The sequence below is a fragment of the Jaculus jaculus genome, chromosome 8 (assembly GCF_020740685.1).
Source record: "Jaculus jaculus isolate mJacJac1 chromosome 8, mJacJac1.mat.Y.cur, whole genome shotgun sequence".
Classification (NCBI taxonomy): domain Eukaryota; kingdom Metazoa; phylum Chordata; class Mammalia; order Rodentia; family Dipodidae; genus Jaculus; species Jaculus jaculus.
In genome coordinates this window covers 52,359,337-52,420,284 of record NC_059109.1, presented here as the reverse complement: position 1 = coordinate 52,420,284, position 60,948 = coordinate 52,359,337, and the positions used below count along the sequence as shown (strand labels likewise).

Genomic DNA, 60,948 nt, shown 5'->3' with positions numbered 1-60,948 from the left:
TACCTTGAAAAACAATAACAAAAACAAAAACAAAAAAATTCCCATCAAAAAACATTTTCATACACAAATTAGTTTAACGTTCTTGAAAATTAATGAGCAAGCAAGCAATTTATTTTTCCCATTATGTTACTATTATTTCAGCCACCTTTTAAGAAATATTACTTATAAATTATGGACAATAAAACAGACTTGGCAGAGGAGACAATAAATGCTAAGTTAGAAAATTCACAAACATACATTTATTTGAGAAATACAATCACTAGTCCTTATATGTCAATGATCATTCCACATTGTAAATATTCACATGTATTCTTCATGCTGAAATTCTTTCCAGGTAAGCCATAACCATTTCTTCTATTAGTGTATAATCCATTTTAATTGTAAACAAAGTACTTGAGCAAAATTCCTAAAAAATTTAGAGGAGGATCATGATTTTCTTAAAGAAAGTGAAACACTGAACCCTAAAGAACAAGGCCACTGTATTATTGATGGATAAAGTGGCCATATTAAAGCAGCTCATAATTACCAATGACAATAATTCTCATCTGCAACTTTTAAACATGCCTTTTCAAATAAGCAGCTTATTTCTCTAAGTTTTAAAAGCAAAGGGACAAAAAAGCACTGAAAGTTTACATTTAAAGATATGGTAATTTTATTTATTCTTTACAAAGGAAAAAGGTTAACTATAATTACTTTCAAAATAAGGACTGCCAAGTACCTTTTATTCCAAAGCAGTACCAAGAAGCATAGCTACCCATGGGTACCTGCAGACTGAATCCTATGTTCTTATCCCTGCAAGCAGTCCAGTGTCATCATCTTATGAAGGGAAAGTTAGTGGTTCTCAAACCTGGGTGCCCATCAGAATCCTGGGAATGAGTTTTTCAAAATGATTCTGACTTAGCTGTTACAGGAAGGTTACAGGTATCAGTGTTTTCAAAGTTCTACAGGGCATTGCATATGCAATAAAGGGTGAGAATCAAAGTTAGCTCATTTTGAAATTTATAAGAAAATAAAATGAAATGCTGAGGGAATCATTTATATTTGTAATTTATAAATCAAACACCTATTATATACCTCGTTCCTAGTTTTATTCACAAATCATCCATCCATAAGATACAAACTCCCTTCACTTCTTTATGACACTAGACAACTATTGTACATCTTTGCCACTGAATGAATTTTTCTAAGATCAGAATTTAAAATTCCACGTTACTCTGTAAGAACCGTGTTAATGAAAACAAGCTATTGCTAGTCATGCTCAACTGACTCAGGAAAAAGTACTGTAAATTTTCTCCTTTAAATTATCCAAATTTTAAGAAGTATAAATAGGTGCCAACACACACAAAGAACAGATTGTAAGGAAAAAAAAGTCCAACTTACTCAACTTACAAAGCTTCAACACCCAACAATACAAAACAAAAAAATTTGGCTGAAAGTTCTGAAATATCAAACCAGGAAGCTATACTTTATGATGAAATATTGATACATTCTTAAAAGCAAGAGCAGCTGTAGCTGTACTAAAATAAGATTTCTTCAGGGTTTATAAACCCTATGCAAGAATACAAGCATAACAATATTACTGTTTTATACATATCAATACCTTTCTTTAATATATAAAATTTTACAACAAATACCTCTAATAATCTTACAATTAAATTATAATAGGTCCATAACTCTTCTACACTACTTTGGTCTCAACATTTTAAACATATCAGTAAATTTTGAAAATATACAATTTAACATCATGATCTATTAACACCGAGCACATTTTGTAGTGGACTGAAGACACATTCAACCATGCAATCCAGTGTTCAATACCTAAGTGATAAATAATGTTGACTTTTATTCTGAAAAAAAAAAATCACTGACAACTGGAATAATCTCAAGAATCTCAGTGCTCACAAGCATGCAGATAAGTGGATGCATTTCTATTCCTCCCCAAGGGGTCACAAAATGCCCATATTTAAAACAAAGGATCAATAAGGACAATACCTTATAGTTTTCAATCTATCATGTTCTTTTTAACATGTTAAATGTGACTAAAAATGAATTGCAACTTTTAAATTATGACTTTTGAAAATCTTAGTCACAATCACACACTAATAGCTGCCTTTTAGTAAAAAGTGACATCCAGTGGACAAGTGACAAGCTTTCACTATTTGAATCATAAAGACTGTATCTCTAGATCCAAACAACTTTGAATTCCTATTGGAAATTCTTATGAAATTGACTCGTAATTCCTTTGCATCTTAAATTTATCCTCTCTTTATTCAACTTAAAATCAATTTTTTAAATTGAGGTAATAAAAATGAATAGCTCTTTAGGCTAGTGAAGTTAAGTCTTACTTTTCCTTCTGCTTTCATTGTTTCCCATCACAAACTGGCTCATCTCTAGGAATGGAAGAAACAAATATGAGAAATATATTTAAATAAAAATGAATACCAATAAAAATTGCAAAAGATGGAATCTGAGCTTAAGCTTTATAATTTATGATATATTGTTAAATATAAATAAGGAATATAATTGGAAATGCTAATAAACCACACCCTCTTGCCTCACTGCTTAAATATTATAAAAGAATACATATTTTAGCAATGACTTCTTCAGTGTTTAAAAACTTACTTTTATAAATCAGTATAAATGATACCCATTATACACTGTTTAAACAAAAATAAAAACCCCCACTGCTATGGTTTACCACTGATTATAAATACATGTATGTTCCAAGTACAAAATGCAGCAGAGATGTGAACATTGACAATAATGAATTTCTCTAGGTGAGACTGCTATGTTTAATTTCCTGGAAAACTGTAAAGAAATCTCACAGATAACGAGAATACAGTAAGTCAAAGGGGAGAGGGAAGGGAAAAATTGGAAAACTGTTACTTTTAAATAAGTCACCAAATAAAAAGAACCATTTTTTCTAAAAAAAGATTAAGAATGTAAAAGTACATTTTAATATTAAAAAAGCGTTATTAAAAATCTATAACAACTTTATGACAAAATCTGCATTGAAAAAGGCCTGTAGAAACAGCAGACGGAATCGTCCTCATCACCTTCCACTTTCTCTGTCAGGAAAGAGCTCTGTATCTCTACAACCATAGTGATGGTAAAACAGGCTTTTTTTTATAAAATGGCAAGGAGAGTTTTGCACAGTAAGTTTTTTTTTTTTTTTTTTGTTTTTTACAATCACTGGCAATGAGGCCATCAGTAGGTCACAAGTAAAACTTTTCTAGCTAGAAGCAAATGGATGATAAGGTTTGGAGTGGATTAGGTCTGTTGCCTGCGTTTTGCTGATCTCATCTTTTCAAAGCGGGACTCCATTTCTTCCAAGACTTTAGGTGTATAGCGCACGACTAACTTCACCTTCCCTTGAGCTGCTTTTAGCAGCTCCACAGCCTTTTCATGATGTTCTCCTTCAACGCTCTGCAAAAAAATGCACACACAGTAAATACTCAATTCTCCAAGCAACACAAAGCATAAGCATGTTTAAAATGCAATTAAATACAAAATTTGAAATGTCTTTTCAAAACTAAGAAATAATCTTGCTGCATCGCTTTAATCAGTGTGTAATACTATGTTACATCCTATTTTGTGAATAACCTAGGAAACTGGCTTTCACGATTCAGGAAACTGCTGAGCATGGTAGAGCAAGCCTTTAATCCCAGTAGTTGGCAGACAAAGGTAGGAGGAACACTTAAAGTTCAAGGCCAGCACTAGAGAGATTTTCAGGACAGCCTGGGCTAGAGTGAGACTCTCCCGCAGAATCCACCCTCAATGCAGAAAATTAGCATATCAACATACATGCCTTATTACTGCATTGTCAGAAGTAAATCAATCCCCATTCTATGCAAGTAAAATCAGAGTAAGTTTCTAAGTTAATTCAGTGGCTTACCTACTAGCTTATGTCATAAGCCCACACAAAGCACTGATACTTTATACTGGAGCACCTCACAACTACACTAGATCATTGGAGGGGCTGGAGAGATGGCTCAGCAGTTAAGGCACTTGTTGCAAAGCATAAAGGCCCTGGTTTGACTCTCTAGATCCCATATAGATCCATATGCACAAAGTGGCACATGCATCTAGAGTTCCTTTGCAGTGACTTCAGGCCCTTGTACTCTTATTCTCTTTCTCTGCTTGCCAATAAATAAATAAAAATTATTTTTTTAAAACAAAAAGATCACTGGACTGGGAATGAATTCAGTTGCCTCGTTCTTGCTTGTATGAAGGCTCTGGGTTTGGTCTAGTACCATCACCACCCCAATGAAACCAAGCCAAATCAATCAAAGAAACAACACTTCAATAATCAAGGCATTTCTAAAAACTACCCTTGGCCGGGCGTGGTGGCGCACGCCTTTAATTCCAGCACTCGGGAGGCAGAGGTAGGAGGACCACCATGAGTTCGAGGCCACCCTGAAACTCCATAGTGAATTCCAGGTCAGCCTGGGCTAGAATGAGACCCTACCTCGAAAAACCAAAATAAATAAATAAATAAAATAAAATAAAATAAAAACTACCCTGCATTTTGTGCAGGTTTTTTTTTCATTTTCTGCTTTTCTAACTACAATGCACCCCCAAGTGGTCACAACACATTACTACAAACAGCAAATATAAATAAAATTTATCTTTACCACTCCATTAACAGAAAGGAGTTGATCTCCTCGTTTGAGGCCACCATGTCTATCAGCAATTCCACCTGGAATTATCCGTGATATATAGATTGGAGAGTTTTGTTCTTTGCCACCCATAATATTGAATCCAAGGCCCTCTTCTGTTTTGGGTAGTTCAACAACTCGAGGATGTGAGTGTCCTTCACTGGCAGCAAATGCAGCAACAGTAGCCTAAAAGAAAATTCCATACTTAAAATCATGCCTGTTTTGGCTTCCACTTTTGAGGAGCTGAGGCTTGAAGGAGGCACTCAAGCTCACTGAGCACGTGCACAACCAATGTCCCACATCCTTAGCTCTGAAGCCACATCTAAAGTACATATTTTTCATGTCTTGAGTGTCTACAAATTCATTTAGTAAGTTAAGTAGGATTTTAGGAGATAACTGAATAGAATCAGGAAGATTTTTCAGGTCACTCCAAACTCATACAATTTTCAAAAATTTCATGATACTCAATGTGCACAGGGCTTGGCAAGCAGGATTGCTGATAATCTTCCCCTATTTTGACACAGTCCTGAGCTTCAGAGGCAGACTTGTGAAGGAGTATCCTGCTCTTCAATGTCAAGCTTTAGTTCCCCACCCCAACCTGCTCCCCCAGACTTAAAAAGTTGGCTATGCCACCCATCTGGTACTGGTTTTGGATGTATGAGAAATTCTAGAAAAAAGGTCATGAAGTACATAGGGTTCCAGGAATCGCTAATATAAGGCAATGTGAAGGAGGGTTTAAATCCCTGTATCCCCAGCACTATATAGAGCTATCAAGATGAACTATGGTTTGCAATGGAGACCCCAGAGTTTGGATACCAGGATTGGCCACCAAGGAAAGTTGCTAGCTCTGGCTTATGACCCAAGAGCAAACAGACAGCAAAGGGACCAAGAGTGGAATTGGATTTCTAGAGACTTCATCACTGTTTAGGGCTACCAAACTTGGAGCTTCAAGATTTGATGTTTGCCATTTGTTTTAGCTCTTGCATTGGTTCAATCTTTCTTTGCAATGCCATCTTTTGCAGTGTGAAGGCTTACTGTACCATTGTGTTTTGGGTTTTACAACTCACAGTTAAGAGACCCTGGACTATGAGGATGTTTGAACAGTGTTGGGATTGATATAAAAATTATGGGAATTTTAAAGTTGGACTGAAAGCATTTTACATTGTAGGATGATCATCACTTTATGGGCACATGTTGTGGTTTGAATCAGATGTGCCTGTAGACTTATGTGTTCTGAATGTTAGGTCTCAGCTGATGGAAATGTAGAAGGTGGAGTCTTACTGAAAGAGGTGTCTCTCCATTGCTGGAATCCAGCATGGTCCCGATTCCTGTTGTCTACCTGATGTTGGCAAGCAGGTGATGTCCAGTTTCTGCTCTACTATGACTTCCCTGCCATCATGAAGCTTCTCATTCAGACTGTAAGTCAAAAGTAACAAACTTTCCTCCCATCAACTGCTTTTGGTCAGGTGTTTCTGTCAGCAACAAGAAGGTAACTGCCACCACATGCCATCTGCAGCCCTGAGGTGGCAGGCTAGTAGTGACATGACATCCTATTTGCAGAGTCCAGGTAAAAATAATAATAATAATAATAAAAAGTGGAGTTAGCATGCCACTGCTAGCCACTACTTGTGTGGTTTGAGGCATGTAATCTAACCTTGATGTAAATTCCCAATTGATGTGAAAGTCATTCTCAATTATAAAATTAATGATACTTATGTATAATCTCCATAATATATTCAACATAATTATATTACTTCCAGAAAAACAAATATTCTTTTTTTGTTGTGTTTTTTTGAGGTAGGGTCTTATTCTAGCCCAAGCTGACTTGGAATTTACTATTTATTCTCAGGCTGGCCTCTAATTCACAGTGATCTTTCCTCTGCCTCCCAAGTGCCGGGATTAAGTGCAACTACCACACCTGGCAATAAGCAATTATTCTATGCAAGAGTTCTCAATGTATTATCTAAACAACATAAGACATTATCTTATGTAAAGCAAATCAAACATGTGCCATCTTTTGGAACTCGAGATACTTAGTGTTGTTGGAAAGATCATGTTAGTTTTCAAAATGAGCTTACTATGAATCTAATAACTGCATATGTTTAACCTTTAATTTATGAGAAACTTTTTTTTAAATTAATTAATTAATTTATTTGAGAGTGACAGACACACAGAGAGAGACAGAGGGAGAGAGAGAATGGGCGCGCCAGGGCTTCCAGCCTCTGCAAACGAACTCCAGACACATGCGCCCCTTGTGCATCTGGCTAACGTGGGACCTGGGGAACCGAGCCTCGAACCGGGGTCTTAGGCTTCACAGGCAAGCGCTTAACCGCTAAGCCATCTCTCCAGCCCAATTTATGAGAAACTTTTATTTTCTTTAAGTTTTTTGTTTATTTTTATTTATTTATTTGAGGGGGGGGAGGGAGGGAGGGAGGGAGGGAGGGGGAAGGAGGGGAGAGTGGGCACACCAGGGCTTCTAGCCACTGCAAACTAACTCCAGATGCATGCACCCCCTTGTGCATCTGGCTAACGTGGGTCCTGGGGAATCGAGCCTTGAACCAGGGTCCTTAGGCTTCACAGGCAAGCGCTTAACCACTAAGCCATCTCTCCAGCCCTTTTTTATTTTCTTACATCACACTCTTAATAAACGAAAACCTTCACCTTTGCAGTTGCATTAGCTCTCACTTCAGGACTGCTACTGATGTCAACAGTTTCATAGACATGTTCATACACCTGTAAAACAAAGTTGTCACCAAATTTTATATCTTAGAATATAGCATGTTTGAGTTTTCTATAAATAAATGTCTTAGAATTTTGGGCAGTTACACATTTTTGTAAAATGTAATACTTTTCTATTAGAAATTCCTTCTATTAGAAAGGTCCTTCCTTCCTTATCTCCCTCCCTCTCTTTAGGTACTGAGATAGAATCCAGGGCCTTCTGCATGCTAGGCAAATGCTCTACCGCTGAACTACAACTCCATCCCCAAAACAAGAGGGTCAGTTCTAATGTTTTGTTAAGTTTCCTTTCCTCCCTTCTGAGACAGGCTGGCCTGGAACATATACCATGTTGCACAGGCTAGCCTCAAACTCATGGAAATCCTTTTGCTTCAGCTTCTGAAGTGCTGGGATTATAGGAATATGCCATTACTTCTGGCTCTAAAGTTTATTTTATAAGGTATTTCTGTTGGGAAATTTTAATTATGCTTACTTACCTCTCTCACAGCATTGCAGAACTCACTCTGAAGGACTCTTTGTAAAGCCTGAAGTTTCTGTGGTGGCACTTCTCCACTTCTCTGTAGTTTCTCCAACAATTCAATTGCTCTGCAGATGTCTACAGTTAAATAGTCACAATAAGATAATGTGCTGTAAGAATTCTCCACATCTCTTTAAAACTGTAGCAGTTAGGATTAATTCCTCAATGACTGGACAGGCATGGTGCTATGTGTGTATTATTTTAGCACTCAGGAGACTGATGCAGGAAGATTGCTATACGTTCAAGGCAAGCCTAGACGCCAAAGGGAGCTGTCTCAAAGAATAAAAAGCATGATGTATGTGTTTTGTGTGAGACTATACATGTGCACACACAGAAAATGGAAAAATAAAATAAATTTTGTAGATTAGAAAAAATGTTGGTTAAAGGAAACATAAAACCAGAAAAACAGAATCTTTGAGATATCAGCAAATTGAATATAAAATGTCATACGGAAAGACCAGGCTCAAGTATGACAGATAAATGTACACTGTGCTTTAGAAAAGCTACCAGTAGTGGGCTAGGGATATGGCTTAGCAGTTAAAGGCACTTGCTTGCAAAACTTGCCCGACCAGGTTCAATTTCCCAGAACCCACATAAAACCATATGTATAAGGTACACATGCATCTGGAGTTTGTTTACAGTGAGAGAAGGCCTTGGCATGGCCATCCATTCAATCACTCATTCCTTTTCTCTCTCCCCCTCCTTCTCTCTCTCCTAGCAAATAAAATACTAAAAAGAAAAGAAAAGTGAATCCCAAGTCAGCTTAGACTAGAGACCTTACCTTGAAAAAGCCAGAGAGAGAAAGAGAGGAGAAAAACTGGTACCTTACTTATCTTTAATTAGTAACCAAAGTGATGAACAATACAAAAGACAGTATGAAAATGAAATCACTGTTCACTTCTTGAAGGAAAACATGATGCATATATACGCACAAGAACTGCTCAATAATGGATGCAATTAGTTAGTACTGTTACCTGTGCTTTAATTCAGGTATGCTCAAATACATGAATACAAAACAGAAGAACATGAACAGCTTTGTCAAGCTCTTCTTAGTATTTGCTGTGTGATCCTGGGCAAGTTACTTAAGCATAGAAAGTATTATTAATGGCAAGTACAAGAATGCATTTTATGAATCAAGTAATTTTATAAGACTCATGTCCATGTCAAAACACTGCTAATGATATCTGCCTTGGATTTTCATTCCCTCCCTCCCTCCCTCCCTCCCTCCCTCTCTTTCTTTCTTTCTTTCTTTCTTTTGAGGTAGAGTCTTGCTGTAGCCCAGGCTGACCTGGGACTCCCTCAGTAGTCTCATAGTCTCAGGCTGGCCTTGAACTCACAGTGTTTTTCCCACCTCGTTGCCTCCCAAGTACTGGGATGAAAGGCGTGAGTGTGCCACTACACCTGCCAGGCATATGCTAAATTTTTTCTTTTTTAAAAAAAATTTCTTTTGGCTTTTCTATTTTGTTTTTATTTATTTATTTGAGAGCAACCGAGAGAGAATGAGAGAGAGAGGAAGAGAAAGAGAGAAATATATGGGCACACCAAGGCCTCCAGCCACTGCAAATGAACTCCAGATGCATGCGCTACCTTGTGCATCTGGCTGACATGGGTACTGGGGAACTGAGCCTCAAACTGGGGTCCTTAGGCTCCACAGGCAAGAGCTTAACCACTAAGCCATCTCTCCAGCTCCCTTGACTTTTTTCTTAAACATTTTTGCACCAACAGGCTGGAATGCTACTATTCTACTCCTTGCATGCTTTGGACTTAGTGGAAGATGTTCTTTCTTTTCTTTTCCTTTTTTGGCTTTTTGAGGTAGGGTCTCACTCTAGTCTCAGGGTGGCCTTGAACTCACTGCAATCCTCCTAGCTCTGCCTCCCAAGTGTTGGGATTAAAGGCATGAGCCAGCATGCCTGGCTCAAAAAAAAAAAAAAAAATTTATTTGCAAGGACAGAGAGTGACAGAAGACAGAAAGACAGAATGGACATGCCAGGGCCTCCAGCTGCTGCAAAGGAACTCCAGATGCATGTGCCACTTTGTGCATCTGGCTTTACATGAGTAGTGAGGAACTGAACTGGATCTTTAGGCTTTGCCAGAAAATGCTGTAATTGCTGAGCCATCTCTCCAGCCCAAAAGATGTTCTTCATTTCATATAACCACACATTTTTCTTTATAGAATTAGTTAAGGCTTTATTTGTGCTTGCCTATGAAAATCTATGTGTAAACTTAGTGTAGAAGTAAGTCATTTTTTTTCAATTTCAGATAATAAAAGCTATAATAAACTGATGCTAATCAAATATCTGATTTACCACCACTGGAATGGCTGATAAATGGAGACTGTTGGTTCACCAACTATTTTGATTTACAAAATGTACACCATATGAAAATTAAAATTATTACATATCTAGCATGAATAAGACCCTGGATTCAATATCCAAAATGGGGCAGGCACCCAATATGTCAAAAATTAAACAGTAAATATTCTACTATATCTAAACTGTATGTAATATATATGGTCAAGTTTTTGTTCCAGTGAATTATGTTCTGACTTATAAGGCATGCAGGAACTTGGCCATAAGCATCATTTTGAACTGTGGAATTTTTGGGCAATTGTTAATAGTTAATATTATTAATAGCTTGTTATAACCCTAAACTACCAGACTTGACATTATCTGATGTGCTTATCCTGGTAACTGGCAATCATTGGCCATTAATTCCTAGCGAAGTGCAGAGCTCAAAAGAACCTTGTAACAGCAAACAATGATTCCCAGAAGGTGAAGCCATATTTTGTACTTCATTAGAAAATATAGAAGACCGTCAACCTCCTAGAATTCCACAACTAACTCTCTCTCTCTGTCTTAGACACACACACACACACACACACACACACACACACACACACAGTGCGTCACCACTGTGCTTAGGAAGAAAATGTCACAGTGATAAGCCTACCTTAACGAGACTTTCTCAAGTAGCTACTCTGTCATAAAATGAGGCTTAAATTAAAGCCCTAGTGGGTTGGAGAGAAACAATTACATCTATAAAAAAAGACCTCCAAATGGTGAACACCATAAGTGGCAAACTAACGAACATTTGTGTGGAGGCATGAGGAAAGAGGTTCGTTTAGGTACGCCAATTATAAAGCTGCATTTCTTTCTTAGAGGATATTAATATTGAGTCTGTAAAAGCAAATGTTAATACATGCAAAATAATTCCAAACTCCAAGCTTTTGTACCAATACTACTCTGAATGTTTTCTTGGTACTTCTTGACAATTACAAATGACTTCTAGTGCTGGCATGTCAAAAGCATGCTTCACTTGCTTGAAATGCTTGAGATCTGGGGAGGACAAAGCCCAATGAATCTGTAATAGGACGCTGGTGGGGCATAGCCAGGTATTTTACAGGCCTCTACCTTTAAGTACACAGCAGGTTTTATTTTCCCCGACAGTGTTAGAAGCCATCAACTAACCACAGTTGCAACCGTGGATTTGTAAATAAGGAATCGTACTGAATTTACTAGTGATCTACAATCTACTAGTTATGTAACTTCCTTCGCAGAATCAAGCCAGGTGGGTTGTTTCTGAAACACTGTGACCGTTCCTAGGAAAGACACAAAAGCCAGGCAAGAGCGGAACTCAAGCACAAGGGAGGTCACGGTGCAAGTAAGAGTTTTGTCTAAATCGGAGGGGAGTGCCCCCAGTAAGCTCACGGAGGATTTTGCGTGCGCACGCACAATGAACGGGACGTGAGCCATTCGCTTCCCGGGTTGACAGTCCGGCCGGTCGGCCTCGGGCGCGTTCAGCGTGTCCCACGAGCGTGCAGGGCGGGCTGCGAGGAGCGGCCCGTGGGAAACGAGGGGCACCGGCGCCCAGCAAGCCTTCTCCCGGAGCGGCACACAGCTCGTGGGCGCGAGGGACAGCGCGCTTGAGATGGAGCCGGAGCCGTCTCCCCCCGGCCACGAGGAACAGAATGGCCCCATGCCACCCGCTCCGCCCGGGAAACCGCCACACTCACCCCTCTCCAGCCGTACAGGTTCCCCCAGCGCCGCCATCTTCTCCCTTAGCCAAGCAGACACACAGGAAGTGACGACAGAAGGGCTGCCGTGGGCGGGGCGGGGCCTGGGGAGAGCCGGAAGGGTGAGGTCGGGCCACTCTCGCGAGAGTGAGAAGGGCGGCTTGGAATGCCTGGGGAGCTGTGACTGGGCGATCAACTCCGACCGGCGGGCTGGTGGCCCTTTACCGTTGGGAAGTTCCCAGGTTCCTCAGCCTCCGAAGGATGCAGAGAGGGCTTCCCTGGCTTTTGTTCCCGGCGTCGGGCTCCACGCCCTGCAGCCCTTTGTTGCGTTCAAAGTCAAGTACCGCGGGTTCTAGTCCCTGGGTAACCACTGCCGCGCGCTGACCCTGTACTGCATGCTTTCCCTCTCTGGATCTCAGTTTCCCCACGCGTGCGTGGTGAGGGCCTATCTATGAGGTCTTTCACGTTCTTAAAATCAAATGGCATACTGAAATTTCTTTCTTTTTTTTTTTTTTTAAGCGTTGCTTTAATTTAAACAACGAAGGCTCAAATCTTCCCCAGAAGTCTGAGAGGAGAGGAAGGTATGAGGAGCACAGAAACAAACCATGACCCAAGAAGGTGCTTGGGTGCCCCACAAAGTAACAATTTGAAGAAGCTGGCTCAGATCATGTGTAAATGAAGTATAAAGCATATGCTTTACATTATAGAGCCATTAAAAAAAGTTGAGCCAGGAACATTTTAGTTCCTAGTTTAAGTGAAATAGTTTACCTGAAATTTCTTAGATTGAGCTAACATCCAAGCCATTAGTCCATCTTAAGTTTTCCACACTTTACTACAAGACAGTTCTGATAATTTCTGGTTGCACTTGGCCCATTCCATTCAACTAACATTTTGTAATAATCTGTTGTGAATGTCAGCACTGGTCTGAATGTGATTTCTCTTTCTAAAACCTTGCACAGTCAGGCCCTAACTCAATTAACCTTCCTCCTCATTCCCTGGTGCAGTCAGGTTCGCATTGCTGGCGGAAAACACCTGACCAAGAGCAGCTTGTGGGTAAAAAGTTTATTTTAGCTTACAGACTCCAGGGGAGGTTCCATGATGGCAGGGGGAAATGATAGCATGAGCAGAGGTTGGACAACAGAAACAGGAGAGTATGCCCAACACTGACATGGGGAAACTAGCTATAACCCCCATAAGCCTGCTGCCAACAATCTACTGCCTCCAGGAGGTGTTAATTACCAAATATCCATCAGCTGGGAACCTAGTATTCAGAACACCTAAATTTATGGGGGACGCTTGAATCAAACCACCACACTCCTCAAATGCACCATCACTCTAATCAAAATGGTATATTCAAAACAATGTTTGAATCTGCTCCCATGTCTTTATTTGTGTTATCCTCTCATGCAATGCCCCTTCCATCTTTTGTTCTCCAACCTTTATACACACTCAGCTTAACTCATTTTCCAAGTCCCTGTTGAACACACATAGCTTAGCCTTTCCTTTCTCTATATTCTTTCCCTTGTGTGTCCTCTGATGGTTTTAGTAGCCTTCATTAACACACTTCTCTCTTACTCACTGGTGTCTTTTGCTCTTCTACACATATACAAGAAATGATTATAAATGTGTAATGCCTAAAAGTGCTTTGCTAGAAACACTGTGGAGCAAGATAAATGCAGATATCATCTTTCCCTTCCCAACCCTACTCCTTTCTTTTGGTGACTCCTGGAATCATGTACATGTCTATGCACATAAGTGTTTATGTGTTTTCAGCTACCTGGCATTGTCCCAGAGCTCTTTTGCTATATTTATTTTGTTTCTCTAGGATTTTTCTCTGTATTTTCCTTCTGGATCATTCCTGTTGCTGTGCCTTCATATTCAGGTGTCTCCCATAAACTTAGGTGTTCTGAATGCTAGGTTCCCAGCTTATGGAGATTCTGGAATTAATGCCTCCTAGAGGAAGTGTATTGTTGGGGGTGGGCTTATGGGTGTTATAGCCAGCTCCCCCTTGCTAGTGTTTGGCAGACTGTCTTGTTCCTGTTGGGCCAGGGGTTGATGTCCACTCACTGCTCATGTCATCATTTTCCCTGCCATCGTGGAGCTTCCCCTCAAGCCTGTAAGCCAAAGTAAACCTCTTTTTCCTACATGCTGCTCTTGGTTGGGTGATTTCTACCAGCAAGGGGAACCGGACTGCAATAGTAAAGTGGTACCAGAAGTAGGGTTGCTGCTAGACACCTGACTGTGTGGCTGTAGCCTTTTAGAGGTGATTTTCAAGAGGAATGTGGAAGGATTTGAAACCTTGCTGTAAGAGACACCTTGCAGTGCTGTAAGTACAGCGTGATGGACTATTCTGGTCAGAGTTGAAAGACCTGAATGCAGTAAGAACTATGGACTGTGAGGTTTGGCGTATGAGGTGAGAAAGGACTTTGCTTGTATTGGGCTAGTGTTTTGTGTGAGAAGCTTGCTGTTATGCCTGTGTCCTGAAAAATTGCAGGGTTGCTTTGTGTAGAAATGAACTGGTATGAGCAGAAGGATACAGCACAGAAAAAAAAAAAATGTCTTTGAGTAAACTGCTGCCTGTTCAGCTGCAATTGAGAGATTATAACCTTTGAGATTGGGCCAGCTGACCTGCACTGGGGCAACAGGAAGAATGTAGACTCTTTTTTTTTTTTTTTTTTGAGGTAGGGTCGGTCTCTAGCTCAGGCTGACCTGGAATTCACTATGTAGTCTCAGGGTGGCCTTGTACTCATGGCAGTCCTCCTACCTCTGCCTCCCATGTGCTGGAATTAAAGGTGTGTACCACCACACCCCGCAGAATGTAGACTCTTTTGAAGGGGCCTGCATGTTCAAGGAGTGTCCTATTCTTCAAAGTCTGCTTTATTGCCTCCCCCTCCAGATTAAGAAATTGGCACCTACCTGGTATTGTGGAGTATAAGAAATGCAGGAAAGAGAGGGTTATTGAGTTTGCAACATGGTCTTGTGTTTTGGAAATTGTCATGGGCAGTGTGAAGCAGGTTTGCTAAATGCTTGCATGGAGACCCCATGAGGCCATGAGGATAAACTGTGGATTGCAGTGGAAACCCAGTGGAAACGCCAGGATCATGAGATGGCTACTAAGGAAAGTGACAACCTCAGATGAAGTTTTCCAGGGCTGTGAGTAGCCTAGCTGAAGGGGCAGAATTCGAATACCAGAGACTTGTTCCTGGTTAGAGTTATTAGACTTGGAGATTTGTTATTGACTAGAGTTGTTGGACTTAGAGCTACAGAGTTTGATGTTCGCCTGTTTAAATCTTTTACTGGTTGAATATTTCCTTGCTATGCTCAATGCCATCTTTCACAGTGTGTTTATTTTATGTTATTATGGTTTTTTGGGGGGATATTTTTGGTATTATGGCTCGGTTAAAAGACCTTGGACATCATTGGAATTTATAAAAACTATGAGGACTTTTAAAGTTGGATGAATGTTTTGCATTTTACATCATGAATGGTTATCAGTTTATGGGGGTCAGGGGCGGAATGTGGTGGTTTGATTCTGGTGTCCCACATAAACTTAGGAGTTCTGAATGCTAGGTTCCCAGCTGATGGAGACTTGGGAATTAACGCCTCATGGAGGCAGTGAATTGTTGGGTGTTATTGCCAGCTCCCACTTGGCTAGTGTGTGGCACACTCTCTTGTTCCTGTTGTCTACCTAATGTTGGTCAGGGGGTGATGTCCACCCTCTGCTCATGCCATTGTTTTCCCCTGCCATTGTGGAGCTTCCCCTCGAGCCTATAAGCCAAAATAAACCTCTTTTTCCAATAAGCTGCTCTTGGCTGGGTGATTTCTACCAGCAATGTGAACCTGACTGCAACATCCATCTAGAAATACCCTCTCTGACAAATCCAGAAATAATGCTGTACCAGCTCTCCGACTGTCTCGTAGCCCAGTCGAGTTGACACCTACAGTTAACTGTCACAATAGAAAACTCAGGGGAGCAGCTGTGAAACTTGTCTAAAAAATAACAGTGTCCCCATTGAAAAAGAAGGAGGCAGAAGTAAGAAGTGCAGTCAGTAAGTGGACAGTTGGGCATGAGTTGTTGATAAGCTCACAGAAAAAAAAATGAGGTGCAATGAAGAATTATTTTAAAAACTTAAAATTGTATAAGAAAGGAAATACAATGATAGAATTAAAGATGGATTGGCACCAGACAACATATCTATAGGAAGTAAAGGGTGACCGGTATCCTCTACTTTGGTTTTAGACAGGGTTTTCCTATGTAGCCCAGGCTGGCCTTAAACTTGTAGGCCGCCTGTCAATATTCTACGTGCTTGGATTCCAAGTGTATGTGTCCACAAACCTCACATGACATTTTATTTTGCCTCTGTGTGTGTGCATGTGTGGTTTACTCACGTGTATGCACTGATGCTGTGCTGGTGCATTTGCTGGGGCATCTGTGGGCTTGCTTGCGGCGGTCAGAGAACATCATGTGTCCACCGCCATCACTTGCCTTTCTTGCTTTTCTTTGCTATGCAGTCTCTCTTTACTGATTCTGAAGCTTTTCATTCTTCATGAGTCTCAACAATTCCCTAACTGCACTCCTCAGAGGACTCAGGCTACAGATGTGTATGACTAAACCCAACTGTTTATGTGCACTCTGAAGTTTTGAAATCTCATTCTTGAACCGAAAACATACTTAACCATTGAGCCATTTCTCTAGCCTTCCTATATCCCCCCCTTTTTTTTTGTTTTTTTAGAGGCAAGGCTCCAACCCCTGGAGGAGGACAGATTACGGAGGGTTAAAATTTTTTTGTTTATTTTTATTTATTTATTTGAGAGCAACAGACAGAGAGAGAAAGAGGCAGAGAGAGAGAGAGAGAGAGAGAGAGAGAGAGAGAGAGAGAGAGAGAATGGGCGTGCCAGGGCCTCCAGCCACTGCAAATGAACTCCAGATGTGTGCACCCTCTTGTGCATCTGGCTAACGTGGGTCCTGGGGAACCGAGCCTCAAACCGGGGTTCTTAGGCTTCACAGGCAAGCGCTTAACTGCTAAGCCATCTTTCCAGCCCCATCCCCCACTTTTTTGAAGCAGGGTCTCACTTTAGGTCAAGCTGACATGAAATTCAACTCCATAGCCCAGACTGGCCTTGAATTCATGGTGATCCTCCTATTTCAGCCTTCTAAGAGCTAGAATTAAAGATATGAGCCACCACTCCCAGCTTACATAAAGTATTTTAATAAAATAATAATGAAAATAAAATAGCACTAAAATATTAAGTAAGGTAGAAGTATTTTGTTTTTACATCTTTAATTTGTATTAGTCTCATGTTTTAAAATTTGAAATATTTGCCATTGGTTACACATTTTACTAAAAAGATATATGAGAACTGGATTGTAAACACTATTGCCTAAAATGCACAGACAGATATGAGGGGCTTAAAGATTAGCAGATTCCAGTCATTAAATTAGTAAACCTGCATTATTTGGTATTTGAAGTTCATTGATCTGTAGTCACTCTATGGATTTGCCAAACTTGATCAGATACCTTTCCCTAGTTCAATTAGCTGTGCCTGCTGGAGTGGAGGTGATGGTTAACCCAGGGCTTTAATAGAACTATGTCTTCCCATAGCTATGGCTATGCATCTAGCACGGCTGGTAGAATATACTACTATAAAATTTTGGGAAAAATTCCAAATTCCTTAGGAGTAGCATCTTGACATTATGGAAAAAGCAATGGCCTAAATGTCAGGAGCTCTAGTTTCCAATTATAGCTGAGCTACCATGTGACTGTGTGATTTTGAAAATGTCTCATTTTCACTCTTGATCTGTTTTCTCATTTATTAAGAGCCTTGAAGAAAATTTTTCTGCACATTAAAATTAACACACATATATAACATTTAAATACAGATTCCTTAGAACTTCATGGACTTAATAGATCAGAATCTCTGAGGGAAAGCCTTTGGGAATCTATATTTTCTTTTTAAATTATTTCTTTATTTTTTGTAGGTGCTGGGTATGGAACCAAGGTCCTTGCTCATGCTAATCATTCAACATAGTTTAGAACTCTCTAGTAATTTTGACATAGCCAGACTGACATAGGGACTTGTGTTTTGGGTTCAAAAGATTATTTCTACAGCCTTTTCCAACTAAAATTTTGTTTCTTTAAAATGTGCAGTGAGGGGCTGGAGAGATGGCTTAGCAGTTAAGCACTTGCCGGTGAAACCTAAGGACCCTGGAAAAGGCTTGATTCCCCAGGACCCATTCTCTTTCTATCTATTTGCCTCTTTCTCTCTCTCCGTCTGTTTGTTGCTTTCAAATAAATAAAATAAACAAAAATATTTTTAAAAAATGCAGTCAGGCATGGTGGCACATGCCTTTAATCCCAGCACTGAGGCTGAGGTAGGAGGATCGCTGTGAGTTCAAGGACAGCCTGAGACTACATAGTGAATTCCAGGTCATTCTGGGCTAGAGTGAGACCCTACATTGAAAAACCAAAATAAATAAATAAAAACAAAAACATTAAAAAAGTGCAGAGTCAAATTATCAAGAGAATAACTTCCATTATAAAAAAGAATACAATGTGGTTACAAAGGAAAACATGTCTACCTGACTTTAAAGTTAAATGTAACTTATTTCATAAATAAGGAAAAATAAAGTTTTAGGAGCAGCTACTGAGAGAGACAACTATGATTCAAGTTGACTAACAACACATTTTTCCTAAACATAGAAAATACCTAAGACATTAAGTTATAGTCTATATTTTAAAGTGATAAATCCCATCAGAGTAGTGCTTGGATAGGAATTGAGTGGGCTTCTTCCCTTACAATAGAGACCTGTAACTCATGGGAAGAATCTGAACACATGAGTGAGAGAGAGAGGAAGCAGCTTTTGCTTTTGTGCTTTGCCAGGTTTTAAGTCACGAGGCCTTCAAATCAGAATTTGCTCTTCTTGTGGCAAGCCCCTCTGCTCCTCTTGCTTCTTCTTTCTGTTACTTCCTGTGGAGAACCTCTCTTTTACTGTCACTTCCTCCTGTGGCAAACTCTTCTTCTTCAGTTGCTTCTTCCTGTGGACAACCCGCTTCTCCTGTTATTTCTTCCTGTGGAGAATCCCTTTTCTCCTGTTTCTTCTTTCTGCATCTTCCTGTGGAACCCCTCTTTTTCTGTTACTTCTTCATTCATCTTCCTGTGGAGAGCCCCTCTTCTGTTATTTCTTCCTGTGGAGAACCCTCTTCTTCTGTTACTTCTTCATTCATATTCCTGTGGAGAGCCCCTCTTCTGTTACCTCTTCCTGTGGAGAACCCCTCTTCTCCTGTTACTTCTTCCTGTGGAACCCCTCTTCTTCTGTTACTTCTTCCTGTGGAACCCCTCTTCTCCTGTTACCTCTTCCTGTGGAGAACCCCTCTTCTGTTACCTCTTCCTGTGGAGAACCCCTCTTCTCCTGTTACCTCTTCCTGTGGAGAACCCCTCTTCTCCTGTTACCTCTTCCTGTGGAGAACCCCTCTTCTCCTGTTACCTCTTCCTGTGGAGAACCCCTCGTCTCCTGTTACCTCTTCCTGTGGAGAACCCCTCTTCTCCTGACCTCTTCCTGTGGAGAACCCCTCTTCTCCTGACCTCTTCCTGTGGAGAACCCCTCTTCTCCTGTTACCTCTTCCTGTGGAGAGCCCCTCTTCTCCTGTTACTTCTTCCTGCATCTTTCTGTGGAGAACCCCTCTACTATTGCTTCTTCCTGCACTTCTGGCCTTGGGGATGAAAGGAAACTCTAAAATTAGAATTGGAATCTAGGTCTAAGCAAATTCCAGGGAAAGATAATTCATGCAAATATCATTTTCCTATGACAAATGAGAGTTCTAAGCTGCCAGGGTATGAAGTCTTTAACCCAAGGCATTGCAAATACACCAAACTAAGCATCAGTGAAGCCAGAAAGGAAGTGGGTTAGGTAAGCTGCAGATAGGAGGCTGTCTGGAGAAGCAAGGGCAATGGACAGTCGTGAAAAAGCAGAATGCTCCAAGTGGAGTATTTTACTATTGACTTATTGTCTGTTGACCTGTGAAGCAATAGACACAATCATAAAAAGCAGAAATCGAGGTTTAATCTTATTGTCGAATATAACTCTAAAGGGATCTATGTAGACTTGTGTCTGCAGTTAAAGGCTCAATCTATTTTTTCAAGAGTTTCTATGATACATACTCATTAGAAAAATAAAAGGGGCTGGAGACATGGCTTAGCAGTTAAGGCGCTTGCCTGCAAAGCCAAAGGACTCAAGTTCGATTCCCCAGGACCCACGTAAGCCAGATGCAAAAGGTGGCACATGCATTTGGGGTTCATTTGCAGTGGCTGAAGGCCCTGGAGTGACCGTTCTCTTTATCTGCCCCCCTCTCTCTCAAGTAAATAAAATAAATTACAAAAATAGAAAAAAATAAAACTGGAAAAAATAGCTTCTTCTGTTTAATGGGAATGATATGGTCAAATGTAAAATAGCTTGCTTTTTAACATGAATTAATATATAAGAGCATTTGGCTTAATCAGTTGAACCTAAACATAAGGAGAAATCTCTTCATGGATGAACACCTTTGAAAGGAAGCTTTATCACAGACCTTAAATCAGATCAAGCTCCATCTTGGAGTTGCAGAGATCTGAAGTAAACTGTACTTCTTGTTGATGAGTTTTAGATTATATTAAAGTGTGACTTGACTCTTTAATGTCAGTTGTTTCATCATCACTGCAAAGTACATATAAGGCACAGCTTGATGTATTTTTCTGGCATCTTCCTGATGCACCCTTGCCCTAAATAAATCTGTTTGCCAGGATCTTGTTGCTTAAATTAGCCATCTCAAACTCATGGTCCTGCCAACATTTGTGATTATGCCAGTGTTCTCAGCATCTCCTGGCACATGAGCTGTTGCCTTTTCTTTGGCTTTCTATGAGTACCTGGGGCAATCATACTTCCTTTGCAAGACTGGCTTATGTGTCCCTGAGAAAGAATTCAGGACTGAGTGGACTCTTCTTCACAATGTATTTTCAGCCACACAATATATTGTTTAGAATTTATTTTGCATATACTTGCAGATTGGCAAAGCCACCTGCCAGAAATGAGAACCTTTTAAGTTGTTGTCAAACGTCATAAAATATGATCCATGATTAATGTTGTGGGCACAGACTAGTTTTTGCACAAAATCCAAAATTTGGGATATGTCACAGTGACTAAATGGCACTGGCATGCTGAATGAATTTGGAATGTGTTTTTTCAAGTGTGGGAGCTGGCACACAGATGGGCCTCCATCCAGAGGTGCTGCTTGGAGTTCTCATTATAGCAATGATGTCACTTGTCACGTGGAGTTGGTGGTAATGCTGCCAAATCATGAGAAAACCAGGGCAAACAAGCAAGTATACAGGCTAAGAGAAGGGACTTTGATAGCACAGAAAGTTTTTGCTATTAGTTGACTTTTGCTTCTAGATGTAAACATTGTTTTCAGTCATAAAAATGGTTATTAAAAACATAACTAAAAAAGAAAGCTTTACATCAACCCTTCAGAAGGGTCCTTATCATCTAAGCCCCTGGTATTATGGTTGATTTTTAGACTAGGTTACAAAAGAAATCTTTTGTCTAAAAGAAAGACTCTTTCTATATTATTTAACCAACAGAAACCAGAGCATTTTAGTTTATAAGTGAAGCTTTGCCTACTCAAAACATCAGTAACCATGCTGGAAAATAGAAAATGCCTTATGTGGTGGAAGTTCAGCTGTTACTCAGTAAGTCTATGTATCAGTCTCTGTAGAGTTAAAAAATATACTCATGGGGCTGGAGAGATGGCTTAGCGGTTAAGCGCTTGCCTGTGAAGCCTAAGGACCCCAGTTCGAGGCTCGGTTCCCCAGGTCCCACGTTAGCCAGATGCACAAGGGGGCGCACGCATCTGGAGTTCGTTTGCAGAGGCTGGAAGCCCTGGCGCGCCCATTCTCTCTCTCTCCCTCTATCTGTCTTTCTCTCTGTGTCTGTCTCTCTCAAATAAATAAATAAATAAAAATTAAAAAAATATATACTCATGGGCTAGAGAGATGGCTTCCTGGTTAAGCACTTGCCTGTGAAGCCTAAGGACCTTGGTTGGAGGCTCCATTTCCCAGGACCCACATTACACACAAGAGGGCACATGTGTCTGGAGTTCATTTGCAGTGGTTGGAGGCCCTGGCATATTCTCCCCCCCCTTCCCTTTTCTCTCTCAAATAAATAAATAAATATTTAAAAACATATATTCATAGTGCAGTGCTTAGAGGGAACTGTATAGTTATGGATACTTATAGTTGGAAAGAAGAAAGATTTCAATCTAGTTCTATAAACCTGTATTTTGAAGTATTTGAAAAAGAAGATCATGGTAAATTCAAGTTAAACAGGAGAAAAAAAAAATAACAAAGGTGACAGCAGATGTAAGAACAAGTATAAGCAATATAGAGAAGACAAAATAGAATGGAAGAAAATCAATTGTCATAACTGAAACCAAAATTAATGAAAAAAATTTTAAAACATTTTTTATTTATTTCAGAGAGAGAGAGAGAGAGAGAGAAGGAGATAGAAAGAGAATGGGCATGCCAGGGACTCCAGCCACTGCAAATGAATTCCAGATGCATGTACTACATTTGGCTTTATGTGGATACTGGGGAATCAAACCTGGATCCTATGGCTTTGCAGGTAAGCACCTCAACTGCTATGCCATTTCTCTAGTCTGGATTTCTTTTTAAAATTTTAACTATTTTTTTTGTTGTTGTTGTTGTTAAACATTTTTTATTTGTAAGCAGGGAGGCAGAGAGAGAGAGAATGAGAACGAGTGGGCATACCTCAGGGTCTCTTGTCACTGCAAACAAACTCCAGACACATGTGCCATTGTGAAACTGGCTATACCTGAGCACTGGGAAATTGAAACCAGGTTAGCAGGCTTAGCAAGCAAGTGTCTTTAACCATTTAGCCATCTTCTCAGACTCCAAAACTGATTTCTTGAAAAGATTAGCAGGACGACATTTCTTTAGCTAGGCTGACTAGGAAAAAATTACCAAAATTAGAAAAAGGTGACATTATTTTACTTTGAACCTGTAGGAATCAAACAGAAGGGAATGCTATTAAAAAGTAAGTGTCCCTCTTTCTATACAAACACATACACATATAACATACTATATATAACCAACCATGTATATGCCATGCACGTTATCTAATTCATTGATATCTATATCTAATCATTTATATTCATGCCAGAGGCTTGCAATGTAGATTTTGATTAAAAACCTTCCAAGTATGGTATGAACACATTTTTTTTTTTTAAAACTGAAATTTGGGAAACATATATTGTTTGTTGAAAATTGCTGTCTTGGTACATAGTAGGCACTAAAATATTGTTGAATTCTAATTATATCAATTATGATTAAGAAAAGCTGAATATAAATATTGAACTCCAAAAGTATGTATATTTAGAGTGAGAGAAACCAGAGATTAATAATTTGATGCAACTGTAACAGCTCCACAGTGTCATTAGAAACCCCAATTACTGTCATTTTGCACCATTATCTTAGGATATGGCTTCCTTGATCAAGTCTACTCATGATCTATCATGACTTCAGGAGTTCTAGTCATTACTTATGAGGTATATAAAAGGAAGAAAAGAATAAAGACATGTAGAAGAGTAAAAAAATTACTCTTTTCAGTTTAAAAAACATCTTTTCATACTTTTTGAAAGATGGATCTTACTGTGTAACTTAGGATAATTGCAATCTCAATATCCTCTTGCCTTAGCTTCCTGAGTGCCAGGATGAGCACTGAACCTTGCTGTGAGTCAGCATCTGTTAAGCCCCTTTTCAGCAGTTTCAAATAATGTCTTGACCTTTACTTCATGACCCAGAGCTTAGTTGTATGACTCTATGAACTCAAAGAAGCTAGAGAGTAAACTGGTTTGCTTGTGTGTGAGTACATGTTATTACTTGTTGCTGTGACAACATACCTGATGGAAAAAACTTGAAGGATTTCTTTTAGCTCATGGTTTCAAAGGATACAACCCAGCCTGACAAGGAAAGAAGGAAAGTGTGGTAGAGCTCATGGCAGTTCCATGTGTGGCTGACATTGAGCATTTCTCCACAGACCAAGAAGTAGAGCTCAGGCCAGAAACCAGAGTGGACTATAACCCATAAGGCATGGTTGTCCCCTAGCACCTCATTTTCTCTATGTAGGTCCCACTTCTTAAAGGTGTTTTAAAATAGTATTACCCTCTGGGGACCAAGTGCTCAAGTGCATGAGCCTATGGGGAGTATTTTGCATCCAAATCACTACTATTTATTTTGATGCTAGAGGTTGAACCCAGGGTTTTGGGTATGCTCTACACTGAGCTTGACTTCCTGCCCCAAGGTCTTTTATTTTGAATGATATAGGGCTGAGCTATAAAATCTCAACTGTTACAAAGAAATTAGGAAACAATGGGTATGTAAGTATTGAAATAAGCCTCTAGTAAGCTTTGCCACATATCACAACCTTTAAAACTTACCCTGGGGCTTAGAGAGATGGCTCAGCAGTTCAGGTGCTTGCCTACAAAACCTAAGGACCCAAGTTTGATTCCCCAGTACCCACGTACCACGAGATGTACAAGGTGGCACATACATCTGGAGTTCATTTTCAGTGGTTGGAGGCTCTGGTACACCCATTCTCTCTCTTTCTATCTGTCTCTTCCTCTCCCTGTCTCTCTCTAAAGTAAAATGCATACATATTTAATAAAACCTGAAATCTAGTTCTTGGAGCATTCTAGGTCAATGTATTCATCCCCACCCATTACCCTTCTTGAAGTTTGTAACTAGTTATCTCAAAACTACTTACTGATGAAGTGGAAAGAGGAGAAATATTAGCTGTGTTTCTGCCTTCAAGAAACTTTCAAGAGGGCTGGAGAGATGGCTTAGCGGTTAAGCACTTGCCTGTGAAGCCTAAGGACCATGGTTCAAGGCCTGATTCCCCAGGACCCACGTTAGCCAGATGCACAAGGGGGCACACTCGTTTGCAGTGGCTGGAGGCCCTGGCACACCCATTCTCTCTCTCTGCCTCTTTATCTTTCACTCTCAAATAAATAAATAAAAATGAACAAAAATTTAAAAAAAGAAACTTTCAAGAAATTTCAACAAATTAGGCAATCTAAGAATGCTATCTGCGGTTGGGTACTGAACTGTTACCTCATATAAAATTCTACTTGGTAGCTTGCACTCAAAACTCATTTAGTTTGCAAACTAACAAGCTAAATTCAAATAAAACACATCACTATGTTAACCAAAACCAAGTTTGAAAATTAATATTTACTCTGAAGTGCCAGCTGGGTATAGTGTTGTTCATCTGTAATCCTTGCATTTGGGAGGCTGTGGCAGAGGTAGAGTTTGGACCTGAGCTAAGAGCAAGAGCCTATCTTAAGAAGAAAAAAAAAAAAAATCCACAGTATGAAATTTAAAACAAAAAAACAAAGTTCTTCAAATGTATTGTTTCTTGCAACTTTCAGGTATAGACAAAAAAAACTTACATAACAGCACTAGAATGATTTTTAGCCTCTTAGTCTTTCTACTTACAAGACCATCAAATAGCTAGTCAGAAGGCAAAATAACAAGGACAGTGGTCTGATCAGTTTAATCTAACATGTCTTAATTGCCCACTATGCAAAGGCACTATTGTGGAACTAGAGAGAATAACAAGACAGGTCTCTGTAACAGCTCACAATGTGGAAGAGGACAGGCCCACAGTCAACAGATAGAAACAAAAGAGAGATAGTAATGAATGTTATTTAATTTATTTATTTGACAGAGAAAGAAGGCGGGGAGAGAGAGAGAGAGTGAGAGTTTGAGAATGGGCATGCCAGGGCCTCCAGCCACTGCAAACAAACAAACTCCAGACGCATGTGCCCCCTTGTGCATCTAGCTAACATGAGTCCTGGGGAATCAAACCTGGGTTTTTTGGGTTTGCAGGCAAACACTTTAACTGCTAAGTCATCCCTCCAGCCCGAATGTTATTTTTTAAAATATTTTATTTTTATTTATTTAGTTATTTGACAGAGAAAGAAGGAGAGAGAGAGAGAGAGAGAGAGAGAGAGGGGGAGAGAGGGAGGGAGGGAGGGAGAGAGAGAGAGAGAGGGAGAATGAGCACACCAGGGCCTTCAGCCATGCAGATGAACTCCAGATGTGTGCGCCTCCTTGTGCATCTGGCTAACATGGGTCCTGGAGCATTGAACCTGGGTCCTTTGGCTTTGCAGGCAAATGCCTTAACTGCTAAGCCATCCGTCCAGCCCAACTGAATGTTATTTTAATTATTGCTGTTTTGGTTGATCTAGTTGTAGGACACTTAAGGGTTTAGAGTACTGTGGAATAAACACTGGGAAGAAATGATTTCTCATTGAAGGGACCAGAGCACATCGCAGAGTAGTGGTTATCAACCAGAGGTTTTTATGAAGCCTAGAGGAGATGATTTGGCAATATCTGAAAAATCTCTCTCTTATTCCCTTTATATCCCCATATCCCTGCCCACAGAGCTGCTCCTCTCTGTCTGCCTTTCCACATGTCCTTTCTGTTTGGCATACTTTTCTGTGCAGAAAACTGCCTCACACTTCATGGCTTCTGTTGCAGTCACATTTGCATTGCTGGTACAAAACAACCAACTAAGAGCAGTTTGTTGGAAAAAAGAGGTTTATTATGACTTACAGGCCCAAGGGGGAAGCTCTATGATGTCAGGGAAAACAATAGAAGGTACACAGGGTGGACATCACCTCCTGGCCAACATAAGGTAGAAAATAGCAATAGGAGAGTGTGCCAAACACTAGCAAGGGGGATCTGGTTGTAACACCCATAAGCCTGCCCCCAACAATGCACTGCCTCCTGGAGGTGTTAATTCCCAAATCTCCATCAGCTAAGAACGTAACATTCAGAACACCTAAGTTTATGGGGGACATCTGAATCAAACCACCACAGCCTCCATCAGGTGCTGTGGGTATGGTTTAGTGACAGAAAGCTTGTCTATTATGCATGAAGCCTTGGCTTTTATCCTCATCACCAATTAAACAAACACACACAAATCATTCACTTCAAATCTTCCATTCTCTGTTCTATATGGGATATAAATAATTAACATTGCACTGTGTTTACTAAAGTGTTTACTTTCCTCAACCAGATGCCTTTGGGGGTGAGGAAGATGAGATTAGGGAGTAAGAGTACATTTTATTCATCTCTTGTTTTCTAGAAGATCGCAAAGTATGATTTAAGTCAAGGGATCATTAGTTGAATGGAGCAGTAAGTGGCAAAAAGAGAGTAGCTCTAAATTGACATAGCTTTTGTCTGGTGGTTGTTAAAACTACATTTTTTCCTCCTTGTTAATTTTATGCTTTAAATTTCATCTTCTAGCTTAAATATTTCCTTCCGATAGATGATAAGCTATCAGGAAGAGAAAAAAGGGGGATATGGCTTTAAGCCTGAAATGAATGGGCTAAAATCATGTTTTAATATGCCTTTTAAAGTACTTCCATGTTATTAATTTAACATTGACCTGCTTATTAAGATTCCATTATTAAGGAAACAATTGTAAAAATCATTAAGAATCATTTCTACAGATTATTTCCACTGACTCATCTTGCTATTTCTCAATGAACTTGACCTGAACTTCCCTCATTGAGAGCATCAGGTGAAATTTATTTTTGTAATCATTAGTAAGTCCATATCCTTGGGATGATTTTTGTGTGTTTATTGTTGTAGTGAATGTGAAGAAAGTTCTATACAGAAACAGCTGCACATTTGGTACAATGCCCAGTTATGTTTTAAAGACCCTTTCCCTAAACATCTTACTGCACTGATATTATTCAGTGCTTCTCTCTTAGCAATTCTTTTTTTTTTTTAAGTTTTATTTATTTATCTGAGAGTGACAGCCAGAGAGAGAAGAGGCAGAGACAGAGAGAGAGGAGAGTGGGCGTGCCAGGGCTTCTAGCCACTGCAAAGGAACTCCAGACGCGTGTGCCCCCTTGTGCATCTGGCTAACGTGGGTCCTGGGGAATCGAGCCTTGAACCGGGGTCCTTAGTCTTCACAGGCAAGCGCTTAACCACTAAGCCATCTCTCCAGCCCTCTCTTAGCAATTCTTTATGTTGAGCCATAAAATATATAGCCATAGTTGCTTCTTTAGGATGAGGGTCAGAAATTTTTGACATCAGAAACCTACATTTGGAATGTAGATATTTTTCTTCATGTTTATACTTTATTTTATGTTCCTCAGAGCTTAATAAGACTCTACAAAATTATAAGCTGGCCCAGGTTAGGGGTGTTTAGCATTTCTAAGGTAAGGTTGAATAAAAGAAAAAAAAGAAACTACACTTAATACATGAAGAAATGGTAGAACTAATACCAGATATTAAAAGGACCCTATTTTGGCAAAGTTCTCATATGACTATATCACATTTTCTTGGTTCTAAGCACTAACAACCTCCCCCATCAATGATCAAGATCAAATGATCAAGAACAGACCAACCACTTCCCTTCTTATTCAAGGCTTCCAGAGCATTCCTAAAGCTAAGACCTATGTCCTGTCTGTTATTCCTTTTGGTCACTATTTTCCAAGTCCTCTGCAAAATGTGCTGATGTCCACCCCCAGCAAAAGCCCCTATGGTTTCAACTTCTTTTTTGAATACACCTTACACATTTCTGCTCTCACTGAAGCCTGGACTTCCTGGAGTCTTCTGATAGCTTGGCCATGTGGTACTTGTTTTCTGTTCCACGCTGCTTTACATTAAGTCAGAGAGACTATCTTCTTTTCAGCTTCTTTTGGTATGAGGTATGAATCTTGTGATGTTAGTAGAGGTCAATAGAAGCTCCAGATGGTATGTGAACTTCGGTAAAATTTCTGGACTTTGAAGTGAGGAAGATGTGTCTTTGGTCTTTATTACTCCTGACAACCAAGTTCTCATCTTCCTTAAAGCACTTTGGCATGAAAATCATAATATTATGACTGTCTACCCTTCCTGTTGCAGTTATAAGCTGATTTTGGGCCACTCCCTCACATTCTCTGGAGATTTGGGCCTCCAGCTCTCTCATTCCAATCCTATATATGCCATAATTCTTCCTGATTTTCATGTTCATGTGAAATCATTCAGTACTCTGGACTGAGGCCTTTCATCTCTTCTTCTGTAATGACTTTATTTTCTACTTCCTTCATCCACCCATTCCCACAGAAAGAGCCTCATATATCTTACTTTGATAAGGACATGGCTACCTTTCCACAATCTTACCCCAAAGCATTTCCTTTTGAAGTAATGACTTCAGAGTGTTCTAGCTCACTGTACCTAGCACCATAATTTAAATTATTCTTTGACTCAGTAATGCACTGGCTTCACCATACTTTACCTTTCCTTCAGATTTCATGTCCTCATTACTTTCTGATCCATCCTGGATCTCACTCAACTCCTTGGCACTTTCTCACACTTGCATCTTTCATTAGAAAAACTTGCATCTAGTTATTTACCACCTCTTTCTACCCCATACCCATTTTGTGCTTGAGGCCACCCTGAGCTACATAGCAAGACCCTGTCTCAAAAAAGAAAAAAACTACCCCATTATGTGAAGATTGAAACAAAAAAGGAAATAAACTTCTTTAAACTGTTGTTTTTAATTTTTTAATTTATTTATTTGAGAGCAACAGAGAGAAAGAGGCAGAGAGAGAGAGAGAGAGAGATTGAGAGAGAGAGAGAGAGAAAGGGAGGGGAAGAGAGCAGGAGCACGAATGGGTGCATCAGGGCCTCTAGCCACTGCAAATGAACTCCAGATGCATGCGCCCCCTTGTGCATCTGGCTAACATGGGTCCTGGGGAATTGAGCCTTGAACCAGGGTCCTTAGGCTTCACAGGCAAGCACTTAACTGCTAAGCCAACTCTCCAGCCCTAAACTGTTGTTTTTAATTCTGCTTACAACTCTAAGGTACAGACATTAGAATACAGCTATACAGCACTAAAATAGTATTTAGCTTCTCAATCTTTCTACTCAATGGTCATCAAATAGCTAGTCAGAAAATACACTAAGAATTGCCTGATCAATTAAGTTTTAGCAAGTTTGTCTCAGTTGCCACCAAGTTAGAAGAAAATAGCCAATCTTACTGTCTGGTCTCAAGGTAAGTCATTAACCCCTAAACTCTAGTGGTTATTATTTTTTCCTTATCTATTCATTCTTCACAAACACTATTTCAAACTTCTCCTCCCACTTTCAGCACTTTCTTCTTCATTCTTACCTGTTGTTTCCATCTTACTGAAATTGGAAAGATCAGGGGAGTCCATCCACTGCAGCTCCCGAGTGTTCTCTCATCTACTGAAATCCATACCTGTCTTGCATGTTCCCTTCAGCTACTATGAGGAATTGTCCATGTTTCTATCTAAAGTGCATTCCTCCTCTTGTATACCCAGTCCCAGGACTGCAATCTACTTCAGGACTGGAGATTTCACTCTGTTGATATGAAAGAGAAGCTTTCTCTTCTTGTAATGCTATTTCATTAACATACGCATGCTGTAATATCTAGTGGAAATTAGAAGATACTTGGTTGCTACATGGAAAGATTATCAAGATATTTATCTTTTTGAGTCTGGCTTATTTTACTTAATTGGATCTTGAGTTGTGTCCATTAGACATAATTTCAGTTGTTTTATTAATTACAAACTTTGTTGTATGCACAAATGTTGTTCCCATTCACCACTACCCCCCCCCCCTCAGTGGAGTCATTGGAATTCACCATAGGGTTATGGGCTATGAAAGCAGGAGTTAATCATTGTGGTGGGGCAATGGCATTGGATACTCTGTCCCACAATGTGGCTTTTCCCACCCTGTTGTAGTCTGGTTCTCATTGCTCATAGAAATCACCCAACCAAGAGAAGCTTCTGGGAAAAAGAGGTTTATTTTGGCTTATAGGCTTGAGGGGTAGCTCCACAATAGCAGGAGAAAATGATGGCATGAGCAGAGGGTGGACATCACCCCTGGGCAACGTAAGGCAGACAATAGCAACAGGAGATTGTGCCAAACACTGGCATGGGCAAACTGGCTATAATACCCATAAGCCCACCCCCAACAATATACTCCCTCCAGAAGGTATTAATTCCTAAATCTCCATCATCTGAGAACCTAGCGTCCAGAACACTTAACTTTATGGTGGACACCTGAATCAAACCACCACATTCCACTGTTGGCCCCTATAAACTGATAACCATACATGATGTAAAATGCAATGTATTCAACCAACTTTAAAAGTATCTATAGTTTTTATCAATTCCAATGATGTTCATACATCCCCATAGTCCAAGATCTTTTAACTGAGCCATTATACCAAAAAATCCCCCCCCCAAAACCCATAATGGCACAGAATAAACATTCACACTGCAAAAGATGGCATTGGGCATATCAAAGAAATACTTAAGCAATACATGATTTAAACAGTGCAGACACCAAACTCTGTAGCTTCAAGTTCAGCAACTCTAGTTAATGACAAATCTCCCAGTCTGATAACTCTAACCAGCAACAAGTCTCTGGACTTCCAATTCCGCACCTCCAGCTAGGTTACTCACAGTCCTGGAAAACTTCATCAGACTGGCATCTTTCCTTAGCAGCCATCTCATGGCCCGGCATCTCCATTAGGTCTCCACTGCAACCCTCGGTTCATCCTTATGGCCCCATGGGATCTCCATGCAGGCATCCAGCAAACCCGCTTCACACTGCCCATGGCCATTTCCAAAATACAAGACCGTGTTGCAAACTCAATGACCCTCTTTCCAGCAATTCTTATACTCCACAATACTAGGTAGGGTGCCAATTTGTTAATCCGGAGGGGAAATAAAGCAGATTTTGAAGAACAGGACACTCCTTGAGCAATCAAGCCCTTCAAAATAGTCTACATTCTTTTGTTGCCCAGTACAGGTCAGCTGGCCCAATCTCAAAGGTAATCTCTCATTTGCAGCTGAATGGGCAGTAGTTCATCCAAAGATTTTTCTTTCTATGCCATATCCCTCTGCTCATACCAGTTCATTTCTGCACAAATTAACCCTGCACAATTTCTCAGGACCCAGGCATAATAACCAGCTTCCTACACAAACTGCTAGCCCAGTCCAAGCAAAGTTCTTTCTTACCATCATTAATCAATCCTCACAGTCCATAGTTCTTACTGCATTCAGGTCTTTCAACTCTGACCAGAATAATCCATCAAGGTGTACTTACAGCACTGCAAGGCCTCTCTTAGGCCAGGGTTTCAAATCCTTCCACAAAAGGCCAAAGCCACACGGTCAGGTGTCTAGCAGCAATCCCACTCCTCGGTACCACTTTACTGTTGCAGTCTGGTTCACATTGCTGGTAGAAATCACCCAACCAAGTGCAGCTTATGGGAAAAAGAGGTTTATTTTGGCTTACAGACTTGAAGGGAAGCTCCATGATGGTAGGGTTGAAAACGGTGGCATGAGCAGAGGGTGGACATCACTCCTTGGTCAACATAAGACTGACAATAGCAACAGGAGAGTGTGTCAAACACTGGCATGGGGAAACTGGCTATAATACCCATAAGCCTGCCCCCAACAATACACTCCCTCCAGGAGGCATTCATTCCCAAATATCCATCGTCTGGGAACCTAGCATTCAGAACACCTAAGTTTAAGGGGGACACCTGAATCAAGCACATCCCCCTGCTTCCCCAATGTTCTTTGAGCTTTGGCAGGTGTATATAAGTCCACATTAGTGTTGAACACTCAGCAACTTCTGGAATTCTTCTTTGTTATATTTTGATTGTCCTCAGTGTCTATTGACATCTCCCTGGTGCATATTGTCAGGTTTGCCGTAACAACAGCACTTATGTTCAACTCACCATTTCCTTTGGGGTTTCACCTGTACCATCGCTGATGTGATATGAGTTACTTGTACTTACATCATTATCAGTATTTTAAATTATTTATGTTTTTCAGTGACAGGCATTCTGAATGGGGTGAGATAGAATCTCAATGTAGTTAGAATTTTCATTCTCGGGCTGGAGAGATGGCTTAGTGGTTAAGCGCTTGCCTGTGAAGCCTAAGGACCCCGGTTCGAGGCTCAGTTCCCCAGGTCCCACGTTAGCCAGATGCACAAGGGGGCGCACACGTCTGGAGTTCGTTTGCAGTGGCTGGAAGCCCTGGCACACCATTCTTTCTCTCTCCCTCTATCTGTCTTTCTCTCTGTGTCTGTCACTCTCAAATAAATAAATAAAAAATGAACAAAATATTAGAAAAAAAGAATTTTCCTTCTCATAGTGACTAGGATATTTACCATGTTTTCATAGGTGGCTGTTTTAGAGAAATTATAAGGGATGCTGAGAAAAATAAGTACTCTGCACTGTTTGGATGGAATATTCTATAGATATCTGATAAGTCTACTTGATATATAATGTCATTTAACTGTTGTTTCTTTGTTGATTTTTTTGTATGACTAATAAGTCTACTGGTGACAGTGGGTTATCTAAATCAAGTTCTATAATTGTGTTTAGGTCAGTCTGTGTCTTTACAACCAGTAGTGTTTAATTAATGCATTATCAACTATCTGGATTGCTTCCTTAGTTACTCAGAAATGGGTTTATTTTTTTCTTATGGCTAATTTAAATTTGAATTCTGTTTTGTTAGATATTAGTATTTCTATACCTGCTTTCTTTCTAGTTATATTTGTTTGAAATTTCTTTTTCCATTAATTTATTCTAAGGCTATGTTTTCTTTGCCAGAGAGGTAGGTTTCTTGTAGACAACCAATAGATGGGTTATTTTTTTTAAATCTAACCTGTTAGTCTGTATATACTAAGACCAGTACCATTTAAAGTTCTTTTTTTTGGTCTTTCAAAGTAGGGTCTCACTTTAGGTCAGGCTGAGTTGGAATTCACTCAGTACTCTCAAGGTGGCCTTGAACTCATGGTGATCCTCCTACCTCTACCTCCAAATTGCTGGGATTGAAGGTATGCATCATACCTGTCTCATTAAAAGTTCTTATTGAAAGGATTATAATAATTCCTATAATTTTGTGTTCTTCTTATAATGTTTGTAATTTTCCTATTCCTAATTTGATTATTTACTGTTGTTATTTATTCTTACCTATGATCTCATGGATTGTTTATCTTTCTCTTCAGTGTGTAAAAGTCTTTCAAGTATATTCTATACTGCTAGATTGATCCATTCTATTGGTGATACTTTCTGTTGAGGTTTTTTGTTTGACTTACTGAGTTTTTTTTTTTTTTGTATTTCTAAAATTTTAGATTTGTTTAAGTAATTCTATCTCTTTATTTAATTCCTTTTTCATATCCTATATTGACTTCCTTATTATTTTCAGCTATGTTGTTTTTGAATTCATTGAGTTTATTTGTATCTTCTTTGATTTATTAAACCTTTTTAAAATTTTAAACCAATATTTCACCTTTAATATTTTATTTATTTTATTCATTTATTTGCAAGCAGAGAGAGAGAGATAGAGGGAGAATAGGCATGCCAGGGCATCTAGCCACCACAAATGAACACCAGATACATGTGCCACTTTACATTCAGCTTTACATGGCTTTGTGAAGCTGGCTTTATATGGATACTAGGGAATCGAACCCAGGCCCTTAATTTTTGCAGGTAAGTGCCTTAACTGCTGAGCCATTTCTCTAGCCCATTATTAAAAATTCTTATTATCATTCTTTTAAATTCGGTAGCTAGGATTTAGTCTAATTCATTCTGATTGAAATCCACAATTGTAGAATTAGTAATGTGTGGAAGAGTCATGATTGGTTTTTAATATTTCTTGTATTTTTGCATTGGAACTCACACATTGACATTATGCCATAAATTAGATTTGTTTCTTAAATCACTTGTATTTTTCAGTGAAAATATTTGTAGAATTTTTAGTGGTACTGTGGTAGAAAAGAAGCTAGAAGTTGGACTGATTCACTGAGTTTCTGTAAGAGTTAATTTCTGAGGAGCTAAAATTTATCTTTGTCAGCAGATGAAAAAAGTCCCAAAGAAGGAACTGTCCAGAAAGGGCCCAAAAGGATGATAAGAAGAAAAGACAATTTAGGCTGAAACAAAGTAAAGTGGAGTTCAGTGTTAGGGTGGCCTAACTATAGAAATGATTGATATGAAAATTGTCACATCTTGTTTGTTCACTTACCCCTCCTCTTGGCTATGAAAACTATAAATGAAAACAAGATCTCTGCTTAGGGCCAAACCTTCTTTGAAGTGCTACCTTAAACTTTTTGGCCTCCGGGTCATGAACTCCTCTACTTTCACTCATACTGACATTGGAGTGATCTTTCCAGAGAATTTCTACAACAGTACTAGGTTGTAGTATCGTGAAATGTTATTTCCTCACACCAAAGAAGGGGAATAGCTCAGTAGCACAACCTGTGGCCCATGTACTCAGGGCACCATGATTGATCCCTATATCTACTTCAAAAGTAGAGTACCACCTGATGAAGCAATGACAGTCAATGCATATGCCCACTATGAAAATACATTAATAGTTAATTAGGCTGGAGGGTGCATGCAGCACGGAGTAGGGAGACTGGAGGAGATAAATTACTCCTCAACTTCAGCCAAGCCACAGCTGAATCCACAGAGGAATTGGGGAGACAAGCAAGAGTGCTGACTCCATGCTATTCCTGATAATAAGTGCCAGGGTGTAGGAGACAGACCCTGAGGTTACTCAACACCTACCAAAGCAGAGACCAAGAAGCTCCTAAGAGCTCATCACTGAGGTAGACTTAAAACTTGCCCACCATGGCTCAGGGAATTTTGCAGAAGAAAATTTTTGTAGTGAAAAAATTGTAAGAGTTACAGGTTGAGACATCATACCCAGAGGCACTCCCCCCCCCCAAAAAATAACTGACTACTGCTCCCACAGTGCATGAACCACAACCCCATGTAGAATACCTATAGCCCCACTGAGGAGCATCCCCAATGGAATGAGGGCAGGAACAAGGGAAAAGAGGGTACCAACACATGATGTATCCATATGAAATATGTTGTTAATAATAATAATATACATAAAATGGAAAAAAGTTAATTAAAGCCAAATTTCTTTTTAATTCCAATAATTGTGGGTGAGTAAAGGAAGAAAGATATTATGTTGTATGCTAAAGACATTATGTTGTATACTAGTTGCTAAGGGTAGAAATGGAAGGAAATAACAAAAGCAAGAGTAGTAGTAGAGAAATAAAGAAAAAAATATAATAGAAGGAAAAATAAATAATAGGGGTTGTGTTCATTATTTTCTTATGGCTTGAACAAATACCTGACCAGAAGCACCTTAATGAAGGAAAGAGTTTATTTTTGCATACAGTTTTGTGGGGAAATTTCCTGGTGGATAAAGCATGATGGCGGGAGTAGGAATCCATCTTTAAATGTAGCAGTTAGGAAGCAGAGAACACACAGGAACTGAGGCAAAGCTTTAGAAATCTAAAAGGCCATCCACAGTGGCACTCATTTCTTCTACCAAGGATCTACTTACTAAAGGTTCCAAAACCTTCCCAAACAGTGGAACCAATGGGGTATCAAGCACGTGTGCATATGGGGGACATTTTACATTTTACATTCAAACCACAACAGATATAGATAAGATAAAGGGAGGTGATAAGACAACTCTAAAAGTAGAAAGAAAAGAGAAAGTAGTAAAGCTATGTGAAGCTTTGGGGAATCAATCATGTTTGTAAAAGCAAACTAAAGAACAATGAAACTACTACAACCCCTCTCCTACAGTGCCGTTACTGACCTACAAAATATACAGTTAATTCTGGCAACCTACATGGCCTTAATCACCCAGTAAGAAAAATATAACTACAAACTATAACTATAAAATGTAACTACAATATAAACTGAGATTCAGACTAATAGGCTCCCCTGTCTGATGCTGGCTTACAGTACTAAATGCTAACATCAACTCATGCCTTCTGTCTCTGCCTGTCCCTGATTACTTCTGAATGTCACCTGTCCTGGCTCCAGCTCCTCCCACTTGCCTCAGCCAGAATCAGAGCTATTCCTTAGACCCTCTCCTTCCTTAGCCCTTACCCTATCTCATCCAGGGATAAGTACAGTGCCACCACAATGGGCCCTCTCAAAGTTAAACTCCCTTGTGTTCCTACTCCTCCCCCGATCCCAAGATGCTCCTCTTGAATACACTGATGCCCCTCTGCCTCCTCTCTCTTGCCCCAAGCCCTGTCCCTTGCCCCTGAATGCTCATCCTCCCTTTACACCTGACATTTTGATGTCATAGCTGTTGACAGGAGTAATAACCTCCTTAATTCTCCCTTCTGTATTCTCACAGGGTGCACAAAGCCCATCTCCCTCACTTCTCTATAACAGATGTCACCAGTGACTGCCCTGAAGCCAGCTCAATACAGGGATGGTATGAAAGAAGTCTGTTTCATTGAGGACCAAGTCATAACAACATGCTACACTGGCACCTTCAGTCTCACCACTCTGCCATCTCTAACCACCATGAAACTCCCTCCTCATCACCTGCCCTAAAGGGAGACCCTATTGACTGCAGTATCCAGCCTCTCCCAAAAGAACACATCACCCCTATGGTTAGCATGAAAAATATAACTTCATCTCATATCATTAACAAGAAGCTGGAATGTTAGGCTGGGACAGGCTCCTACAATGGAGTCATCAAGGACAGCAGGATGGCAACAGACAGCAGGATGGCGACAGAGACTTATCCCTATTCCTCAAGAAACCACCCAGCCATTATCTCTTCATTGACTAACAATGCCCCAGGTCATGCTTTTCTGTCCCTTCATCTCATAAGTTGTCTGCTCGCCGTTCTGGTCTCATAGCCTAGCTATTTGAAATAGCTAGTGTAAAGAACAAAGGAGTTCTTTTCCCTTCCTCACCTTCCCCCAACTGAAGAAGCCCTATAAAGTACACTATCTGGAATACTAAGTTGGCTATGCTTCACTCTTGAGAGCCAGCCCTGGCAGCTCATGTTTTTCCTGAATAAAAACTTTCATTTTTGTCTCAGAGTGATTTGCTTTGTCTTGGTCACTCCCGAACCTTACACTTCCTTCATCAAGGGAGAGAACAAACAAGGTAGGACAATGCTGGCCAACAAAATTGAAATTAATTGAAAATTAATGGAAAGCATACAAGTGAAGGAACTAGGCAGGGGTCTGCAATCCCTCTCCTGTGCACAGGTCCTGAGCCTGTCTCTGGTCAGTCTCTGGCATAAGCATGATTGCCTGCCTTGTCTCTGTGCAGTTATCTAGTGTATGGCTTAGGCTCGATTACCAACTCATGGATTTTCCAACTCAAGAATTTTCCCCTCTGGCTAGAGATATTCTGCTGGCCCAGTCTTAGTGTATAGTACTGTGACACTTGCCCTGAGTTTCCAGAAAGAGAACTGGGGGACGTCCTTTGTTTCCAGAGTCACTAAGCTCACAGATCAGCAGGGTTGTCTTCAAAATTGCTTTTTGCCATTGGTCAAGTTCAGAGAAGAGGAGTTTCCTGCCTTTACCCATGAAACTGCTGTGTGCAGTTTTTGTTTTCTCCTCTCCTATCTATCACTGAGAATACAGTGTGCATTTTCTGAGGTGATTTCTTTTTCTCAAGCTGTGGTTCCAACCTTCTGCAGTTGTACTCACTCACACTGGGAGGTGAGCATTCCTCATTTGGGGATGAGACCCATAAAATGAATTTTGAACTCCCTCATGTTTTGTTTTCCAAAGTTTCCTTTCTTTCTTCTGCTTTTTCCCTGTTATCTACCTTGTAAGATAGCTCCTCTCCAACTATCCTAGGTTTATGGTTTATTTCCTGGAGATTGTAGAAGGATGTCATTCACTATCTTCAGGAATCTCTGTAATTTATGGTTCTTATTCAGAGAATATTTTCTATCCCATAATTAAGACTCAATAGATGCTTGTTGAATTGGGGCAATACCTGTCTTCAAGTAACCGGTTTACCAAGAGGGATCCTTGGATAGCCAGGGGCAGCAAAGATGATTTTCTCCTTGTTTGGGTGGAGAGTAGGAAGAAGTTGGGAAGGTGGAGCATGTTGAAAGAAGGGAGGCGGGTAGAAACATCAGTTTTGAGCAATGCAAGGATAGGTTTGGCCTACTTTTTATTTTGGCTTCAGGCAGTTCTGGTTCTATTGATGGTGATGTGATCCTTGTGTGTGGGAATGGCTGAAATGGTTTGATCATAAGGGACCATAATCCATCATCCAAAGCCTTCATTAAGAAGATATTTCTGTTCAGCCTTATACAAAGCCATGCCTACAGGAATTTGCCATCTAGCATCACATTTCTCTCTGTCTCTACTGATGCTGCAAGTCCCAACATACATAGGATGGCAGGCTGGATTCAAACTTCCTGGCACTCTTCCTCTCCAGGCTAGGACAGAGGTCCTTGGGGCTAATTGCAGGCTGGCAGTGTGTCAGATGTTTGGTTGCTGCATGAACTGGACTTGAGTCTGATTCTGTCCCAAAGAAATCTAAGGGCAGGGGGATCACATTTGACCATAAGAAAATAACCCAGGCATCTGGCAGGTTTTCAGACCCTGTGTCTTTTTCTTTTCCTTCAAGTCTGTGCAACCATTTGAAGTCCATCATTCAGCACCAGCAGTTTCGGTGCCTTTAGATTAGAGATCTACACCCATAAACGATGATCCACTGGGATGCCACACTTGGCATATGAAGAGAGCCAACAGGGCTGGTTACAAATTCATCATTAATTACTGCATGTGATCACATCAGACACAAGGTTGTTATTGTTTTATATCTGGATTGTATATATATTTAATGCATGCCATTTTTACTTTCTAATTAGGATATAAAGATTTACGATGGTACCAACTGTATTACTTTTAATCATACATTTTTGGGGGTAGGGATAGAGAGGAAAACATTTTCCTTTGTTCTATCAACAACTGCTATCATTTCTACATTAAGAGGTAAAAGCTTGGCTCCTCCCTTGTCCCCTTTAGGCAATGAGGCCATGGTTCAGCATCATAAAGGTTGTTGATTTTGACTGACTGAGTTACCCTACTATTTTCCCCACCTTTAATGCTGCCAAGAATAATACATCAGTCCTTCTAGCCAACACTCCCCAAAGGTGGGGCAAGAAAGACATCCATTTAAGTTGACTTATTTTAAGCTTGGTAATCTTTTACATTCACCAAAATAAGCCAAGTTGGTGGAATATTCTCCTTTGTTATGTACTTAAAGTTTTAATGGTGCCAGAATGAATCATACTGCCTGCATTCCATTAGCCAGCTTGAAAAAAATCCTAGGCTCAGGCTTAGGAACCCAAGTAGAGTGGCATATTGCTATACATTATCTTATCTTCTGCTCTGTTAACAAATTGTTTTATATACATCCCCATGAAAGAGTGTGGCATTCTAATACCATTCATGCCTATCATCTCCCTCCCTTGAGAAGAAAAAAACCAACAGTTTTTCCTTTTCCTTCCTATCCCCACTTTACAGCTGTACTATCTGTCCTGTCTAAGACCTTCATAACTCCTAACTTCAGATGGGGTTTAGGCACAGTGGCAGACTGTTTTCTTAGCATATGTAATGCCCTGGGTTCAATTCCCAATGCTGAAAATAAGTAAGTAAAGATTTTTTAAATAAATAAAAGAAACAAAGAAAGATTCATATAGTTACCAGTTATGTATCAGTCACTTTCTTCTTGCTTGGGACAAAATACCTGACTGGAAGCAGGTAATGGAAAGAAAGGGTTTATTTCAGCTTACAATTTTAAGTGGAAGTTTAACATGGTGGGGAAAACATGGCAGGAGCAGACAAATGAGTCACACCTTTCCATCAGCAAGAAGGAAAATAAAAAAGCACAAGAGAACTAAGCTGGGCTAGACTATAACAATAACACCCCAGTGACACTCCTCCTCCAACAAAGTTCCACCTCATAATGATTCCACAAACTTCCCAAACCTGCCATCAAGTGGCTGTTAATTTATTCAAACACTTGAGTCTCTGGGGAGCATTCCATCTCCTCAGTGCTGGATTACAGGCATGTGCTGCAACTCCTGGCATTTTACATGGTTTATGGGGACCTGAACTCAGATCCTTATGCTTGGATGGCAAGCCATCTGTACAGACCCATATAAAAGATTTGGAATATATAAATGAAAAAGAAAAGGTGAGGAGCTGTGATAACTCAGAAAATTCTGGAGCTTTAGAGAATTTATGCCCATATCTCTACTCTGCTTTATCCATCTCATTTAAACATCAGTGAAAACCAAGAAGATGCTAAAAGCTTCAGAGCTCTTCCCCTCAAAATCACTTTGACGTGAAAGCAGCCATACCTAAAGCAACATTTAGGATTCCTATTGCTGTCTAAATAGAATAAATACATGTAGTTGTCTTTCTTTTGTTGAAAATCAAGGGAATATCAATTATGAGTGGTGCCCACTTGGATAGACATACTTGATCATAAAAAATAATAACAGAATTGGGGACTGGAGAGATTGCTCAGCAGGTAAGGCACTTTACAAACCTTAAAACCAGAGTTTTATTCTGCAGTACCCATCTAAAACCTGATGCACAATCATGGAAGATTTAACCAGTCAGTTTGGCCTTGTAGAATGTTGAAGTAGGTACAGCTGCTTTCTGAGGATATTGCAGTCAGGTTCTCATTGCGGGTAGAAATCACTCCACCAAGCTTGTGGGAAAAAGAGGTTTATTTTGGCTTACAGGCTCGAGGGGGAAGCTCCATGATGGCAGGGCAAACGATAGCATGAGCAGAGGGTGGACATCACCCCCTGGCCAACATCAGGTGGACAACAGGAACAGGAGAGTGTGCCAAACACTGGCAAGGGGAAACTGGCTACAACACCATAAGCCTGCCCCCAACAATACACTGCCTCCAGGAGGCATTAATTCCTAAATCTCCATCAGTTGGTAACCTAGCATTCAGAACACCTAAGGTTATGGGGGCCATCTGAATCAAACCACCACAGGGGACTTTAGCTCACAGCTCTAACAAAATGAGGGAATTAATCAGTATAATGACATTTTCTGAGTAATTCATTTCATTATTATGTATGTCATTGGTATTCATTTTTCATTTGGATATGGTTTGACTTTAGCTGCCAGCAGAAATTAAAGGCAATATTCTATATCTCTTTTAAAAATATTTTAGTTATTTGAGAGAGAAAGATAGTGGCGGGGGGGGGGGGAGAATTGGCATGCCAGAGACTCTAGCCACTACAAATGAACTCCAGACACATGTGCCACATTGTGCATCTGGCTTTATGTGGGTACTGGAGAATCCAACCTGGGTTCTTTGGCTTTGCCAGCAAATGCCCTAACTAACCCATCTTTGCAGCCCCACTTTATTTTTATTTTTTTGGTTTTTCAAAACAGAGTCTCACTCTAGCCAGGCTAACCTAGAGTTCACTGTGTAGTCTCAGGCTGGCCTTGAACTCATGGTGATCCTCCTAACTCTGCCTCCCAAGTGCTGGGATTAAAGGCATGCACACTACCATGCCCAGCTCCATGTCTTTTATAAAAAATATTTTTATTTATTTTCAATGGGAGGGAGGTAGAGAGAGAGAGAGAGAGTGAGAGCACAAACACACACACACACACACACACACAGAATGGGAATGCCAGGGCTTTAGCCACTGCAAACGAACTCCGGCTCTATGTGCCACTTTGTGCATAGGGCATGGATATTGGAGAATAAAACTCTGGCTTTAGGGTTTGCAGGCAAGTGCTTTAACTGCTGAGCAATCTGTCCAGGCCCCAGTTCTGTTTTTTTTTTTTTTTTAAATGATCAAGTATTTCTATCCAAGTAGGCACCACTCAAAATTAAAGTGCCCTTGATTTTCAACAAAAGAAAGAACTACATGTATTTATTCTATTTAGGCAGCAACAGGCATCATAAACATTGGTTTACATATAGCTGCTTTCATGTCAGAATGATTTTGAGGGGAAGTACTCTGAAGCTTTTAGCATCTTCTTGGTTTTCACTGCTGTTTAAATGAGAAGATGGGTAAAGCATAGTAGAGAGATGAGCATAAGCTCTCTAAAGCCCTAGAATTTTCTGAGTTATCACACCTTTTCTTTTTGATTTATATATTCCAAATCTTTTATAGTTTTTATAGTGAATGATGCTTGGGCAGAGTCTTATAAAAACCCATAATGGCAGAGAAGAAACATTACACTGCAAAAGATAACATTGGGCATAGCAAAGAAATATTCAAACAAGATTTAAAATAACCAGGGCAAACATCAAACTCTGTAACTTTAAGTCCCACAACTCTAGCCAGTGACAAATCTCCAAGTTTGATAATTCTAACCAGCAACAAGTCTCTGGCATTCCAATTCTGCCCCCCGCCCCCCACAGCTAGGCTACTAACAGCCCTAGAAAGCTTCATCCGGACCAGCAGATCTCCTTGGCAGCTACCTTGTGGTCCTGGCATCTCCACTGGGTCTCCACTGCAAGCCATGGTTCATCCTCATGGTTCCATGGGGTCTCCATGCAGGCACCCAGCAAACCTGTTTCACATAGCCCATGGCCATTTCCAAAACATAAGACCGTGTTTCAAACTCAATGACCCTCTTTCCAGCATTTCTTATACTCCACAATACCAGGTAGGGTGCCAATTTGTTAATCGGGGGTGGGGGTAGGGGGATAATGCAGACTTTGAAGAGCAGGACACTCCTTGAGCATTCAATCCCCTTCAAAAGAGTCTACATTCTTTTATTGCCCCAGTACAGGTCAGCTGGCCTAATCTCACAGGTTGTAATCTCTCAATCACCCAAAAGTTTTTCTTTCTGTGCTATATTCCTCTGCTCATATCAGTTAATTTCTACACAAAAGAACCCTGCACAACTTCTCAGGACATGGGCATAAGAGCAAGCTTCTCACACAAACTGCTATCCTAGTCCAAGCAAAGCTCTTTCTCACCCTCATAAGCCAAACCTTACAGTCCATAGTTCTTACTGCATTCAGGTCTTTCAACTCTGACCAGAACAGTCCACCAAGCTGTACTTACAACACTGCAAGCCATCTTTTAAGCCATGGTTTCAACTCCTTCCACATTCCTCTTGAAAATCAGCTCCAAAAGACCAAAATTATACAATCAGGTTTCTAGCAGCAATCCCACTCCTTGGTACCACTTTACTGTTGCAGTCCGGTTCACATTGCTGGTAGAAATCATCCAACTAAGAGCAGCTTGTGGGAAAAAGAGGTTTATTTTGGCTTACAGGCTCGAGGGGAAGCTCTATGATGGCAGGGGAAAATGATGGCATGAACAGAGGGTAGACATCACCCCCTGGCCAAAATAAGGTGGACAACAACAACAGGAGAATGTGCGAAACACTGGCATGGGGAAACTGGCTATCACACCTATAAGTCCGCCCCCAACAATACACTGCCTCCAGGAAGCTTTAATTTCCAATTGCCATCAGGTGGGGAACCTAGCATTCAGGACACCTAAGTTTATGGGGGGATACTTGAATCAAACCACCACAACAAGTAAACCAAAGCTAATAAGTTGTACCCTCAGTAGTTAAATATGAAATTCATTATAAGTTCTTGCTATTTTCATTTTTGAAACTTAATCCTTTTTAAAATTACAATTAGTCCTCCTCACCTTAAAAAATTCTACTATCTTGGCCTGGAAAGATGGTACTTGGTTGTAAGGCCTAAGGACTCATGTTCGATCTCTCTTCAGATGCCATATAAGCCAGAAGCACAAAGGTGACACAAGTACAAGGTTGCACATGCACAGTAGGTGGTGCAAGCATCTGGAGTTTGATTGCAGTGGCTGAGGCCCTGATGCACTAATTCCCTCTCCTTCTCTGTCTTGCTCTCGCTGTCTCTAAAACTAAACAAAGAAAGAAAGAAAATAAAGGAAAAAAGAGATTCTACCATCTTGATTTTAAAAAGAATATCCAACACATCAGGCAAAAGGTAAGACCCTGTTGCTGAAGACACTGTATGTTGCCGATAGAGAGCATGAAGAGACCTGGCTGGAATCTGGAAGAAAGCTAATACCCAGACAGTTAGTCTGTATAGTGCTTTGAAAGTGCTACATGAGCTACTGGGGAAAAGTGGCCAACAATGATCTGAGTAACCAGAGGTCTAAGCTAATCAGAAGCAAACACCCTAAATGATGTGCACACCAGGGCAATAGTGGCACACAGCCTTGGTGGGTAACCAATAGCTGTCTGATTAGCTAAGAGATTCACTCAGTGTAGAGGAACCAATATCTGGAATTGGGAGCCAGACCATATTCCTATGGAAACAAAGATTCTGCTCTCCAGTGTTATGTTCTCCCTAGTCTTTGGCTAAAAGAGGGGTTACATATATTAATTTCCCATAAATTAACAATGCTTATCCCATTTAAACTAGGCTGACTCACTCTCCATTGGAGAATCTGTTCTTCTTTTTCATAAGGTAGCAAGACCCAAGGAAATAAACTGCCCCTCACACTTCAGCCAAGCCACAGATGAAACCACAGAACTGGGGGATTGAGCTGCTTCTATGCTGAACCTGATAATCAGCACCAGAGTAAAGGAGACACACCCTGAGGATACTCAACAGCTACCAAAGTAGAGATCCAGAGACTCCTAAGAGCTCATCACTGAAGTAGATTTAAGATCCACCCAACATGGCTCAGGGAATTTTGTAGAAGAGGAGGTGGAAAGAATGTAAGAGCCACAGGGTAAAACATCATGCCCACAGGCATTCCCTCCCCGCCCACAATAAAAACAAAACTGACTGCTGCTCCTACAATGCATATACCACAACCCCATGGGAAATTCTTGTAACCCCACTGAAGAGGGTCCCCAGCAGAAAGGGGGCACGGATGAGGGATAAGAGGGAACCAACACATGTTGTACCAATATAATGTATGTTGTTAATTTAAAAAAAGAGTATTCACTTCATCTACTGAGTATAAAGATATACACAGGTGGTCCCTGACCTGTGATGGTTCCATTTAGAATTTCTTTATCACACAGGGGTATGAAAGTAATGAGAGTTCTGCATAAACCATACTTCAAAGTTTCAATTTTGATCTTTTCCCGGGGCCATGACCTACTGAATTATTTGAAGCAGATTTGATAAGCCCCAGCTCCCATTGTTTCCTGTGAAAATTCAGCCACACGTTACAAGTGTAAGCAATTGACACTGTGTTGGACAGAGTTAGTAAACATTACATTAGTGTTTAGTGGTTTAGGTGTATTAAATGGAGTTTGACAATTTATTTTCAACTTAAGATGGGCTTATTGGGATATAAACCCACTATAGGTCCAGGAATATCTAAATTTATAAAAGTTAATATAAATCTGCAAAATGCTAAAATATGAATATTTAATGATAATTTTATTCAGATATAAAGAGAATATAACATTTTAATGTTACTGTGTACATTATCTTATACAGATTCAAACATTTTCTTAATTGTGACTTACAGTACATACTCCAAACTATATTCTGTGATTGTAGCAGAGGACCAGACAGTGTCTATTCTTGTTCTTTATAGGGTTTTCAGAATGCAAAGATATGCTGGCAGCAGGAGAACTACCAGCACATATACTGAGGGAAGTTCACTAAGTGAGTGTGGTGACAGGGACAGTTATTAGGGTGCAGCTTTTGTGCATGAGATTCCACCCATGCAGATCAATACCTCCTCTCTGGTGGGGAGTGAACTGTTCCTGTTTAAGGCAAATCTTTGAGAGGATTTGAAGCCTCCAACAGTTAGTGTAACTTTTCCAACCAAATATGAGTCATTTAAAAATAAAATATTATTCTAGGCACAAGGTAGTCACCTGCTAATGAAAATTTGCCAATGATATTAACTAAAGAGCATGAAAGCAAAGTTTTAATTGTCATTTGTTGTCACAGAGGAAAGAAATCATCACTTATTAGACCAATTCATTATAATTCTTTATAATTATTGTACCAAATATCTAACCTAAAAATGTCTAAAAGATGAGAAGTAACAATAGTCCAGAGTCAAAGCTTTCATTACAACCCATGTTGACCTGCCTCTTCCTCGCTATTCTCAATAGTTTCTCCTTGGACTGTTTTCAACAAAAAGTTATGAAATGCACTATAAGTACATTTTAATTAAGAATATGAACTCATTTTCATCAGCTGTTGGATATTTTGAAGTTCTAGATTAATATCTGGCAGGTCTTGTACTAATACATTTTATTTCCTTCTGTCTGCCACAAGCTGGAGCTGCTGTATAAAAACAAGCCACTCTGAGTTCAAAGTATAACTCTGGAACATGAAGCCACACTGTTTTTGTTTCCAGTTTGCGAGCAAATTTCAGAGAGTAAATGAGACCTAAGTAACTGGGCTTGGACAATTAATAGTTATGTTATTCTGGACAGATTAGTTCAATTTTAACTCCCAGTTTAATGGTAACAGGTATATAACTACCAATTTTGTGAAATTCAGTGTAGTAATGGTTAATGTTAATAGCCTATGTAGAGTCTTAAATATAGTTTGCCCTCTATCAGTGACCATGCACAAGTATGCACCTGCTTATTAATGCCATTGGTAGTTATTGATTTATCATTACAGCTGAGGAGATGCTCAGTTAATTGTAGTTATGATTCATGTTGTCACTCATCATCTTGCACCTAGCAAATGGAAAGTGCTACTTGACCTCCTGTTACTTGGTGCTTAATTCCTGGGTGGGTTTTTTGGATATTTTTATATTGATGTATTATTACACTGTTGAGCATGAAAAGGACCACAACTGTTCTTTGTTTTAGGGATTATGATCCCATCCTGAACATTGAGGTCATTTGCAATGTCAATCACTCCATAAAGCTGGAGTCCTTGTGAGTGGCAGGACCCTGAAAGAACACAGCTTGAAGTTTCTGTTGAATGAAATATACTAACCTACTAGGAGATAGCTTCATTGCAGTGGGCAGAGAGATGACCCGTGCATGGAGGTAATTCTACTTGGAGATCAAGGGAAATGAGCTGCTAGCAGGTATACTTGAGGCCAAACAGATCCTTTGCCTCAAGAGCAATTTCCCAATACAAAACTTGTGGAACTCTTGTCTCAAGTGTCTTAAGTTTCAGTGGCCAGGTAAGAATGGGAAACACACTGTATTTTTGTCCCTTTTCCATCTTAAGGAGCCACAATATGACTTCTGAAATATACAACTATTTAAGCCTTTGAAAAAATATTATGAAAATCAACCTTTCTACTATTTATACCAAATCACATAAGTGATGCTTCCATTTTCCCTGTGAATTTTGAAAAAAAAATTTGGGAAGCATAAATACATAAAATTTGGAGATGATTGTTCAAATGTCTACTAATAATATTTAATACATAAGTATTAAATATATAAGCATTATTATTTACAGGTCGTTAGGAAAGTATACTTGGAGAAAAAAAATGGAAAAAGCCAGGCACGGTGGCACATGTCTTTAATCCCAGCACTGGGGAGGCAGAGGTAGGAGAATTGCTGTGAGTCTGAGGCTAGCCTGAGACTACATAGTGAATTCCAGGTCATCCTGAGCTAGAGCAAAACCTTACCTCAAAAAACAAATAATAAGAGTAAGAATAAGAATAAGAATAAGAAGAATAAGAAGAAGGAGGAGGAGAAGAAGGAGGAGGAGGAAGAGGAGGAGGGGGGGAGGAGGAAGAGGAGGAGAAGAAGGAGAAAATAATAAAAAGTATTCTTGGGGATAGTTTTCAAACTTATTTTGTGTCTTTTTCTATGCATATTTAATGATAAAGATAATTGCTTTTTTCATTATTAGTATTACCTTTGGAGTTATCCGTTTTTTTATTAGAGAGAAAGATTGAAAGAGAATATGAGAGAGAAAGAGAGAGACAGAGAGAGAAATTGGTACACCAGGGCCTCTAGCCACTACAGTGGAACTCCAGACATGTGTGCCACCTTGTGTGCATGAGTGATCTTGTACATCTGGCTTATGTGCATACTGGGGAGTAAAACTTGGGTTCTTAGGCTTTGTGGGCAAGCACCTTAACCACTAAGCCATTTCTCCAGCCCTATCTGACAGTTTTGTGGAGCATTTCAGAAGATGAAAATACCTAGTATCAATAACCTGTTTGTATCACAATAAGGCCTGTTGAGCTTTAGTGCAGGGGATGGAACCCGGGGCCTTGTGCATGCCAGGCAACTTCTTCGCCACTGAATATGTTCCCAGCGCTACCACAAGGAATTAAAAATATTCATCTTGTAAAACTACATTTGTGATTTTAAGATTATCTTGAAATGAAGTTTAAAAATAATTAAAATTGTAGAGTAGTTATTCTAGAAATAATATTTTTTTTGATAAATCTCTATTTAATGAAATTCATCAGGTAAGTTTTACAGATTAGACACTCAAAGTAGTGCTGATCTGGTTAATATGTCTGCCCCCTAAGTAGCACAGTGATGCTTAAAATAAAGTGATTTACTAAAGTCCTCAGTAATATGGGAGACCATGTTAGAATTTTCATAATTATAATCTTTCTTCTTTTTTTCCTTTTTGTGGCTGGAGATCAAACCCAGGGCCTTGTACCCAGTAGGCAAACACTGAACTTCATCTATCAGACAATTCTCTCTTTTCTGAGGGATGATTTGTTGAAAAATGGCTCATATATGTATTTGAATACAGTCCATATAGTACTATGTATACACATTTGCTGAAATACTTGGTTACATTCTGGAAATAAACTTCTTTGTCAGTGGTGGAGCTATTGTCATCAGGAATCTTAGTGACAACAGATGGTGAGCAAGTATTATAGGTGACATTGTCTGTGGTCAACAATCTGCCATATTTTTTTCTCTTATGTTCTTGGTCATTTTCTCTCAGAACATAGCTGGATGAACCAGTCATTGTTGAGGACCCTGGTTGTAGAGCTTTGCAGTAGGATGAGCCCTTCAGTGGTCTGATGCTGGTGTGTTGGCACTTCACAGAGGAAGTCCTCAGGGAAGGTAAAGAATCAGGAAAATATGTGTGGTTCCTCTTACTGTGTCATTTCTGGAGTCTCAGCATTTACTGCCTGTTGCAATTTCCATGGAGTGTTTAAAAAATACACAATGCCACCAGAAAAGTCAAGACTGTTGTGGGCAAATCCCAGACATTAATGTTTTACAGAGTCTTTCCTTAGAGTTGAAAGAGTCAAAACCTCCTTGAAGACTTTGAGTCTCATTGTACCAGCTCCTGAAAACTTAAATACTAGTGAACTATTAGAAGCCAAGTGTTGGATCTGAAACTGGAGAACATTTGTGTGATGTAGTCTTTTTCTTTGTGTTTCTTCTCCACACTCTCCAGTCCCTCCAAAGCGCAAATGAAGGAACTCTGGGCTCCCAGTGGGATGAGATGTTCTTGGAAATGGGCAGTGTTATTTCTGAATTGAGTATGAGTGCTGGGAAAGCATACTGGCTAATGTTTCAGTCTTTTGGTTGTATCCATATCTTTGACGACAAATGCCTGCGGTTGAGGTTACATAATTCTCATCTCTTTTCATTTCCCCTCACTGGGGCAAGCTTCCTCTGTGTATTTTTTCCTGATGGAAAGAGAATCTGCAGCTACCCTGCTCAGTCAATAGCTTCTTTGTGAGTTGAGAAGAGGTTAAAAGAGAAAGTTGATAGTATCAAATTAAAAACCTAGGACCCTTCTATGAACATACCTGTTTGGGAGAAAGTCAGCTTCAGAGTTAAAAATTAGCAACAACAGTGCAGAATCTAATCATAATACCTTGCACATGTATGATGCCTTAGAACTTTTAAGGCACTTTCACAATCACTGCTTTCTTTGACCATTCCAAAAATTAATGGGAAAGATATATGCAGCTTTATTTTAGGATGAAGAAACACAGATATCATGAAGATAGATCAGTTCCCCTTGAGAAGATAGGCAAGGACAGAGTGGGTTTAATTCCTGTATATCCAGTTATTTTCCACAGTGGTCCCTAAATCTGGCTGTTTACTAGAATGGCTCTGGAGAATTGTACAGTAATATGGTACTTCAATTCACCTCTGGGACCCCAGTTCAATAAACCTGTAATGGATCTCAGGGAACTTCTAATCTAAAATAATTTCCCATAGTTGTTCTCAACTCTGAATGGACATTAGAATCAACTGAGGGGCATAAAACTACCCCTGTCCGTGTTATGTTCCAGATCAACTAAATTGGTACCTATGCATTAGAAGTGTGTAAGATCCCCAGGGAATCCCAGCGTGCAGCCAAGGCTTCCAGGGCTTCTGCACAGCAAGTCGGGGAAACCGATGGAGAGTGGAAGGGAGAGACAAGAGTCCTAGCTCTGGCTTTTGGGAATGCCACTTCTCTCTGGGCTTCAGTTTTGTTTTATAAAATGAAGGAAATTGTTATACTTCATTCTCAGGCATGATATGGAGATTAGATGGTATGAGTGCAAATTAACTAAGCATCATTCAGCTGTTAGCCATTCATATTTCCCCAGTCAGTTAAATATTATATGGTCAGCCTGAACCTCCCCCACCCACTCTGCTCCTGGCATCCAGTTCCCACCCTCCTAAGGAGTTTAAATGTCAAGGGGGAAAAACAGAGTTCCAAAAGTGTTTACTAATAAAATGATTTGGAAATTGGGATTGTGTTCTCAATGCTTCTAATTTTTTTATTTTTTTATATACATGTACACATGTGTGTGGTGTATGCATGATCATGTGTGGGTATGAGTGCAAGCATACATGTCCACATGGTATAAATGTGGAGGTCAGAGGACAATTTCAGGTGAGTCCTTATCTTTCTACCTCAGAGGAGGCAGGGTTTCTCTCTCTGGATCTCACTCTGCTATTCTTTCTGCATTGCAATATCTCCTAGGAAATTCTCCTGTCTCTACCTTTCCTCTCACTGTCAGCATGCTGGGATGACAGACTGCCTGGCAAAGCTTCCACATTTTACAGGAGGGTCTTGGGAAGGAATTAGGGTACACAGGCTTGAGCGGTGAGCACTTTACCCATAGAGCTGTCTCCCCACTTTATCCATGGAGCTGTCTCCCCAGCCCTGGCTGCTTCCACAGAGCTGTCTCCCCAGCCTTGGCTGCTTCTTGCTGTTGCTGTTGCCCTGTTAATCTCTCTGAACCCTAGGGTTATGGATCTGCCAGCTTGCTAAATGTTTACTCAGAAGGACAATTGTGTTTCAGAGGAACAGTCTGGCTCTTTCTATTCACTCTCTCCATCCTCCATCTTGCTCTCTGAGTTCTTCTGAATGTGCCCCCAAGCACCACTTGTTTAGTCCCATTCAACAAATTAAAGAAAGTTCTAGTAAGTACTTCTTATTCAGTAAGTGCTGAGTTCACTGTAACCCAGGCCTGCGGGAGAACAAATAAACCCATACTATGAACACCCACTCCCTTGCCTAACAACTTGTGCTGGTTAGAACGGAATCTTCTAATATTAGGAATGGTAGCATGAGGATCATTTCATAACCACAAACACAGCAAAAGCAGTCATGAAATTATAGATGACTCATTGTCAAAGGAACACTTGAGTCATCTTGATCAACTCCCAAGGTTGATCAAATGGGGAAACTTCTGCACCAAGCTCATACTGTGCCATTAGTCTTCTCTCTAATTGATTGTTATTGCCGGATTTGTCTTGACCGCATCAGATTTATTTTTAAACCTCTCATAATTCCCCCTTCACTGAGTAACATATTGTTTTTGTGAGCACTGTTCTCTTATGTCTTATATATTCACATGCTTCTCTTTCAACAAGATAGTGAACTAAGGATACCTGATTTTTAAAAATCATAATAAACTGGTATGTGATATACCATAGGTTTTGATGCATCCACACTAAATATATCATACACTTTGTCCACAAAGAGAGGCTGTTTCTAGTAAGGTAAAGAAAGTGAGATGTTCTTTGTATTCCACTTTTCCTAGGATTCTGTGTTCAAACACTTAAAAGTATCTTTTATTTATTTATGAGAGAAAGAGAAACAAAGTATGGATACCAAGGCCTCCTGCTACTGCATATGAATTCCAGACACATGCATCACTTTGTGTGTCTGGCTTTATGTAAGTACTAGGAAATGGAACCTGGGTTGTCAGGCTTTGTAAGAAAGTGCCTTTAACCACTTATCAATCTTGTGCCAAGCCCCAAATACTTTTTAAAATCAATATATATGCCCCAAAGACTGCTCAGAAAAGCCATCTTTGCATTGTTCCCGAGTTCTGTCTCTCTGCTTACCGCAGATACCTCCATTGCTTGCCTTACTCCTGGCTGTGGACTCTGGCAGCATTTTTGCCAAAGACTGTATGAGAAGGCACAGACATGCACAGGCTAGGACAACACTTTGGAAGTCATGTCCTCAACAAAGGACTTCTGTCTACAGGGTTAAAAGAACTATCATAACAATAACAAGAAAAAGTCTACTCAAATTTGGAAAAACAATGTGTTTATGAATTAGAGGACTCAGTATAGTAAAGATTCAGCTTTCTAATATGCCCATACATTCAACCTAATAACATAAAAATCCAAACAGGATTGCTTTTGCAGTTTCATCAAAGTTGATTTTGAAATTGATATGAGAAGACTTTATGGCAGCATGATGATGATAGTCAGAGCCTCTGTACTATGTACTTAGAATTTGCTAAGAGGATGGATCTTAAATCTCAACTCACACAAATGGCAACTTTATAGAAGTGACAGATTAAATATATTCAGCTTTAAAAAATCTCTTATTATTTATTTATTTGAGATGGGGCAGAGAAGGAGAGAATGGCCATTTCAGAGGCCTCCAGCCTCTGTCAATGAACTCCAGAAACATGTGCCACTCAATGAACTCCAGAAACATGTGCCACTTTATGCATCTGGCTTATGTGGGTCCTGGGGAATTGAACCTGAACCATTTAGCTTTTCAGGAGCACCTTACTGGCTAAGCCATCTCTCCAGCTCTACATTCAGATTTTATGTCAATGATATATGAATAAAACTGTTACATGCTTAAAACATAAAACAAGGGCTGGAGAGTTAGCTTAGTGGTTAAGTGCTTGCCTGTGAATCTTAAGGACCCTGGTTTGAGGCTCGATTCCCCAGGACTCACATTAGCCAAATGCACAAGGTGGCCCATGCATCTGGAGTTCATTTGCAGTGGCTAGAAGCCCTGGTGTGCCCATTCTCTCTCTTTCTTTCTCTCTGCCTTTTTCTCTGTCTGTCACTCTCAAATAAAAAAATATAAACAAAAAATTAAAAATAAACATAAAACAAATTTTACACAAAGACAAAGGAACTAAAATATTTCAAACAATTTTGGTAAAAGATAGCAAATAAGCATGTAAAAGCATTTTCTAGCCATTCAAGAAAGACAAAACCATGGTGAGTGATATGGTTTAGAATAGCTAATAAAATAAAGCTAGTATCTTTATAATAGCATGGTGGTTTGATTCAGGTATCTCCCATAAGTTTATGTGTTCTGGATGTTAGGTTCCCCAGCTGATGGCAATAGGAAATGAAAGCCTCCTGGAGGTGGTGTATTGTTGGGGGTGGGCTTGTGGGTGTTATAGCCAGTTTTCCCATGCCAGTATTTGACACACTCTCCTGTTGCCACCTGATGTTGGCCTCTACCCTCTGCTCATGCCATCATTTTCCTGGCCATTGTGGAGCTTCCCCCTCGAGCCTGTAAGCTAGAATAAACCTCTTTTTTCTCCACAAGCTGCTCTTGGGTGATTTCTACCAGCAATGTGAACCTGACTGCAACAAATAGCTAAAATGAAAATATTGATTAGTACTGGTAAGCATGCAGAGCAAAGGGAACTCACATATACTTCTGGCAGCAAAATTAAGTAATATTTATATACAGTATAATGATACTGTATATACAATATAATAATAGTGAATAATGCTTGGGTAGAGTCTTATAAAATTAAACATGCTCTTGCCATATGACTCAACATTCACATTCTTAGGTATTTGCTGCAGAGCCATTAAAATGTAAGTTCACACAAAGACTTGTACATAAAAATTTGTAGCAATTTTATTCAAACCACTAAAATTGGAAGCACCCAAATGCCCTTCAATGAATAAACAGTGCAGCTTTTGTATATTGGAATATGACTCAATCATAAACAGTCAAACTACTTGTACACAAATGACTTGAATGACTCAGAAATATCTTGAAAGAAACCAGATTCAAGAGCTTGTATATTGCATAAATACACTGTGGTGGTTTGATTCAGGTGTCCCCCATAAATGTAGGTGTTCTGAATGCTAGGTTCCCAGCTGAAGGATATTTGGGAATTAATGCCTCCTTGAGGTGGTGAATTGTTGGGGGCGGGCTTATGGGTGTTACAGCCAGTTTCACCATGCTAGTTTGGCACAATCTTCTGTTGTTATTGTCTACCTGATGTTGGTCAGGGGGTTATGTCCACTCTGATCATGCTATCATTTTTTTATGCTATTGTAGAGCTTCCCCTCGAGTCTGTAAACCAAAATAAACTTCTTTTTTTTCCCCCACAAGCTGCTCTTAGTTGGGTGATTTCTAATAGCAATGCGAATCTGACTGCAACAGTAAAGTGGTACTGTGGAGTGGGATTGCTGCTAGACACCTGACTGTATGGCTTTCAACTGTGGAGCTGACTTTCAAGAGAAATGTGGAAGGACTTGAACCCTTGACCTAAGAAACACCTTGCAGTACTCTATGTACAGCTTGATGGACTATTCTTGTCAGAGTTGAAAGACCAGAATGCAGTAAGAACTATGGAATGTGAGGATGAGAAAGAGCTTTGCTTGGACTGGGCTAGAGGCAGTTTGTATGAAAAGCTTGCTGTTATGCCCATGTCCTGAGAAGTTGTGCAGGGTTGCTTTGCATAGAAATGAACTCATGTGAGCAGAGGAATATGGCACAGAAAAAGAATATATTTGGGCCTGAACTGCTTGCTGTCTATTCACCTGCAAATTGTTTGAGAGATAACAACTATTGAGATTGGGCCAGCTGACCTGCACTGGGGCAACAGGAAGAATGAAGATTTGTTTTGTTTAAATTTTTTTTTTGTTTATTTTTATTTATTTATTTGAGAGTGACAGACAGAAAGAGAGAGAGAGATTGAGAGAGAGAGAGAGAGAGAGAGAGAGAGAGAGAGAGAGAGCACACTAGGGCCTCCAGCCACTGCAAAAGAACTCCAGATGCATGCACCACCTTGTGCATCTGGCTTGCGTGGGTTTTGGGGAATTGACCCTCATACTAGGTTCCTTAGGATTCATAGATAAGTGCTTAACTGCTAAACCATCTTTCTAGCCTGAACTTGTGAATCTTGTGAAGAGATCTGAGTGCTCAAGGACTGTTGTGTTCTTCAAAGTCTGCTTTATCCATTCCCCACCCCATTAACAAATTTGCATCATACTTGGTATTGTGTAGTATAAGAAATGCAGGAGAGAGATGGTCATTGAGTTTGCAGCATGGTCTTGTGTTTTGGAAATGGCCATGGTCAGTGTGAAGCAGGTTTGGTGGATGCCTGGGTGGAGACCCCATGGGGCCGTGAGGATGAACCATGGGTTGCAGTGGAGACTTAGTGGAGATGCCAGGACCATGAGATTGCTGCCAAGGGGAGCTTCCAGCTCTGGATGAAGTTTTCCAGGACTGTGAGTAGCCTATCTGTAGGGGTAGAATTAGAATACCAAAGATCTGTTGCTGGTTAGAATTATCAGACTTGGATATTTGTTGGACCTGAAGCTACAGAATTTGGTGTTTGCCCTGGTTGTTTTAAATCTTGTATTGGCTGAATATTTCTTTGCTATGCCCAATGCCATCTTTTGCAGTGTGAGTGTTCATTCTGTATCATTATGGGCTTTTGGGGGACTTTTTTTTTTTGGTATTATGGCTCAGTTAAAAGACCTTGGATTATGGGGATGTTTGAACATCATTAGAACTGATAAAAAATATGGGGACTTTTATAGTTGGACTGAATGCATTGCATTTTACATCATGGATGGTTATCAGTTTGTGGGGACCAGGGGTGGAATGTGGTAGTTTGATTCAGGTGTCCCCATAAACTTAGGTGTCCTGAATGCTAGATTCCCCACCTGATGGAGATTTGGGAATTAATGCTTCCTGGAGGCAGTGTATTGTTGGGGGCAGGCTTATGGTGTAATAGCCATTTTCCTCATGCCAGTGTTTGGCACACTCTCCTGTTGTTATTGTCCACCTAATGTTGGCCAGGGGTTTATGTCCACTCTCTGCTCATGCCATCATTTTTCATGCCATCACGGAGTTTCCCCTCGAGTCTGTAAGCCAAAATAAACCTCTTTGTCTCACAAGCTGCTCTTGGCTGGGTGATTTCTACCAGCAGTGCAAACCTGAGTGTCACATATACTCCCAAACCATTCCTTGAAAGTATGGTAAAGTGATGGAGCAGATGGTCATTTCTGAGGAAGATTGTGACTAGAAAGGGATAAGATAAATATTTTAGAGAGTGGTATGGAACTTTTCAGCATATTAATTTTGGAAGAAGTTACATGAATCTACATATATGTGCTAAAACTTGTAAAATTAAAATGTCAATGATGTTGCATGACAATTAGAAAGTTCAATGACTTAGTAAGGAAGCTTTGGTTCTTGAGTTGGATATTAAAATAAGGCTTTCCAAAACTCTGTTACATTTATTCCCTGCATTACCTTTATTCATCTTTCACTTGTGGGTGTTGGGGGTCAGAGGGAAGGAAGGAATATGGAATAGAGAATAAGTTATATGCTTATAAGTATATAAAATTAATTACATAAATAAAATGTATTTCTAGGGCTGGATAGATGGCTTAGCAGTGAAGGCGCTTGCCTTTAGGCGCTGCCTAAAGACCCAGGTTCCATTTCCCAGTATCATTATAAGCCATATGCACAAGGTGGCACATGTGTCTGGAGTTCATTTGCAGTGGCTGGAAGCCCTGGCATGCTCATTTTCTCTTTTTCCCTCTCTCTCCCCTTCCCTGTATCTCAACATAAATAAATAAAAAAAGAAACAAAATGTGTTTCTATAATTTCCCCACTGTAAAAGTAGTCTTTTATGAGTCCTGAAGATGTTACATATGACATACTTCACTTAGTACATAAAATAGAAGTGTTAGGTTTTACTTTTATATTATTAATTGGGGGTGTGGCTGTAGTCTATAGGAACTAGTCAAATACAGTACCAACAACATTTTCAGACATAAAATACTCCTGTATTTTGTAGATTGGTATTTGTATAGCTTAAACTGTTGTAGTTAGGTCCCTCAGTGAAAATTGCAGAGATACTTAAAGATGTAAACATTAATACCATAATGTTTGAGGTCTGAACCAGGATAGATAAGGAAGTGCCAATTATGGGGAGGTTGCAAAAAAAAAAATTCCCCACACCTTCTGCAACCACCAACCCAGAGCTGATGGTGCACTTGCAACCTCCACAACCTATGCATCCCACTCCAGTCCAGTTAAAACCTAAAACAGAACAGTCACCAAAGATCCTGCAAGGGCAAATACCTGCTTCCCCATTAATAAAATAAGACTTTTACCCTGAGATAGGTAGATCCCAGTGGAAAAAAAAAAAAAAAGGTACTGGAGAGATGGCTTAGCAGTTAAGACATTTGCCTGTGAAGCCTACTGACCTAGGTTTGATTACCCAGTACTCATGTAAGCCAAATACACCAGGTAGCAAATGCATCTGGAGTTCATTTACTGGAAGCCCTGGTGTGCCTGTTCTCTCTGTCTCTACCTGCCTCCCCTCTCTCTCTCTTAAATAAATAAATAAATATAAATTTAAAACAAAAGACAACAAACTGAGAAATCTCCACCAAGATTACCTCGTTCTACAGTGGATGTCTCCAATGAAAACACATAGAGGAGACAACAGAAGTAGGATCCCATAATGAAAGCACAGTAAATTATGTGACTCTGACCAACAAAATCACTGAAATCATCAAGAAAAAAATCACATAAATGTAATGCAATGAAATCATCTCTTCCAGCACACAGCTTTCATCATTAGGGTTAACATAATTGAAGAAAACCAGAGAAACCTCAGAAGAGAGCTAAATGAATTTAAGGTGATTCAACAATTGAGAATTTCAATAAACACCTGATTAAACTTAATGAAGATATGACTAAATGAAAGAATGAATTCTAAGAAACATAAAGAAAATCAAATCATGACCTGAAAGTGGAGTTTGACAAATGGATGGAAATGACACAGAAAAGTGCACCAGAAAACAAAAATCAAATACAGCTTGTAAAAGCCTCTCTAGAAATCCCCACTAACAGAGTTTTAATCATGGGAGGACAGAACTTTGGTTGTGGAAGACATGACAAGAAACTGGGAGTCAAAAAACTCTGATAAGTTCAAAAAGTCATGTGAACAGAATATGAGGGAACTGTGGGAGACCCTAAAATGACCAAATATCTGGACCATGGGTTTACCAGAAGGGGAAGAAATTCAGGCCAAAGGTATGGAAAACATATTCAACAGAATTATTGAAGAACATTTCCACATTCTTTCAAAAGAGAAACCCATCAAAAGACAAGAAGCTCATATAACACCAAAAAGACTGGACTAAAGAAGAAACTCTCCAGGGCACATCATAGGTAAAACTCTAAACAAGGAAAACAAAGAGAGACTGCTAGAAGCAGAAAGAGAAAAACAACTTATTACATACAAAGCAATTCCATCAAAATTACCTCAGATTTTTCAATGGAAACCCTGAAAGCCAGAAGAGCTTTGAATGAAGTACTCCAAAGTCTAAAAAGCTATGGCTTCCAACCCAAAGTCCTATACCCAGTTGAAGTATCCCTCATAATAAATGGAGAAAGGAAAAAAATTTCCATGATAAAACTAGTTCTATGATTATATTAGCACAAAGCCTAACCTACAGGAACAAGACAGGGGTGTACACTCTCACCATGCTCTTCAACATAATATTAGAAATCTTAGCCCAAGCAATAAAACAAGAGAAAGTTATAAAAGGGATATATATTTGAAAGGAAAAAGAAGTCAAATGAACCCTATTTTCAGGTGGCATGATTCTCTTTTTAAGTGATCTAAAAAACTGTACCATAAAATTTCTTTTTTACGTTTTTTTAATTTTTAAATTTTTATTAACATTTTCCATGATTATAAAATATATCCCATACCATAAAATTTCTAAAGGTGATAAATTCCTTAAGTAAAGTGGTAGGATACAAAATCACATAAAATCAGTTGCCTTCCTAGACATAAAAGACAAATATACATGGAAAGAAATCATTGAGGCTTTCCTGCTTTCAGTAGCTACAAAAAGTCAAATACCTTGGAATAACACTAACAAAGGATGTGAAAGACCTATATAATTAAAACATAAAAATACTCAAGAAAGAAATTGAGAAGGATATGATAAGATGGAAAGACCTTCCATGATCCTGGACAGGTAGAATTAACATTGTGAAAATGGCAATTCTACCAAAAGCAATGTACACCAGTGAAAATCATTATTCACAGAAATAGAAAAAAAGCAATCTCAAAATACATATGGAATGGCAGAAGGCCACAGATAGCCAAAAATATCTTCATAAAAAGAAAAACCTCTTAAGGTATCACCTTACCTGATCTAAAACTATATGATAAAGCCATAGTAACAAAATCCATCATGGTACTAGCATTAAAACAGAAATATAGGGCTGGAGAGATGGTGTGGCAGTTAAGACACTTGCCTACAAAGCCAAAGGACCCAGGTTCAATTCCCCAGGACCCATGTAAGCCAGATGCACAAGGTGGCACATGCATCTGGAGTTTGTTTGTAGCAGCTGGAGGCCCTCATATACCCATTCTCTCTATCTGCCTCTCTCTCTCTCTCAAATAAATAAATAAATAAAAACATTAAAAAATAACCCCATACATAAACCAATGTAACAGAATTGGAGACACAGCCCTTAGTTCAAGTAACTATAACAACTTGATTTTGACAAAGAAGCTAATAACATACACCGGAGAAAAGACAGCATTTTCCATAAATGGTGCTGGACAAATTGGATAGCCTCATGTAGAAAAATGAAACTAGACATACTCCTCTCACCATGCACAGAAATCAACTCCAAATGGGTAAAAGACCTCAATCTAAGACCTGAAAATCTTAAATGATTG

General features: G+C 39.8%; 1 protein-coding gene across 1 annotated transcript; it reads right to left on the bottom strand.

The window, feature by feature from the left end:
• Positions 1–219: 219 nt before the first annotated feature.
• On the bottom strand, positions 220–12,040 carry Lin7c (lin-7 homolog C, crumbs cell polarity complex component). Its single transcript, XM_004660851.2, has 5 exons — positions 11,924–12,040; positions 7,871–7,989; positions 7,320–7,391; positions 4,635–4,844; positions 220–3,426 (listed from the first exon to the last, which is right to left on the bottom strand). Exons 1-5 carry the CDS (start codon positions 11,958–11,960, stop codon positions 3,271–3,273), a joined length of 594 nt encoding a protein of 197 aa, XP_004660908.1. The 5' UTR covers positions 11,961–12,040; the 3' UTR covers positions 220–3,270.
• Between the last annotated feature and the right edge of the window lie 48,908 nt (positions 12,041–60,948).

Excerpts from the sequence above, each read along its gene's own strand:
- Lin7c (XM_004660851.2), bottom strand. The coding sequence starts at position 11,960 with ATGGCGGCGCTGGGGGAACCTGTACGGCTGGAGAGGG. Across the intron at positions 7,990-11,923 it reads ACCTGTACGGCTGGAGAGGG|ACATCTGCAGAGCAATTGAA; the intron begins GTGAGTGTGGCG and ends ATTTAACTGTAG. Across the intron at positions 7,392-7,870 it reads TCTGCAATGCTGTGAGAGAG|GTGTATGAACATGTCTATGA; the intron begins GTAAGTAAGCAT and ends TTTGTTTTACAG.